This window comes from Mesoplodon densirostris, chromosome 11, assembly GCF_025265405.1.
Source record: "Mesoplodon densirostris isolate mMesDen1 chromosome 11, mMesDen1 primary haplotype, whole genome shotgun sequence".
Classification (NCBI taxonomy): domain Eukaryota; kingdom Metazoa; phylum Chordata; class Mammalia; order Artiodactyla; family Ziphiidae; genus Mesoplodon; species Mesoplodon densirostris.
The window spans coordinates 87,460,893-87,527,570 of record NC_082671.1 but is presented as its reverse complement, the minus strand read 5'-3'; the positions used below and the strand labels follow the sequence as shown (position 1 = coordinate 87,527,570).

Sequence of the window (66,678 nt, the reverse complement as noted above, 5' to 3'; positions counted from 1 at the left end):
ACTAAGTGATATGCCAACTTAAAGCTAGAAATCATTATTGTCCATTTTAGACTAAGTCCATTTTTTCATTTTTAATTACATTCAGTAGATTATTCCTGACAGTCAAAATATATATTTTAATGCCAAAGAAATAAGTAATCTCTTTGGGTCAGATGTTCATAAAATTTATTATACAAATATTTATTAAGCCCCTACAAGATACAATTATTGCTAGTATTGATTGAGTGCTTACTTACACCACAACCAGGTACTTTGCAAAGCATTTTACTTACCTTCTGTTATTTAATTTACCCAATAATTCTATAAAGTAGGGAATATAATTATTATTCCCCCTTTTATAAAGAATAAACTGAGACTAAAAAATATTAAGAAATTAAATTTCTCCAAATATCATAGTAGGAAGTCATGGAATCAAGATTCAAATTTAGGCAGAGATTCTCAGAATCTACTTGTTAACCTCTGCGCTCTACTGCCTTCTTAACATTATGCTATACATGTGAGCTATATAGTTGGAAAATAAGGTCCACCTACATGCAGGAAGCCCAAGATCTTATAGGTAGAGAAGACATAAATGTAAAAATCACTTGGAGCACTCATAAGAGAGCTTTTGAAGGAAAAGCCGTTTATAAATTGTGCTCCGTATTATGTTCAGTGTTATGGAGGCCCTTACATTTTATTTTATTTTTTTTTAAGAAGGAGTTTCCATCTTCAGGAAACAACTTTATTTTTTTATAAATTTATTTATTCATTCATTTATTTTTGGCTGCATTGTGTCTTTGTTGCTGCCCAGGGGCGACTCTTGGTTGCAGTGTGCAGGCTTCTCATTGCAGTGGCTTCTCTTGTTGCAGAGCACAGGCTATAGGCATGTGGGCTTCAGTAGTTGTGGCACGCAAGTTCAGTAGTTGTGGCTCGCGGACTCTAGAGCACAGGCTCAGTAGTTGTGGTGCACGGGCTTAGTTACTCCGCAGCATGTGGGATCTTCCCAGACCAGGGCTTGAACCCATGTCCCCTGCATTGGCAGGCAGATTCTTAACCACTGTGCCACCAGGGAAGTCCGAGGCCCTTACCTTTTAATCAGTACTAATCCTTTAGATATATTTTTCTTGAATCATTTGTGATTTGAACTATTTTCATTCTGTCATTTCAGTGAGGATTGGGTTCCACTATTAGAAAAGAGGCTCAAAGTAACACTGAGTTAAACAAGATAAAAGTTTACCTCTCTCTTGTAAAAATCCCTAAGTAGGAAGTGCAAGAACTAGGAGATCTGGTCCACAAAGTTATCAAAAACCCAGACTCCTTCCAGCTGACTACTCCGTCATTCCTAAGTTTAGGCCCTCTAAATGCTAGTGTTCTAAGATAGTGACCATAACATCCACTCTCCTGGAGAAAGGATGGAGTAAGGGGCAAAGAGTGCCCACCAGCTATCTGTAAGGAAGAGAGCAAAGCTGCTGCAAGACACATTTGCTTACATCTCATTGGCCAGCACTTAGTCACATGACTACATCTATGCTTGCAAGGGAGGCTGGGAAATGTAGATTTTTAAATTCAGAGTAGACATACGCTCAGTAGAAGATTAGGGGTTCTATTAACATGGAAGAAAGGGAGAAATAGCTATAGGGGAATAACAGTTTCTGCTGTAAATTTCTCACAGTTTCTGGTGAGATTATTTATCAATGTGATTAAAGGTGTGCAATTAATCTTCACAAGGCAAAACAAACACTTCTTAAGGACAATACTCAATGCATACTAGAAAAACGGGGTCTTGTTATTTTGGATAAGTTTCAAATATATGTGGTCTTCCAGAAAGCCCTTTATAAGCATTACCTGCCAAGTGTGAAATAGTTCTTAAAAATATAAAATAGATCTGCCTTTGTCACCAGCCTCATTGTTTTTGCTAGCACTCTGTATTCTAGTCACATTGACCTTATTTTTGTTTCTTGTAAGAATCATACTACTTCCTACCTTAGGGCCCTCACTCAGGCTGTTCTCTCTTGTACTCTTCATCTTTATAACTTCTACCCTTCCTTCAGATTTCTGCTTAAATTCATATCCTCAGGGGAGCCTTTCCTAACCCTAATAGACTAGTCAGACACCAACAGACTAGTTATATGCTCCATGGCATTTTTTTCCCTCTGAGCACTCAGGACAATGATAATAAAATAATTAATTACACAATTATACATTAACTGTCTGTCATCCCCACTTGATGTATAATCTCTGAAGACATAAACTGTTGCTCTGGTGTTTGGTACATCTAATAAGTGCTCAATAAATAGTTGTTGAATGAATGAACAAAGTAGAATAAATTTAAAATTTAGGAGTTGCAGGAAAGCATCTAATAATGAAATAACTTTAGACTATAGTGTGAGGATCTTTAATAATCTAAATTAAGTCCTGATGATTTCTAGGAGGCTTGCAGTTTGAAACCGACAATATTTAAGCTATTCAGAGGAAAGATGTTCATGATACACCGTTAAGTGGGAAAAAAGATATATTAAGAAAGAAAATCTATTGTGCATGCATGTTTATCTGTATATGTATATTAACAGTAATAAAAGAAAACCTAAATATAATGTGTTTGTGTGAAAGAGAGGGAGACTGAAGGAGAATCAGGCTGGCTGGTTCACATCTCAGCTCCATCACTGGCCAAGGGCTTTAAAATAGTACACATCATGTGTCCAGTAAATGTTAGCTATTATCATAATATAGATATACGAAGAGATAAAAGTGAAAGGTTTTACATCAAAATATTAGCAGTGATTATCTCTTGGGTTTTGTTTTTAAAATCTGTGTTAGCACTTTTTTTGTTTTGGCCACACTGCGCAGCTTGTTGGATCTTCGTTCCCCCCCACCCCGCCGCCCCAATCAGGGACTGAACCCAGGGCCACAGCAGTGAAAGTGCAGAGTCCTAATCACTGGACCACCAGGGAATTCCTGGTGTTAGTACTTTTTTAATCTACATTTTCTATTTGGAAATGAGCATGGCCTAGTCTACCTCAGTGGTTTTAAGCTCATGGGTGATTCCTCGGTTCAAATCACAGTTTCACCACTTGTAACTTGCATGACTTTGAACAAGTTATTTAACCTATCTGTGCTTCTGTTACTTCATTGTATAATGACAGTCACAATAATTATACCCAACTCCTAGAGCTATCAGAAGGAACAGACAAAAACCATACATGTAAAGCATTTGAAGAACAATGTCTGATACATAGTAAGTGCTCAAAACCAGAGCCAATTTTTTTTTCAATCCCTGCCCTCCAGCTCCCAGAGCCAATTTTATGTAATAATTTTTGAAAAAGTTTTTAGAAAGATTTTCTCTAATGGCTTGGCAGTTAGACTGCTCTGGAGTCTTCAATCTCTGATTTTATAAAAAGTGACTTTATTCTGCAAAGTTAGAGAAGAAAAAAAAGTCAATCCCCTTTTCAACTGAAGCCATTTGAAACCAACTCCAAAGTTCTACAATTTTGTCTGTTTTGTCATTTTACTAGCATGAATTTGGACTGCTTTTATGTAGGACAATGTAAGTTATTAACTGGTACTTGAAGTTTGTAGTTTAGGAAATTATAGCTTTAAACTTGCTGGCACTGAACTCTAAAGTTATGAAACTCTTCCTGACATACCTCTCTTAGCTACTCTCATACTGCAGTCTCTTGGTTTTCATACTGCCTCTCTCCCTGCCACTTCTGAGAGGTGCTGGATGGCTGTCCTCCTCCACTGGACTGCTAAATGTTGGAATTCTCTGGGGCCAAGTTCTGGGTCCTTTTCCTTTTTTTCTGCACTCACTCCTTATGTGCACTCAACATTCCCATGGTTTTTAAATCTACACCTAGCCCAACTGCTATTTTCCAGACACATTTGTCCAACTACCTGCCTCATTTCATAGCTCTACTTGGATATCTCAGAGTTATCTCACACTCAACAACTCCCAAATGGAATTATTTATTTCCACCTTCATCAGACCCCCCAGATCTGTTCCTCTTTCAGTCTTCCCTATCTCATGAACCACCCACCTTCAAGCCAGTCATCAAGGCATCACCTGAAGTGTCTTTCCACTCTCTCAATTCCCACAGCTAATCAATCCATCATCATGTTCAGTTATCATTTCTGTACTTTTACACTATATCTGGACTCCTTTCCTTTCTCTCCATGCCCACTGTTGCCGCCATCCATCACGTCATCATCACCATCTCTAAACTTGACTGCTGTGCAGCATTAGCCTCATTAGACTTGCTTGCAGTCTTGCCTCTCTCCAAACTGCTCTGCACAGTGCAGCCGGAGTAATCTTTTTTTTTAAAATAAATCATATCGTGTCACTTCTTTTGTGTTAACACCCTTCAGTGATGCCCTACTGTATTAAAATAATATCTACACAAATGGATCTGTGTCCTAATTCCATTTTATTACCACCAAGGCCTATAAAGCCCAACATGACCTGCCCCTTACCCCATCTCCTGCTGCTCTCCTCCACACTATACTCCAGCATATGATAAGCTGTTTCCACCCCCTTTTAGACTTTTAAATTGTTCCCTCAGCCTAGAGCTGTCTCTGCTCTCTTTCGCATGCACATGGCTGGTTTCTTTCCTGGTCTCAGCTTTGTGAACTTTTCCTGGCTGCACTGAGTCTCCCTGTTGGTCAGTGGTCCCCACTCTACTCACAGCCATCAAGACGTGTCGTGTGGAATCATCTTTGATCCGTCCCTCTTCTGCTTTGCACACTGAATGTTTGACAAGTCCAGCTGATAGTTTATTCAAATATGTTTCTCCTCTCTGTCTCTTCCTACAGCATAGTCCAGGAAGACATTACGGGGTGGCTTTGAAGGATGGACAAGATTCGAAAGGACAGAGATGGGTCCTCAATGTGAGCTTCCATAGGAGCAAAGATAAGCAGCAGAACCAGACTGATATTCTGTGGGAAGTGAGGAGAGACATCGCAGCAGTCCACATTTATGCTGTGAATGTAAGTGAACTTACATTCACTTATTTTCGATATTAAGGACTACTTCAGGACTATGGCCCTTAAATTTTTGAGAGGTTGATTAACCCCCTTGATTACATGTTAAAAGCTATGAATCCTTTTCAGAAAAATGTACATAAATCCGAAATTCTGCAGATCATGGAGGAAAGGAATTCCCAGGTGAAACTCGGCTTTATCAGTCAATCACCTACTATCTTGAATACATGCAGTGTTATTTAATTGTTTTATTCATTCAACAAATATTGGAGGCCTACAATGAGGCCAAGCACAGTTCTAGATATTAGATTTGTATACCGTATAGAACATACCTGTCCCTCTCGGCCTACATGGATCTTGAATTCTGGCATAAGAGACAGACATTAAACAAGGAAACAAATGAAAATATAATGTCATATAATGGTAAATGTTATGAAAAAAATAAAGGAGGGCAATGGGACAAGGGCGGGTGAAGCTATTTTAATGATGTGGTCCTCTCTGAAATGATATTTGAGCAAGAGCTGCATAAACTAAGGCAGTGGTCATGAGAAGCAGTGAGAGAAGACCACTGCTGGCAATGAGAACAGAAAGTGCACAGGCCCAGGGGCCTTTTCTTCCCTCTAAGATACATGGCGAGGTCCAGGATCCTGCACGTCCTCCTCCCATAATGAATAACTGTGCCGGTTAGCACAGTTCTCAGAACATAGCTTAAAGGCTGTCCCATGCTTCCCCATTTCAAACGTCAAATCCAACCCACCGCGCTTCAGTACTTCCCTGAAATGCCTCTTCCCCTGGGAAACCTAACTCATCCAAGAAGGGATCTCAAGTTGCTCTAATTATTAGTATAAACTTTAAAAAATAGTGTTCGTTACTTTCTAAGGATATGTGTGGGGACAGCGAATTTGTTTTTTTTGGGTAGCGCCGGTAAAGCTGCAAGCAAACTGCTGCAACTAAACGCGGGCGCACGTTGTATGGATCCCCGCCTTACCCACGGCACCCGGGGCTCTTTCCCGCGGAGACTACATTTCCCAGAGTGCCCCGCGAGCCAGGAAGGCGCGTGGAGCGGTGTCTCTAAGGGCCCGGGTTGAGGTAAGATGGCGGGCTCGCGGTGAATCGCAGTCAAGGTAACCATTTCCCTCTCCTTCTCCCGTCTAGGAGTCCCTAAGAGCTGGGCAGGCCCAGAAAGTTTATAGGCAGCTGTCGAGGTCTCCTGCCAGTCGTTTGCGGCAAGATAAAGCCTCTGGCATTACCAGACTCGGTCCGTCCTGCAGAAGGGCCGGCGTGTGGCCGCGCGCTTGCCGTGGAGTCTGGTTCTGGTAGCCTGTTCCTCAAGCCTCAGTCCCTCCCAGACTCTCCGCAGTCCTCTATTGCTCCAGCGTTGAATTCCGGGCCACGGGGTTTACCCTCTGAATTCTCTCTCTGGGGTGAATAATGTGACCTCTGGGTCTCGGACAGAGGGGACCTAACGTCCTCTAAAGTGTTTTGTTTCTCATTTCGTGGTTAGAAGCTGTGGGCTTGCGTTACACCCATAGTACCTATTAAGCAGCGGTAAAGTGGCAGGTAAACCGTTTGAGCTTTCGGAGCCTCGATTCTTAGTGTTTTAAATGGAGACGCCTACTTCACAGACTTGTGAGGGAGCATATAATGTATAGGAAAATGGGTCGTAAAGTGTAGGAGGCACACTGTAGGTACTCAGGGACGGCAGTGCTAATGTACCGACAGTGCAAGGAATCAGCCTGCATAGTTCAGCGACTAAGACTGATGAAGTACGCTTTTATCACTGTGCGGGGGGTGGTGGGAGGGGAATAGTCATCGAGCCCAATTGAAAACAAGTGATGTATGTCATTTATTCACAACAGACCTGGAGCTTGTGGTTATTTTCCCCCATTTTACTGTGGAAGGAACTGAGGGTTGCTTCGTTAATGACTTGCCCAAACTTTTCCAGTTTGTAAGGGATTGACTCTGAAGTTCTTGGAAGCAATTTATTTAAATTTTGTACCTTAGTTTCTTCATGAATCAAAATAAAGATGCCTCTTATGATTAGGATGAGAGTAAAATGAATGGTAGTGGAAGCACCTTGGAAAGTTAAAAAGCTTATATAAGAGGGTGAAATTTTATTTGGGACTTTGGGTGTTTATATGTGTTTTTCCAAGTCAGTATTTAATAAGTCAAGGCTAGGCCTTCTTGTTTAATATTCCATTTAATCAGAAACAGAATACTCCTTTAAGAGATGTGATAAAATCTTGTGTATGGTACCTGGGAGGTTGTACACCGACACATTTGCTTTATGAAAGGAGGAGAATGCTCTGTGCAGCATGTGTGAGTGACTGTTTCTAAGAGTAATTACACATTGGCTGAGCACTCATTGAAAGAACTACACTAGGTGTTGAGAAGTTTGCATTTAAGAGAAATAGTAATGGACATAGTTCTTGGGTTTCTGATCTTACTGTACATTTTGATGATGTTGCTCTTTATACTGTATTGCCTGGAAATGGAAAGTTGTTTAAAAGTTCTGTTAGGCAACTGTAGTTCTCGGTAGTGATCCTATTTTGTAGTGTTCAGTGTATTGTGTCACTTTAATTTATCATAGGTAACACTGATTTTTCTTTATCTCTTATACAGGGGTGAACATAGGTATACCTAGAAGCAGTTTTCTTTTTTTTTTTTTTTTTAGAAGCAGATTTTAAAAGCAGTTTCTCTTCAAATCATCTTTCATACCAACTGATAAGCATCTTGATTCGCCATGGCGTTGGCAGCACTAAAATGGGCTATATCAAGCAGAACTATCTTGAAACGTTTATTTCCAATTCAAAGTAAGTGAGTTTTTTAATGTTTAAAAAGTGTTTTTTTTAAAAATATTTATTTATTTATTTGGGCTGTGCCAGATCTTCGTTTTGGCACGCATGTGGGATCAAGTTCCCTGATCAGGGATCGAACTCCAGCCTCCTGCATTGGGAGTGCGGAGCCTTATCCACTGGACCACCAGGGAAGTCCAATGTTTAAAAAGTTTTAAACTTTTTGAAATTTATAGTAATACATGTTCATTGAAGAACATTTAATTTAGTTATTATGTATGCCTGCTATTGTATAGGAGTGTAACGTGGAAAGATCTCTGTATAGAAGGGGGAAAAAGTATGTCATAGAACAGTATATATACCGTATGATCTCATTGGGCATTTAAAAGATGATCGACCATATATGTGTGTGTGTATATATGTATAAATGCAGAGTAAAAGATGTGGACCAAATAAATTATCTCTGTAGACCACAAGTGGGATTTAACCAAGGGCAAGGGAGGGATTGATAAAGAGGAACTTTTTCTAGTTTGAATCACTTATATTTATATTTTCACATACTGTTTTTTTAGTAGTTCTTAGAATTAGCAAAGGGCAGATTTACAATTCCATCTTACAGGGTGATTATTGTTACTATTTTGGTGTGTTCTTTTGTGTTTTTTCTGTGTAATTTAAGAAAAAATGTAATTTATTCCTTTCTTTTCTGAAGAAACATAGTCACATATTTTCTTCAAAGCCTATTAATACATGTTTGATAGTCAAAACATTGATCTATATAAATGGTCTATTAAAATCTTATTTCCTGACCAACCTTCTTTTCACTTTACTTTTCCTCTGTCGGTGAACTGCATTCTCCCATTTGTAAAGAAGGCATGGTTAGAAGGCTACAATAGGTTTGCTTATTCACGTTTATTCAGCCAACTTTTTTTTTTTTTTTTTTTTTTTTGCGGTACGCGGGCCTCTCACTGCTGTGGCCTCTCCCGTTGCGGCGCACAGGCTCCGGACGCGCAGGCTCAGCGGCCATGGCTCACGGGCCCAGCCGCTCCGCGGCATGTGGGATCTTCCCGGACCGGGGCACGAACCCGTGTCCCCTGCATCAGCAGGCGGACTCTCAACCACTGCGCCACCAGGGAAGCCCCAGCCAACATTTTTTACACATCTCTGCCTGACCTTAATTGCTTCCTTCATGTTTCGTATTGACTACCATTTGTAATTGAACATTTTTATTGAATTAAGAGGAAAGGAGTTGTTTGAAGACTAGGGTAAAAAGCTGTATAAATGAAAGTATAATTAAGTAAACAGAGGAGATTGCCAAGAGACTGTAGGTATACACCAAAATCATAGTGAAAACAAAACTGTAATCAGCTCTTGATTACCTAGGAGCATTTTTTGTTGTTGTTGAGAATTGGGTGAGAGACCTCTGCTGCTTAGTTTCCCTTTTGCCCTGATAGGAACTCAGCCCCAAGGCTGATGGGAACTCAGACGTCATCCGTTTTTACCTAGCTCATGTCCTGAAACAGCAACTTGTCCTCCCTTAGGTTAATCTGCAAACCAGTTCATCTGCCCCTGGATAAGTTAAAATTGCCTGTGTGTACTTTACCAACTAGATTGTAAATTTGTACAGTGTCTATGTTGGTGTCCTCAGTGCCTCTCATACATGATAGGTGATAAATAAATGTTTGTTGAATGGACCTCAGTGAATCGCAGTTGTCAAAATATCTGATTAGTGAAGAATGAAGTTGGGTTACCCCAGAAAATTATTCCATTATCACTCAGTCATCCTAGTAATTAGTGACTACCTAACTTCTTGCATCCTTAAGCCTCTTGTTCTACACAATTTCTATTATTACTATTGAAGGTAAAGTATTATTACTGTTACTATTGATATTTTATATGAAAAGGAAGGACATTAAGATTAGAGGCAAAGCAAAACTGATTGGAAAGTTCAATGAGCACAAATAAAAAGGCCTCCTTGTATTCCAGAAGGAACATTTAAGACCTTCCAAAATATACAGTCAATGTGGGAATTTTACAGCTGAAGGAGCATTTAAAACCTTCCAAAATATACAGTCAGTGTGGGAATTTTACAGCTTTTAAGCATATTAAGTCATTTGGTCTTTACAACTTTGAATTTTACAATAACTTACCTATCACGTGGCATTATTCTCTTTCTGAAGATGAAGGAACTTGAGTTCTCTTGCCCTCAGAAGCTCAACCAGAGTTGCATATCTGGTAAATTAGAGTTCTGATCAAAACCTATGTCTTCCCAATATATTTTCTGCTACACTGCCTTTGTTGTTGTAATTTAAAATATTCAACATTTGAAAATGAAGTGGGACTATCAGCTTTTATAGATTATGTCAAAATGCAATTAAATGTGTGTGTGTATAAATATATATATGTAAAACAAGAAAAGCTTGTGAGTTGTGGAGAGCTGACTCTCATTGAAATTCTTTTCGGCACATTGAGTTGATATGGATTGATTAATGTTAACTTTGGCATCCGTTCTAATTATGCATTTAGAACCTCTGATATTTAACCATATCTAGAATTTTTCTCTTGATAAAATGTCAAATGCATTTTTCAAGTATTAATTCTGCAGAAATTAACATTTTAGAGGCAGTTTGGCAATCTCTTCTTTATTAGTAGGAACTATAGGGGACATAGTAATGAACAAGGTGAGATTCCTGGCCTTAAGGAACTTATTTAGACTTGTAGTTGAAACAGACACCTATGGAAACAATACCTGGAATATGATGTGGTAGTATGTGATGTATGTCATGAGGGTACAAACAAATGTCTAGGTTAGTGCAGAGTACAAATATTGCAGTTTCCTGTTGAACTAAATACTGCTGTCTTGAGTTTTCCCTCCTGCCTAGTTAAGAATGGTAAATTCTGTCTCTCCTGCCTCTGCCACCCAACCCTGTTTCTTTCAGCAAACATGTACACCACTTAGCTGGTGTATTCAGAGAATACAAACTGTTTCTAATATTAATCCATACATAATTAAGAAGATCCCCAACAGTGTCAAACAAGAAAATAAAATATGTGTAAATGATTTTTACATTACCCTCTGATTTGTCTTAATAAATGCTCTTCTGTGTGAGCACAGATAATTGAAAATTAATAAATCTTTTGAAAGATGAGGTTATATTTCTAATTCTTTGTATCTTGTTATCTTTACATAAATAGAATTTCGGGGTTGACATTTTGCTGAGTAATCTTTTATGATACTAATGAATTTTGTTAAGGTACTTTTAATGCCTTGGAGTAAGAATTTATATTTAGACCTCTATATGCAATCCTTGGGGAAAGGAGAGTTTACAAAGATGGAAAACACATCTTTGTTTAGACAGCTTTGATACATATAAATAACTGATGCATTACAAAGGACACAGTGATGGTATAGCATTGTCATGTGGAGTGTTGGTTGTGGGACATGTAAAATAGACAACTCTTTCTGTGACGGGGGATGTAGGGCAGGAAGGGGGGAAAGGGTTTCATGGAAGGGTAGCATTAGACCCTTGGAAGATGAGTGGTATTTGAACAAAGTGGGGATGTGGCTCAGCTGAGAGAAGCTGATCCTTGGTTGTAGCCAAGATATATTCAGAATTTTTTTTTTTAACCATACTGAGCTACATTTACGTTTTTTCTTTATATTTAAAAGAACAAAATTTCTCTGAACATAGAGGGACCTTTCACAAGCTTAAAAAAAAAGTAGTTATGGCTCTTGAATGTGCAGGTATTCTAGAAACGGAAAATATGCTTTGAAATGTTGCATTTTGATCAAGAACAGTTGATTTTGAACAGTTTATTTTGTATTTCATTACTTAAACACTCGCCCTTTATGAACTATGCACTCCAGTCACACTAAAGTTTTTATTTTATTTTATTATTTATTTATTTATTTGGCTGAGCCGCGCGGCTTGCGGCATCTTAGTTCCCCAAGCAGGGATTGAACCCAGACCCCAGCAGTGAAAATGCTGAGTCCTAACCACCGGACCACCAGGGAATTCCCAACACCAAAGTTTTTAGAACACTCAGAAACTTTATGTTCTTTCTTTCCTCTGGTCCTGGCACTTTTTATTCCCTCTGCAAGGAACACTGTACTCATCCCCTAACAACTCCAGCTTACTCCGTCATCCTTCAGAACACCTTAAACATCATCTCCACCGGAAGAGCATTCTTGGACCTGTACACTCCTGTTCTGTAATCTGTCCATGTGTCCCTTTCACTCCCAATGCTTACCCTTCCTAGCAGGGCTTATCTTTATATTGGAATTGTTTGTTTACTTGTCTCTCTCTCACCAGACTTGCACCCTTTTTGAGGTCAGGGACTGGATCTTAACTTGTTGAATCCCTAGCTCCATGTGTAGCCCTGTTTCATAGTGAATACAGTAGATAGTGGTTGAATGAGTAAAACTAGCTTTCTTTACATTGGTGTGAGGACATACGCTCAAATTAACTAAATCCATCTTACTGTTTGGGGTTTTTGCAGATGGAGCCTTATATTGTGTTTGTCATAAAACTACGTATTCTTCTCTTCCAGATGACTATAACTGGTATGTATTGAAATCCAATTGAAAAAAAAAGTTCGTTAGCGCTATCTGAAATGATTTAATTTTATTTCTTGTTTTGGTATTTTCTGCTTTCTTTTCTGATTATTCTTTCTTTAATTTTGTTTTTAAACATTATTTCAGTGATCTTATTTACCCAGTGTCTGGGCTTATAAATGGTTTAAATAAAAATCATTATCATTGTGTTTCAGTGAATACTTCATTTGTTGTAAGACAGACTTGCTGATAGAAATGCTGTCTTTTCTTCCTGAAACATTCTTTAGCTTTTTGGAAAAGCTAAATACTTTTTATGGTTTTCTCTTAGGGTTCATATCTGTTAGCTTAAGCAGTTATTTATCTTATCTTTTGTTAACATTGAATAATCCTAAATTACAGATATTTAATTCAACCACAATTTATTTGGTACTTATTCTAGTCAGTATGCTAAGAACTAGGACTAACATGAATGAAATATTGTCCTTTATCTTATAGCAACGTCTTATGTGCAGAAACTACAACATGTTTTCTTAAGTTACATTGTTTTTATTGTGAATTTTAGTAAAAATATATTTTCTTCCCTCTTGACACCAGTTTTAATTGTAAATTTAGTAAGTGTTAGGATAGTGATGAAATAAGACTAGGAAATAGGTAGCACTTTTGAACCTGAAAAGATTGCGTCTTATATGACGTGTTTTGTATTATGCCAAAGGCGCTTGGAGAAATGCTGATCTAGAAAAAGTGCTCAGCTACAATCTTTATGATTGGAAATTCAGGTGATCCTTTACCTGGAAGATTATGTATTTTGCTGATCTTTGGCTTTAATAATTTAAGTAATCTCCTTACAGCTTTTTGAAGGTAGCTTTTAGATAAGGAAAAGAAGTTCTATTAATAGTGATGAATGAACATGAAGATCTCTTCCAAAGGTTAAGAAAACAAGTAACTTTAACAAAACAAATAATTTGAAGAATAATTTAGATTAAATAGTGGGTAATGCAGTAAAGGTTTGTTGTGGTAGTTAAGCTGACATATTTTGTGGGATGGTATGAGTTGCCCCTGTAATATGGGTACCCTGGTTTGCCAGTCCAGTGACATGATGGCATTTATTCTTCAGGGATTTGTGATTAACAGATTTTGGCTCTAATAATCATTTTGCCTTGAATACAGTATAACTCTGTTTCTAAAACATTCTTTTTTTTTTTTAGCAAAGTAGAGCTTGCTTTGACATCTGATGGCAGGACAATAGTATGCTATCACCCTTCTGTGGACATTCCGTATGAACACACAAAAGTATGTATAAGAAAGTCTCTTGTAATTTTAAATTTGTTGTTGGACCATTCACCCTTCTTTACAGTATCCAAAGAGAAGGGAATTGTTTGATTTTCTTTATTTGGTTTAGATCTTTTGGCTTTTTTATTTTACTGTTTTGATTTTTCTCTTATTTCTTTTCATCATTTTTCTCTAAAGGTTTTTTTCAGTACACAAAGTGAAACATTTAAACACAATTACAGCATAAGTTTTCTGGTCTAAAATTTGGTAGATTTCTGACTAGGGATCAAACACACCTAGTATAAATTTTAAAAACACATTGTCCCGGGCTTCCCTGGTGGCGCAGTGGTTGAGAGTCTGCCTGCCGATGCAGGGGACACGGGTTCGTGCCCCGGTCCGGGAAGATCCCACATGCTGCAGAGCGGCTAGGCCCATGAGCCGTGGCCTCTGAGCCTGCGCGTCCGGAGCCTGTGCTCCGCAACGGGAGAGACCACAACAGTGAGAGGCCCGCGTACCGCAAAAAAACCCCAAAAAACAAACAAACAAAAAACACATTGTCCCATACTACTTACTATATATTGCATTCTAATAAATTATGAAAAGTTTGTATTTTAGTGTACTGTTTCATAACTTTTATATTGTGTTGGTTTTGATAATCCTTTTAATGTTTGGTGAATTTCTTCTTTTTTCGGTTAGTTTTTCCTTTTGCTTTTTTTAAAAAAAATTAATTTATTTATTTATTTTTGGCTGCGTTGGGTCTTCGTTGCTGTGCGCGGGCTTTTCTCTAGTTGTGGTGAGTGGGGGCTACTCTTCATTGTGGTATGCAGGCTTCTCATGGCGGTGGCTTCTCTTGTTGTGGAGCATGGGCTCTAGGCATGTGGGCTTCAGTAGTTGTGGCTCGTGGGCTCAGTAGTTGTGGCTCACGGGCTCAGTAGTTGTGGCTCACGGGCTCAGTAGTTGTGGCTCACAGGCTTAGTTGCTCTGCAGCATGTAGGATCTTCCCGGATCAGGGCTCGAACCCGCGTCTCCTGCATTGGCAGGCGGATTCTCAATCACTGCACCACCAGGGAAGCCCCTGGTTATTTTTTTCTAACGGGCCAACATGGGCATATATTTTAAGTGGCCTAGTTTAATTTTTTCCATATTTCTTCAAAAGCCAGCACTAGATAAAGGAGTTTTTGTTTTTATTTTTAATATAATTTAACTTGACCCAAGTCTTTTTATTATTTTATATATGAATAACTTTCTCTTATTTCTTTAAGCCCTCTTCTACTATATTCCATAATGTTTGATTTGCTTTTTGAGGAGAAAATAATTCGTCACATGATGCATCTAGTGATACCTATTTTTAAGAATCATGATTAGGGCCAGAGTACCGGTTTGACGAAACAAATTAATGTTATTTTACTAGTTTGTATTCCCTTTTTACAACCTCACCATTTTGTCTGCCTGCTTTGTATTCTAGCTAGATACCGTAGGCAATATTCCAGTATTCCTTTTTTGTTTCATTTCTTTGGACAGTGTGTAGAAAATAGGAGTAAGTCACTGACTTTTGGCCTGTAAACCTCTAGCTCATACTATATTGTGCCTTCTTACATTGTTATTTTTTGTTATATTTCTGGTTACGTGCTTTATCCTTGTTTTAGAAGTTTATACTAAGAAGCCCAGGACTGTGTGGTCATTTCTCAGCATCCAAACTCTCATCCCCATATGGCTCTTTGCATCCCTGAATCTGATGCTTTTCCTATCTTTCCCAACTCTCAAAACTTTTCCATTGTACTTTTAGAACTTACTGTCATCATTAAAATCTCTCATAACCTTAACTTCTTCCAGAATGTTGAAACCTTCTGACTCTAACAGAAACTTAGCTGTACTCTGGTATCATTGCTTCCCTAGCACTCTTAAGTAGTTGTGCTTTTCTCTCTTAAACCCTTTTACTACTGAGCATAGAGATGGAATAGGTGTCCCTGTGGCTCTTCACTGTCATATCCAGATCATCTTTCCTCCTCCATAACAATTTCTAGCTTTGTAGTTTGTATCATTAAACCATACCATCTACTTATCTTTTTTCTTTTGCTGTTACCTGTCATCACGCATTTCACTTCTCCTCACCCTCACGTGCCCCCATCCCCCCACTCTTCTTTGAAGATTTTAGATGTACTCTCACACTCTCCAACACTGTGTCCTAATTCTTTGTTATTTCAGCGTCGATGTAGATGATCTGTCTACTACCCCAGCCTCTTAACTTTTTGATCTTTTTTCTGCATGGGAGTGGAGCCCCACTCCTGTGGTTGTACCCTAGAGATGTTTTAATCACAAATAACTCCTCCTCCTTCCTCCCAATCTAGATTTTTAAGAATTCCACTAGCTTACTACCAACTCCCCCTAGTTTCCCAGCTTCAGGAATTATTCATCCCCTCATTAAGACCTGCATCAGGGCCTCCCTGGTGGCGCAAGTGGTTAAGAGTCCGCCTGCCGATGCAGGGGATACGGGTTCGTGCCCCGGTCTGGGAGGATCCCATATGCCGCGGAGCGGCTGAGCCCGTGAGCCATGGCCACTGGGCCTGCGCATCCGGAGCCTGTGCTCCGCAACGGGAGAGGCCACAACAGTGAGAGGCCCACATACCGCAAAAAGAAAAAAAAAAGAAAAAAAAAAAAAAAAGACCTGCATCAGTTGATCGAACCACTTGTTCACAGTCCTTCATGTATCTTGTACATTCTCACTTCTTTCCTTACCCAGCATAGATTCCATGGTCATCATCATAATCACTCCCTTGCATACATACCCATCTCCCTGCCTCTTTCTTTTTTTGTTTTTTTTCTTTTTTGTGGTACGCGGGCCTCTCACTGTTGTGGCCTCTCCCGTTGTGGAGCACAGGCTCCGGACACGCAGGCTCAGCGGCCATGGCTCACAGGCCCAGCCGCTTCGCGGCATGTGGGATCTTCCTGGACCAGGGCACGAACTCGTGTCCCCTGCATCGGCAGGCGGACTCAACCACTGCGCCACCAGGGAAGCCCCTCCCTGCCTCTTTTTCTGTTGAACTCCCTCTGTTGTATCAGTTGTCTCCTCTCCCGTGTCCTCAGTATTCCTCTCTCTAGTCTAGGAGATCACTCCTGTCAGCTCACACGAATCACTCTACTGCTACCACACTGGCCTCCATGCTGTTCTTTAAAGTACGTACTTAGGAAGCTCCTGCCTCAGGGCCTTTATAGTTACTGCTTCCTCTGCCTGGAATGCTTTTCCCCCAGAAATCCTCATAGTTTATTCCCTTTCCTTTAGATCTTTCCATATTTGTTACCTAGAGACCCTCCTTGCCACTACATTTAAAATAGTACCCCTGCCCCTGGAATCCCTATTGTCCTTCACTTTGCTTTGCTTTGCTTAATAGCATTTATCATTTCTGGCGCACTGGATATTTTCTTGCTTTTCTGTCTGTCTCCCTCCATTAAAATGTAAGCTCCGTGAGGACAGGGGCTTGTCTGTTTTGTTCCTTGCTATATCCTCAGCACCTGGAATAATACCTGTACTCGGTAGGTGCACAATAAATATTGTTGATTAAATAAATAAATTTGGCCCTCTCTCTTCATGCTTAAGAGTTTTCTGTTTTAAGGCTAATAGATATTTACATGGAGAAGCATGGAAATTTTTTGTTCCTAAAGTAATAAATTATAGATTGGACTTTATTTACAATAAGAAACATTCTCGAAAACATGTTACTGTTAAAATATGTTCCTTTTGAATCAGATTTACAAATTTCATGAAGATAGTACATAACATTAAATAACTATATTTAAAGGTGACTTAAAATTTAGAGTTGATTTTCTTCTTTTCTCAAGGAAGGAGCTGCAACTCTAGTGGGCCCTTTCATTCTCTAGGCCCTGGAAAGCATATTGCATACAGAGATCCTGGTCATAAGTAGAAATACCTACTGACACTGGCTTTAGGAAAGTTAAGATGATTTGTATCTTTGGTTTTCTGGTAATTTACATTTGAATCTAAAAGATGTCGATTATTTTCCATGAATCCAGGTAAAAAGATCCTTCTTTCTGTTTTGGCTAGGTATGTGTTTTATTACAACTAAAAATACTTTTCTAGAATTTAGGATTTCTAGTTTAGGAAGATAAAGATTTTAAACCAGGGGCAAGAAATAATGATTTGGAAAAATAAAGTAAAAATGTAAGTACTCGAAATTCTTTTTAGTGGTTGATTTAGTGGAAAATTTCAAAAGTCAAATTTGAAAATTCTTAAGAAAAACAAGGGAAATTCAGGATGACAGTTCTGAATGTTTTTTTTTTAAAGTTGACATTCAGTTTTGTTTTAGTTTTTACTTTTTACTGAAATATTCATGTACCCTTTCTTTGAAGTTTGATCAAGGAGATCAAATACAACCTAAAAATCAGTTCTGAGTCTGCAGAGGCTTTTGGTTTAGACTTCTAAGAAGCCATTAATTCCAATGTCTTTTATCTGTGTGCCTGGAAAAGAAATACAAAGCAGAGAGAATTTGTGATATATTAGAATTGAGCCTGTTGGGAATAGGAAGAGAGACAATGAACATTTATTAACACTTGAAAATAACTGTTTGATAGTAGTTAAAACATTTGATCTTTAGCAACAAGTAGAGTAACCTAAAAGAGAGAAAACTATAGGCTCTAATCTAGCATTTGCTAGTATACCTCAGGGTCTGATAGTAACTTGCAAAGACACAAATATTAATATTTCACTCTACATGTAAGAGATGATCATATAAAATTACTTAAAATGTCTAAGGAGCACTTTTTCTTTAAATAAATTTATATCACTGTTTTCCTGTTTGAGGCTTTAAAATAAATGTTACAGCTACCTACCATTATTGAACTCAAAGAGTACGAGGGACAGCTCAGCATGTTATCATTTCACTTAATCCTCATCAAACCCTTATTAGGTAGATAATTACTCCTTAGATTTTATGAAAGGGAGATTAAGAGCTTAAATAACTCTTCCAAGGTCACAGAGATAGTAGTTATTGACCAAAGCCCAGTTCTTAACCTCTTTACTATACTTTCTCCTTATTCCCTCCCACACTAAGGAAGTGATTCCTTATTTCTACTTAAATCAAATTGTTACACTTAAATCTAACTTTGAAAGCTTTTCATAATGTGATTTCTCGAGATCCATTTTTTAACATCACCTGCTTATTGTATGTTTTTACCTACCTTGCTTTATTTATAATGTTTGTTATTCCTTCTAGAATTCATTCTACACTCTGTGACAAGGCTCTGACTTGGCTCCTGTTCTATTTCTCACTAATATCTTTGTTAATTTGCATCTCTATAGTACTTAGTCAGTTGTGCCACCATCATGTACCTATGTATTGCCTTTTAAAGAGGTTTTATTTTTTCATGTACATAAACTAAATAAATATGAGTCCATGCTGTAACATTCAGTACAGTGGTAGAATGTAGCGGTTGTCATTAATAGTGTGTGAATGTAAAGAAGACATCTGTGTTTGAATTGTTTCCTTTTTGATGGTAAATTCAGGTTTTCATTGTGTTGTAATACATATCTATGGTATTTGTAAAGCAAGGCAATGTTATAGTCTCGTGTTACATATGTTATCACTTAATATTTAAAATATAGGTAGCTTGACTTTCCAAGACACTGATTTTTAAGGGCTTTAGTCAGCCAGCGTTGCTGATGGGCATATGTTATATCACTCATGTGTTGGGAGGAGATGAGTTTTTTTTAGTAATTAATGTCTTTGGGGGAAAAAACTACTCGAATTACCATAAAGCATCATTTGATGATATTTCAGGCACCTAAAATGAAAACATTGAAAAATTTCCTGCTTCTTTTGGATATAAGAAATATCATTTTCTATTAAAGGTTTTTCATTGTATCTCACTTTAATGGTATGCAAGGTAGAGACTAAACTTTTAAGTTAAAAAATAATAATGGGCACAATTTATAGTTTTGAGAAATAGAAACTAAAGTAATAAGTACTTTATTATTGGGGGAAAATAACTTTAAATAAGAACTTTATTATTGGAAAGGGAACCCAAAACTTGATATGAGAAGAAAAATATTTCTGGGGAATTCCCTGATGATCCAGTGGTTAGGACTCTGTTCTTCCACTGCAGGGGGCACGGGTTCGATCCCTGGTCAGGGAACTAAGATCCTGCATGGTGTGACCAAAAAAAAATTCTGATTCTTTAATGAATAGTGCAGCTAAGTGAAACTGTTCTGATGACTTATTTACCCACCTTTAGGTACGATAATGAAGTACTCAGTGTGGTAATTATTTTACTGTAAACTCAATCAGATGCTGGCTAACATTCCTACATTTTGATGTTGTTCATTGCTGATTATTTTGCAGCCTATCCCTCGGCCAGATCCTGTGCAAAATTATGAAGAAACACATGATCTAGTGCTGAAAACCAGATTAGAAGAAAAACGTGAATACTTAGAGCAAGGACCCATGATAGAACAACTTAGCAAAATGTTCTTTACTACTAAGCACCGTTGGTATCCTCATGGACAGTAAGTTCTATTTTCTTTTCTTCTTCAACTCTCACTGAACACTATAGAAATAACTTTCCTTCTATTAACAAACTTCTGAGGTTGTACTTTGTATGAAGGAATTAACACCCAGTATGATCACCTATTAAATTGTATTTTTAAGTCTACATATATAGAGTGGCTAAAATGAAATAGTACTTCTTTTCCTTTATTTTAGTGGGGGAGTTTAACCAAAGCTTTCAGGGAATTTTGCAAGAGTTCTTGAAAATTTTTCCATTCCATGATGTAGTCATTTTATGTATTGTTTTTATTCATCTTCTTGATGAATACTTGATCTTGTCCTCAGCCCTCTATCCATTTATTTAACAGATTTTGAGTTATTGCAGAAAAAATTGGGGTACAGCAAATGATTGGGCAGTATATATATTTTTCAGTTCCTTTAGGAACTACAGTTGCCCCTCTGTTTCCCAGTACTCACATTTTATTACATTGATTCTTACCTCGTATCTAATTCTGAGTTTAATTTGTTTACTTCTTTTTTTTTTTTTTTTTTGCGGTACGCAGGCCTCTCACTGTTGTGGCCTCTCGCGTTGCGGAGCACAGGCTCCGGATGCACAGGCTCAGCGGCCATGGCTCACAGGCCCAGCCGCTCCGCGGCATGTGGGATCCTCCCGGACTGGGGCACGAACCCGTGTCCCCTGCATTGGCAGGCAGACCCTCAACCGCTGCACCACCAGGGAAACCCTGTTTACTTCTTTTGATTCTTATTTCTTTCATATCTATCTTATTCCCTACTAAACTAAGAAACTAAAACCAAGAAGTGGCTTTTTAAAATTGTTTGTTTAAGCAAACTTTGTTTTTATTCACTTGTTTTATTCACTTTGCTTTTATTCACCCAGTAACTAGCACTGGGCTGGCACATTTATGGCAGGACATGCTTATGGAATTAATGAATATGCAATCATCGAGCTGCTTGAAGTGATGAGTGATCAAAAACACAATCGTTGTTTGTCAGTTGTTTATAGTCAAGGAAGGAAGATAGTAGAGTAAATAAACAAATCAAGAGATTGACATTTGAAGGATGGTTAGGAGTTAGCCATGCAGAATGGGGAAAAGGCTTCACAGGCTGAGAACAGTATGTCATAGAGTAAGCTGGGGAAACTGCAAGTAGTTCAGCTTGGATGGGACCCAGAATATGAGGAGGGAATGTAAGAAGGGTCTCATGAAGGATTTTGTGTCGTGCTGAGGAGTTTAGGTTTTATTTTCATTGCCAAATTCTAAGAATCAAACTGACATCCCCAAAGTTTATGCATTAGGAAATCCTTAAGTAGGTTCTGTATTTGGGATAAGGTGATACATGGAAAGATTGGAGTCAGAGGGACTTGCTATGAAACTGTTACAATAGTCCAGGTGAAATTTGTTGAAGACCTACATGAAAGGACCAGCAACGGAACAGAAAGGGGGAAAGTTAAAGAGAGAGTTAGGAGACCTCTCAAGTTTCTGACAGAGGTGTTCAGGTGGATGGTGGTGCCACTCATACAAGCTGGGAAACAGTAGAGAGTGAGGAAGATGAACCTATTGTTGGTTATGTTGAGTCTGAAGACTCTGGATCATCTGGTGGGGAGCAGTTCTGAAAGCAGGTGCATGTATGGACCTGGAGCTTGGTTTACTTTTTTAGTTTCTCTTTAGAAGGTACTTTCTCCCTTATCTGTAGTTACAGTAGAGATTCCTCAGGGCTCTGCCTTATACTCCATGTCTTGCTAAAATTTGTTCTGAGAGCTTCAGTTACATTCATTATCTAGATGACATGCAACCTGCTCCATTATACATTTTTTAATTTCCTCAGCCTTATTCCCAATGTCATGGTTCTTAGAATATTACTAACTAGATAACTGTCCAAAGTTTTAAATTCATTATAACAAAGCACAGCTCTTCTTTTCCTGTCTTAAAAAAGCCCCTCCCTTAATAATCTTTCTGTAATAAAAGTGATATTTCTGTATCAATTTCCCAAGGAAAAAAATCTGTGATTTTTTTGGACCACTGTAGTGCCTTTTTTAAAAAAATAAATTTATTTATTTTATGTATTTATTTTTGTCTGTGTTAGGTCTTTGTTGCTGCATGCGGGCTTTCTCTAGTTGTGGCAAGCGGGAGCGAGCTTCTCATTGTGGTGGTTTCTCTTGTTGTGGAGCATGGGCTCTAGGCGCACGGGCTCAGTAGTTGTGGCACATGAGCTCTAGAGCACAGGCTCAGTAGTTGTGGCGCACAGGCTTAGTTGCTCCGTGGCATGTGGGATCTTCCCGGACCAGGGCTCGAACCCGTGTCCCCTGCATTGGCAGGCAGATTCTCAACCACTGTACCACCAGGGAAGTCCCCTGTAGTGCCTTTTTTTTTTTAAGGTAAAACAGTATTTGTTTTTATTTATTTGTTGAAGTACAGTCAACCTACAATGTTACATTATTAGTGTACAACATAGTGATTGAATATTTTTATAGATTATACTCCATTTAAAGTTAATAGAAAATAATGGCTATATTTTGCTGTGTTGTGCAATATATCCTTTTTGTTTATTTATTTTATACATAGCAATTTGTGTTTCTTAATCCCATACCTGTATCTTGCCCTGTCCCCTTTTCTCTCCCCACTGGAAACCACTAGTTTGTTTGCTATATATGTGAGTCTTCTGTTTCTGTTTTGTTATATACATTTGTTTGTTTTACTTTTTAGATTTCACATGTAAGTGATAACATAGAGTATTTGTCTTTCTCTGTCTGACTTGTTTCACTAAACTTAATACTGGGAATCCCCTGGTGGTCCAGTGGTTAGGACTTCACGCTTTCACTGCTGAGGGCATAAGTTCAATCCCTGGTCAGGAACTAAGATCCTGCAAGCCACACTGCGTGGCCAAAAATAAATAGATAAATAAAACTAAAGTTTTAAAAAAATGTATAATACTATCTAGGTCCATCTACGTCACTGCAAATGGCAGAATTTTGTTCTTTTTTATGGCTGAGTAATATTCCATTGTGTGTATTTACCACATCTTCTTTATCCATTCACCTCTTGACCACCAAGTGTCTTTCAATTTCTGCATCTGTTTTATGTCCCCTTCCTTGATTTTTCTTTCTTATTTAGTATCCAATTTGTTTATGCATGCAGTCTGGGTTTTTCCCTCTTTGTAATTGTAAGTTAGGTTATGGGAAAACAAATTAGCAAGCCATTATATAGCCCCGTATCTAAATCACTGCTGTATTCTAAGATTTCTTTCCATGATTCATAACATTGTTCATGTTTATCTTTTATTTCTGTTCCATTAGGTAGATACTTTAGTTCAAGCCCCACCTTGAAATTTTTCTATAATGGCTTTCAGTACCTGTTTCTTTCCTGCATGTTTCATGTTGCTGCAGTTTTTTTGCCATCTTTTGTTCATAACCAAATCGCTGAAGTCATGAAAATCCTCTGTAGTTGTGTAACATGAAGGGGGCAAGACTGAAGGCAAGAAGCCCATTGGGGAGTCTTAAAACCAAACATGTTATCTCCTGACGTTTTTGCCTAGTACCCCACCTATGTTTAATCTTATTACTTACTTAATCTTATTACTGCTAATTAGATTTGACTGCTAATTAATTTAAACTCTATGGTATGTCTTGTCCCATCAGGATTTCTAGACACTTTCAGTTATAAGCAGACTTTAATTAGACACAATTGATTATCCCAATGTCTCTCCTAATAAAGAGTTCAACAGGAAAACTCCAGATGCTAGCTTATGTGTATAAAGAAAATTTTAACCTGTAGGTATTATCCTTGTGATGCATCATCTTTCAAAATTTTAAATAAGCTAATGTGTGATTACTGATACTCAACAAGTATTTATTTGGTATCTACATATATATTTTGGATTAATGTAAGCCATTTTCAAATGTTGGTTTCTAGATGTTAGCACCTCTTAAACATCAGGCAGTATATAGAAGGATGTTTTACTAAATATTTAACAATTTTAGATTTATAACAGAAGAATGGGACCCATTGTGAATTTAATAATTAGAGATATATAACATCTTTCTAAACATTTTTTAAAATTTATTTTTATTTATTTTTGGTTGCATTGGTCTTTGTTGCTGTATGCGGGCCTTCTCTAGTTGCGGCGAGCGGGGGCTACTCTTTGTTCTGGTGCACGGTCCTCTTATTGCGATGGCTTCTCTTGTTGTGGAGCACGGGCTCTAGGTGCATGGACTTCAGTAGTTGTGGCACACGGGCTCAGTAGTTGTGGCTTGCGGGCTCCAGAGCGCAGGCTCAGTAGTTGTGGCTTACGGGCTTAGTTGCTCCACGGCATGTGGAATCTTCCCGGACCAGGGCTCAAACCCACGTCCCCTGCATTGGCAGGCGGGTTCTTAACACTGCACCACCAGGGAAGCCCCCTATAACATCTTTTTAAATATGTTACTGAAAGGTATAAAATGCTTGTTTAAGAAATATTTTTAAACAATTCAGAAGTATTTAAAGTATAAAATCAAAATCTTTTTTTTTTTTTTTTTTTTTTGCGGTATGCGGGCCTCTCACTGTTGTGGCCTCTCCCGTTGCGGAGCACAGGCTCCGGACGTGCAGGCCCAGCGGCCATGGCTCACGGGCCCAGCCGCTCCGCGGCATATGGGATCCTCCCAGACCGGGGCACGAACCCGTATCCCCTGCATCGGCAGGCGGACTCTTAACCACTGCGCCACCAGGGAGGCCCAAAATCTTTTTTTATACCTACTAATGCCCTATTCCCCGTAGATGAACACTGTTAAACTCTACCTATGTGAATAGCCCAACCTCATATTATACTCAATTTTGTGCTTTTTGAACTCCAATAAAGTAGAACACTTTGCTGAGAGTACAAGTTTTTGTTAAAGAGGCCAGACTGACTCAAATCATCTTGTCTCTGCTACTTACTAGCTAGTTATTCAATCTTATTATCTATTAAAGAAAGTAGAAATAATAATGCCTAATTCACTTGGTGTTTTTGAGATAAAATATAATCATTTAAGTTAAGCACCTGGCATACAGTATATGTACAGTAATAATGTGGTAATGATAATTATTAACATTGTCTCCTACTCATAGTTTTTCTCTTATTCTTTTAGAAGCATCTTTTTTTTTTTTTTTGACTGTGCCACTTGGCTTATGGCATCTCAGTTCCCCGACCAGGGACTGAACCTGGGCCATGACAGTGAAAGTGCCAAATCCTAACCACTAGACCACCAGGGAACTCCCTGAAGCATCTTTTCTTAAATAGGCTCTTTTGTGGTATAATTTACATACTTCAAATTTACCAGTTTTAAGTATACAACTTCATGAGTTTTGACAAAATGTTTTAAGTAAAGCATTCACCAGTTTAAGTACACAGTTCGATGCATTTTAACAAATGTATACAGTTGTATAATTGTTACCGAAAATGGGGGTCCAGCTACTTGCCACTCAAAAGCCAATAAAGAGGCAAGGTTGGTGGAAAGGAAAGTTTGCTTTATTTTGGAGGCTGGCACCCAGGGTGGGGGTGGTTTACTGCTGCCTGTCCAAAGGCTGAGCCCCCCACTGACTATCAGTGGGCAAAAGCTTTTATAGACAGAGGGAGGGAGCTACATGCAAAAACAGCACAGTCAGCTCTGACAGTCACCTTGAAATTGGTTATCAGTGGTCTGGCCAGCATCATCTTGATTGTTTTAAGTACAGTTAATCTTCAGTTCCAGGGTCGGTTTGTTCCCATTTCTTTGAGGCCAGCTCTCGGAATTGTGGCAGCTTATGTCATGGCTACAGTCTGCTCATCATGTAATTAACTTCTTCCTCCTGGTGGGGGTTTCAGTATCTATAAGACAGCTCACAGGACATGGCTCAGAATATTATCTACAGCCCTTGAAGAGGAACTGAAGGTCCTTGACTATGCTTAATGACTAAACTTGTCTTGCTGGGCTGTTAGTCTTGTTGGGCTGTTTTCCTTTGTTTCTGCATTTTCTCACTTCTCTGATTAAACTTATTCTTTGGCTAAAGTTTTTCCACAGACATAAGGCAGGCTGAGGACATGGGGGGCAAGGACCATAGCATCCTGCTACGTTTCATAATCACTACTACTATCATAATATAGACTATTCTCATAACTCCAGAAAGTTCTTCCATGCCCTATTGCAGTCAGTTCCCTTCCTATAACCCTCACCCTGGGCAGTTACTTCTCTGCTTTCTATCACTTTCTAGAATTTCATGGATTTCTAGAATTTCATGTTTTACCCTTTCTAGAATTTCATGTAAATGGAATTATACAGTACGTAACTTTTTGTGTCTGACTTATTTCACTATGTACAATGCTTTCAAGATTCATCCCTGTTGTTGTGTATACCAGTAGTTTGTCCCTTTTTACTTCTGAGTAGTATTCCCTTGTATGGATAGACCACAGTTTGTTTATCTATTAACCAGTTGGACATTTTGGGTTCTTTCCAGTTTTTTGGCTGTAAATCTGCATAAACATTCAAGTACAAGTCATTGTATGGACATGTTTTTATTTCTCTTAAGTAAATATCTAGGGGTAGGATTACTTGGTCATGTGATAAGGACATGTTTAAATTCATGAGCCACAGTTAAAGTGGCTGAACCATTTTACATTCCCACTTAGCAGTGCGAGAGTTCTAGTTGCTCTACATCCTTCTCAACACTTGGTATCATCAGTTTTTAAAATTTCAAACATTCTGTTGGGTGAGTAGTAGTATTTAATTGCGGTTTTAATTTATGTTGCCCTAATGAATTACTAATCATTTTGAGCATCTTTTCATGTGCTTATTGGCAATGCATACATCTGTTTTTTTTGGGTTTTTTTTGTTTGTTTCTTGGTTAAGTATCTGTACAAATCTTTTGCCTATTTTTTATTTTATTTTTATTTATTTATTTATTTTTTTGCGGTACGCGGGCCTCTCACCGTTGTGGCCTCTCCTGTTGCGGAGCACAGGCTCCGGATGCGCAGGCTCAGCGGCCATGGCTCACGGGCCTAGCCGCTCCGCGGTATGTGGGATCTTCCCGGACCGGGGCACGAACCCATGTCCCCTGCATCGGCAGGCGAACTGTCAACCACTGCGCCACCAGGGAAGCCCTTGCCTATTTTTTAAAAAGCAGATTGGTTTTCTTATTAAGGTGTAAAACTTGTGGATCAAAGTCCTTTATGAAACAAATGTTTTGCAAGTATTTTCTCCCTGTCTGTGGCTTGGTTTTTCATGTCCTTAATAGTGTATTTTGAAGATCAGAAGTTTTTTAATTTTGGTGAAGTTCAGTTTACAAATTTTGCAGGCTTTTTGCATCCTAGTTAAAAAATCTTTGCCTAACCTAAGGTCACTAAGACTTTCTCCTATGTCTTCTTCCCAAAGTTTTAATTTTTGTGTATGGTGTGAGGCATAGGTTGGGGATCTTTTTTTTTTTTGCATATGTATATCCAGTTGTCCCAACACCACTAGTTGAAAATATTATCTTTCCCCATTAAATTGCCCTAACACCTTTATTGAAACCATATATGTGGGTCCTGGACTCTATTTTGTTCCATTAATATATGTTCGTCTTTGGGATACCACACAGTTTTGGCTATTATAACTAAAGTCTTGAAACCAGGTAGAGTAAGTCTTCTCATTTTGTTCTTTTTTAAAAAGTTGTCTCAGCAGTCATAGGTCTTTTGCATTTTCTTATAACTTTTAGAATCAGCTTATCCGTTTCTACAAAAAGCCTGCTGGGATTTTGAAGGAGATTGCATTCAGTCTCTAGATCAATTTCAGGAAAATTGATGTCTTAACAGTACTGAATTGTCCCATTGATTAAAATAGTATATTTCTCCATTATTTAGGTCTTTTAAAAAATATCACTTAACAGTGTTTTGTAGTTTGCAGTGTATGAATATTGTACATTTTTTGTTAAATTTATCTCAAACATTTTGTATTCTTTATGCTATTGTAAATAGTATTTTTAATTTAAATTTTCAGTGGATTATTATTCATATGTAGAAATACAGTGGATTCTTGTATATTGACATTGTATCCTGTGATCTTGAGATAATTCTAGTAGCTTTTTCTTTTTTTTCAATTTTATTTTATTTTTTTTATACAGCAGGTTCTTATTAGTTACCTGTTTTATACATGTTAATGTATATATGTCAATCCCAATCTCACAATTCATCCCACCCCCCAACCCGCCCCAGCTTTCCCCCCCTTGGTGTCCGTACGTTTGTTCTCCACATCTGTGTCTCTATTTCTGCCTTGCAGACTGGCTCATCTGAACCATTTTTCTAGATTCCACATATATGCGTTAATATGCGATATTTGTTTTTCTTTTTCTGACTCACTTCACTCTGTATGCCAGTCTCTAGATCCATCCATGTCTCTACAAATGACCCAACTTCGTTCCTTTTTATGGCTGAGTCATATTCCATTGTATATATGTACCACATCTTCTTTATCCATTCGTCTGTCGATGGGCATTTATGTTGCTTCCATGACCTGGCTGTTGCAAATAGTGCTGCAGTGAACACTGGGGTGCATGTGTCTTTGGGGTGCATGTGTCTTTTTTTTTTTTTTTTTTTTGCTGTACGCAGGCCTCTCACTGCTGTGGCCTCTCCCGTTGCGGAGCACAGGCTCCGGACACACAGGCTCCGCGGCCATGGCTCGCGGGCCCAGCCGCTCTGCGGCATGTGGGATCTTCCGGGATCGGGGCACGAACCTGTGTCCCCTGCATCGGCAGGCGGACTCTCAACCACTGCGCCACCAGGGAAGCCCTGCATGTGTCTTTTTCAATTATGGTTTTCTCTGGGTATATGCCCAGTAGTGGGATTGCTGGGTCATATGATAATTCTGTTTTTAGTTTTTTAAGGAACCTCCATACTATTCTCCATAGTGGCTGTATCAATTTACATTCCCACTAGCAGTGCAAGAGGGTTCCCTTTTCTCCACACCCTCTCCAGCATTTGTTGTTTGTAGATTTTCTGATGATGCCCATTGTAACTGGTGTGAGGTGATACCTCATTGTAGTTTTGATTTGCATTTCTCTAGTAATTAGTGATGTTGAGTAACTTTTCATGTGCCTCTTGGCCATCTGTATGTCTTCCTTGGAGAAATGTCTATTTAGGTCTTTTGCCCATTTTTTAAAAAAATTTATTTAGTTTGGCTGTGTTGGGTCTTTGTTGCTGCATGCAGGCTTTCTTTAGTTGCGGCGAGCAGGGACTATACGTTGCAGTGGGCGGGCTTCTCACTGTAGTGGCTTCTCTTGTTGCAGAGCATGGGCTCTAGGCGTGAGGGCTGCAGTAGTTTTGGCACTTGGGCTCAGTAGTTGTGGCTTGCAGACTTCAGAGCGCAGGCTCAGTAGTTGTAGCGCACAGGCTTAGTTGCTCTGCGGCATATGGGATCTTCCTGGACCAGGGCTCAAACCTGTGTCCCCTGCATTGGCAGGCAGATTCACCAGAGAAGCCCCTTCTGCCCATTTTTTGATTGGGTTTTTTGGTTTTTTAATATTGAGCTGCATGAGCTGTTTATATATTGGAGATTAATCCTTTGTCCATTGATTTGTTTGCAAATATTTTCTCCCATTCTGAGTGTTGTCTTTTCATTTTGTTTATAGTTTCCTTTGCTGTGCAAAAGCTTTGAAGTCTCATCAGGTCCCATTTGTTTATTTTTCTTTTTATTTCCATTACTCTAGGAGGTGGGTCAGAAAAGATCTTGCTGTGATTTATGTCATAGAGTGTTCTTCCTATGTTTTCCTCTAAGAGTTTTATAGTGTCTGGCCTTACATTTAGGTCTTTAATCCATTTTGAGTTTATTTTTGTGTATGATGTTAGGGAGTGTTCTAATTTCATTTTTTACATGTAGCTGTCCTGTTTTCCCAGCACCACTTATTGAAGAGACTGTCTTTTCTCCATTGTATACCCTTGCCTCCTTTGTCATAGATTAGTTAACCATAGGTGTGTGTGTGGGTTTATCTCTGGGCTTTCTATCCTGTTCCATTGATCTATATTTCTGTTTTTGTGCCAGTACCATATTGTCTTTATTACTGTAGCTTTGTAGTATAAAGTCCGGGAGCCTGATTCCTCCAGCTCCGTTTTTTTCCCTCAAGATTGCTTTGGCTTCTTGGACTAGGCCTCAAACCCATGTGCCCTGCATTGGCAGGTGGATTCTTAGCCACTGTGCCAGCAGGGAAGCCCATACTTAATGTTTAAATACCCACTAAAACTGGGAAAAGGGCAATGATGTCCACACTCAACACTTATACTCAGCAGTGTACTAAAGGTCCTAAGCAGTGCAATAGGACAAGAGAAAGAAATAAAAAGCATACAGTTTGTAAAAGGAGAAGTAAAATTGTCTTTATTCAATGATGGCATGATCATCTATGCAGAAAACTCCTAGGAACATATTAAAAAGCAGCCAAAAATAAATAAATTAATTTAAAAAATCATCTAAACATTAAGTATGATGTTCAGTATGGGTCTTTTTTTTTTTTTTTTAATAAATTTTATTTATTTATTTATTTTTGTCTGAGTTGGGTCTTCGTTGCTGCGCGTGGGCTTTCTCTAGTTGCGGTGAGCCAGGGCTAGCTACTCTTTGTTGCGGCATGCGGGCTTCTCATTGCGGTAGCTTCTCTCGTTGCAGGGCACAGGCTCTAGGCACACGGGCTTCAATAGTTGCGGCATGCAAGCTCAGTAGTTGTGGCGCATGGGCTTAGTTGCTCTGCGGCATGTGGGATCTTCCTGGACCAGGGATCAAACCCGTGTCCCAGGCATTGGTAGGCGGATTCTCAACCACTGTGCCACCAGGGAAGCCAGTATGGGTCTTTTTGTAGATGCCCTTTATCAGGTTGAGAAGGTCCCTCCTATTCCTAGTATGGAGAGTTTTTATCATGAATGGGTGTTGAATTTTGTTTGACGCTTTTCCTGTATTTTTTAAGATGATCATATACTTTTTCTTGTTTAGTCTTTAATATGATGGAGTAAATTGAATGATTTTAAATGTGAACCAACCTTTCATTCCTTGGCTAAACCCCAGTTGATCATGATATATTATATTTTTAATGTATTGTTAGTTGTGATTTGTTAAAATTTTGGGTAGAATTTTTACATCTTTGTTTTTAGGGATATTGGTCCGTATTTTATAATATTTTTCCCTGGTTTTGGTATCAAGTAATGCTTGTATGTTAGAATGAGTTTAGAAGTATTCCCTCCCCTTCAGTTTTTTTGCAAGAGTATTTGTAGGATGGTTATTATTTCTTTCTCAATGTTAGAATTCACCAGTGAAGCTGTATGGGTCTGGAATTTTCTTTGTGGGAGGATTTTTAACTACAAATCCAATTACTGTAGTCAATAGCTAGGGCTATTCAGTTTATTTGTTTCGTCTTGAGGGAACTTTGGTAGTTTATATCAAGGTATTTGCCCATTTCATCTAAATTGTATATTTGTTCATATTTTCTCATTCTTTTAATATTTTTATAATCTGTAGTGAACTCACATTCCTTATTCCTGGCATTGTTGTTTTGATCTTTTTGAGAACCAGCTGTTGGTTTAATTGATTCTATTGTTTTTCTGTTTTTTATTTCATAAATTTTTTGCTCTCTGTTATTTTATTCCTTCTGCTTATTCTGGGTTTAATTTGTTCTTTTTCCTCTTTCTTAAGGCTTATTGTTTGGAAGTCTCTTCTTTAAGCATTTAATGCTATAAATTTCCCTTTCAGCCCTCTTTTAGCTACATCCCAGCAATTTTGATACGTTTTGTTTTTCATTCAGTTCAAACTATTTTCTAATTTCCCTGTGATTTCTTCTTTGACCCAAGAGTTATTTAGCAGTGAGTTAATTTCCAGGTGTTTTGAATTTTTCCAATATCTTTTTAAAAATTTGCTTATTTACTTATTTCTTTTGGCTGCACTGGGTCTTAGTTGCGGCATGCAGGATCTTTAGCTGCGGGATCATGGTGTGTGGACTCTTAGTTGTGACATGCGGGCTACTTAGTCGCGACACGTGTGTGGGATCTAGTTCCCCGAGCAGGAATCGTACCTGGGTCCCCTGCATTGGGAGTGCAGAGTCTTACCCACTGGACCACCAGGGAAGTCCCTCCAATATCTTTCTGTTCCTGGTTTCTACTTTAATTCTGTTGTGATCACGAAACATACTTTGTATGGTTTCAGTCTCTAAATTAATTGAGATTTGTTTAATGTCGCAGATTATTGTCTGCCTTAGTGAATGTGTATTTGAAAAGAAAATATATATTGTGCCATGGTTGGGGGTAGTTTTCTAAAAATATTAATTAGGGCTACTTGGCTGGTGGTAGTGTTCAAGTTTTCTACAGCCTTACTAATTTTCTGTTTGTTTAATCAGTTATTATGAGAGGAATGTTGAAATCTGCAACTGTAATCACAGATTTTTCCGTTTCTCCTCCCAGTTCTGTTTTGTCTTCATATATTTTGAAGCTCTGTTATTAGGTGTATATTCATTTATTATTGTTATATTCTCTTGATAAATCGACACCTTACCTTTATGAAGTGTTCTTTTTTATTTCCACTGATATTTCTTATTATGAAATCTAATTTGTCTAGTATTAATATAGCCTGTTCAGCCTTCTTTTGATTAGGGTTCGCATGATATATCTGTTTCTATTCTTTTACTTTTAACCTACATGTGTCTTTATATTTAGAGTGTTGTGTTTTTTTAACATGGTATAATATTTATTTATTTATTTTTGAAGTTTTAAAGTTTTTATTGGAATATAGTTGACTTACAATATTGTGTTCGTTTCAGGTGTACAGCAGAGTGAATCAGTTATGTGTGTGTGTGTGTGCAGATTTTTCGGATTCTTTTCCCATATAGGTTATTACAGAATATTGAGTAGAGTTCCCTGTGCTATACAGTAGGTCCTTGTCAATCTATTTTATATGTAGTAGTGTGTATATGTTAATTGCAATCTCCTGATTTATCACTCTCCCACTTGTTTCCCCTTTGATAACCATAAGTTTGATTTCAAGATCTGTGAGTCTGTTTCTGTTTTGTAAATAAGTTCATTTGTATCATTTTCAAAATTAGATTCTACATATAGATATGCTATTATATGATATTCTTTCTGTGTCTGACTTACTTCACTTAGCATGGTAATCTCTAGGTCCATCCATGTTGCTGCAAATGGCATTATTTCATTCTTTTTTATGGCTGAGTAAAATTCCATTGTATATATGTACCACATCTTCTTTATCCATTCCTCTTGTTGATGGACATTTAGGTGGCTCCCATGTCTTGGCTGTTGTAAATAGTGCTGCAGTGAACATTGGGGTGCATGTATCTTTTTGAATTACGTTTTTCCCCAGATATTTGCCCAGGAGTGGGATTGCTAGATGATATGGTAGTTCTATTTTTAGTTTTTTAAGGAACCTCTGTCTGTTCTCCATAATGGTTGTGCCAGTTTACATTCCAAGAACAGTGGGGGAGGGTTCCCTTTTCTCCACACCCTCTCCAGCATTTATTGTTTGTAGATTTTTTGATGATGGCCATTCTGACCAGTGTGAGGTGATACCTTAGTGAAATTTTGATTTACATTTCTCTAATAATTAGTGATGTTGAGCATCTTTTCATGTGCTTTTTGGCCATCTGTTTGTCTGTCTTTGGAGAAATGTCTATTTAGATCTTCTGTCCAATTTTTGATTGGGTTTTTTGCTTTTTGATATTGAGCAGCATGAGCTGTTTGTATATTTTGGAGATTAGTCCCTTGTTGGTTGCATTGTTTGCAAATATTTTCTCCCATTCTGTGGGTTGTCTTTTCATTTTGTTCATGGTTTCCTTCGTTGTGTAAAATTTTTTTAAGTTTAAAGTGGGTCTTTTTTTTTTTTTTTTTTTTGCGGTATGCGGGCCTCTCACTGTTGTGGCCTCCCCCGTTGCGGAGCACAGGCTCCGGACGCGCAGGCTCAGCGGCCATGGCTCACGGGCCCAGCCGCTCCGCGGCATATGGGATCCTCCCAGACCGGGGCACGAACCCGTATCCCCTGCATCGGCAGGCGGACTCTCAACCACTTGCGCCACCAGGGAGGCCCTAAAGTGGGTCTTTTTTAATGAATAGAATATAGTTGGATTTTGCTTTTTTATCCAATGTGACTTCTGATTTCAGTGTCAAGTCATCTTAAGTGCTTTCTGTTTTGATTTTCAGGACTTTCACTCTTCCTCTGCCATTTGCTCTTAGCTCACTTTTTTCATGAAACTTAATTTGATTATAGTCACTTTGAATAGCTACTATACCCCTGTTAGCATAACTATATGCAACATATTAGATATTAGATATCTGTTATTAGAGATCTGTTAATGTTATATTTGTGGGTAATTTTTTGTTTTCATCGTTTGCTCTCGATTATTCTCTCTTTATCAGGAATGCAACTTCTGTTTTGTAGTTTTCCAGAAGACCTCTAATACAGTATCTTTAATACAGTGTATGTGTGTTAAGTTACTGTCTGATGGAATATTATCTTACCTAATTATCTTCACAGCTTCTTGAAGGTGTTCAGTTTTCCTTTGAGACCATACTTTATGCTAGTCTTTTTTTTTTTTTTTTTTGCGGTACATGGGCCTCTCAGTGCTGTGGCCTCTCCCATTGCGGAGCACAGGCTCCGGACGTGCAGGCTCAGTGGCCATGGCTCACGGGCCCAGCCACTCTGTGGCATGTGGGATCTTCCCGCACCAGGGCACGAACCCGTGTCCCCTGCATCGGCAGGCGGACTCTCAACCACTGCGCCACCAGGGAAGCCCTATGCTAGTCTTTGGGTTGGTCCGCTGGTAAATTTCCCAGTGATTCTTGGAAGTTTTATTCCCAGAGTTCAGCTATCAAGTCATGTGGATTTATCTAATTTCCATTTTATCTAGGTAGGTCACCTGTGGATTAAGATGTTCTTCATTATCAAATTCTGAATCAAGGTCAGCAGAGGCTTTATGATCCCAGGCTGTTGCCCACCTCATCCAATCCCGAACCTACCTGCATTGAATTACTGGCCTCACCCAAGGTGGGGTGGACTGAGAGTATAGGTAGTATGACTATACAGAATTGATGCTGAAATAGTCTAGTAGGCAATAAACACTGGAGATTAGATTATCTCAAGTCTGGAGATCAAAGGTTAAAATTGTTACCACTGAATTTATGATTTGGATATTACTGTTTCCTAATCCTGGTGATCCTGTTTGCTTTAGGATGGCAATTCAAAGAGTCTTAGATTTAGGCTTTATACTGAAACTGGATACTAGAACTGTTTGAATTTTTAGTGTGAGAGATTAGTGGTGAGCAAATCCAGGACATTGGGTTTGAGGTTAAATTGAACTTTTAGTTCCCTGCTCTCTGCCTTTGCCTGAATGACTATTTTTATATTCAGTTGTGCAAAGGTTGATTTAAAAAAATAGCATATGTAACCATGAGGCTCCTGCTACTTCCTGTTTGATGATATTACAGGTGATGAAAGCAAATTAGACTAGCTTAGCCACTGCATTATAATTTACCTGAACTAATGGGGCTTCGAACATATTCTTTGAAAGGTGCTCCTTATGCAAATCAATTTTTTTGTACTCCTGTAGCAATTTGCATTAGATAGCTCCTCTGTAAATAGTTGCTGGGGACATGATTCTGAGTTGTTTTGCCCTTCTCTGCAACCCCTGAGGTATCTCATGTCGGCCTCTCGTGTTGCCCAGTACTCAGGAAGCAGGACATATCAGTGCCCTCACTTGCCAGCACCTGTGTACAAGCTCTTTTTCCTTTTTTCAGTCTTCCTCAATTGGCATGAAAAAATAAAGTCAGTGGAGCATTCCTTCCATTATAATTCTTTGCAAAATACATCATTTCAGCAATATGGCAGAGTTCCTAATGGTTTTCTTTGAATTTTCCATTATTTTTCTCATTAATTCAACCTTAATAAGTTTGTTGAAACTCTTTTTATGTACTCAAAGTTCATATACTATCTTGGTTTCTCTTGCTGATTCCATTTCATTTCCCTTATCTCTGCTCTAAATTTTGGAGTTTCCCAAGGATCAGTCCTTGGTTCTCTCCTCTTTTCTGTCCCATTCCCTAAGACAGTGATCTCATCCAGTCTCATGGCTTTAAATACCATCTGCATTGACTCCCAAATGTATCTCTTCCTGTCCCTTCACCTCCAGACCTGTATATCCACGGGCCTACTTGTCTAATGGACACCCCTAACTTAACGTGTCTCTAACTGAGCTTTTCGTGGTCCCTCACAAACCAGCTTCTTTTGCAGCCTTCCCTGTCTCAGTTAATGCCAGTGCCATTGTTCTAGCTGCTTGGGCCAGAAATCTTGGTGCCATTTTTGACTTTTCTCTGTGTCTCACACCCAACATCTGGTCTATCAGCAAATCCTGTTGGCTCTATCTCCAAAATGTATCCAGATTTGACCATTTATCGCCATTCCGTCTGCCATCATCCTGGTACACGCCACCATCTTTTGCCTGGTTCATAGAAGTGGCTTTCTAACTGGTCTCCCTACTTCTGCCTTTGCTTCCCTGTGGTCTGTTCTTTGCACACAGCCAGAGTAATCCTGTTAAAAGTTCCATTAGGTCTTATAATTTTTCTGTTGAAAACCCTCCAACAGCTTTCCATCTCACTTACAGAAAAGCTATAGGCCTTAACTATTATCTACTAGAACCTATGTGATCTGACCCTCTTTCACCTTTCCATCCTCATTTCCTACTATTCTCTTCCTTCTTCACTCTGTTCCAGCCACATGACCTCTTTTCTGTTCCTTGAACATGCCCTTCCTTCTACCTCAGAGCCCTTATACCTGCTGTTTACTCTACATAGAATACTTTTTCCTACTGATATCAGCAAAGATAGCTGTCTTACTTATTTTGCGTTTTTACTCACTGAAGCCTTCCCTGGTCAACTTGCTTATCTTGTTTTTCTATCTAATACACTGGAATGTAATCTCCATGAGGGTGGGGATTTTGTCATGTTTTGTGTACCACAGAAACCTTAGCACCTAAAAATGGTGCCTGGCATGTGGTAGATGCTCCACACATTTAAAAATGAATGAATAAATGAATGAGCAAATGATTCTGATTTTCATAATATCTCTTAAAAAAGAAAATAGCTAACATAACTCCACTAAATGTAAAGTTATGTTGAAAGAAAGAAGGATGGAAGGATTGAAAGAAGTCTGGATAGAAAGTAAGAAGGATCTGGAAAGTAATTCTAAATTTCTGAAATATAAAGCAATTCTATAAATGTATGAATAGCTGCACAACTTTATTTAAAGGACTACTTTAATATTTTTCCATGGAGGCAACAAAAATTAACTACCACCATGAGTAGGAGACATTTGAACATCTAGCTGCATTGTGAACCAGGAGGTGAAGTTCTGTCTTGGACTAAGAACTGTAGACAAATCTTTTAGATATCACTGAGTCATTGTGTAATTTAAGAAGGGTAACAATATGTTTTGGTTTGCCAGGGACAGTCTCAGTTTAACTCTTTTGTTAATTATTAATAGAGTGGGTTTTTATTCTTTAAAGGATCCCAGTTTGGATGATAAGTTATAAGGGCACCCTAAAATTCAGGTGCTTGCTTCTGAGTGATTATAGCATATATTGACATTCATGCATGATAAGAAATCTGTAAATGCTATTTAACATTTATTGAGCATATTTCAGAGTTTGACTTTGTTAGGTTTAGGGCTATCAGGGTCTCAAGCATTTTCAGTCAGTCTTGAGTAGTGAAAATGGTTGAGCATTGTAAGCTGAATCACATTTTTATAGGATAATGCTTAGATTTTTAGGGCCACAGACTTCATTGAGAATCTGATGAAACCTATGAATCCACTGCCCAGAAAAACACATATAGAAAATTTTTATAAATAATTTCAGGAAGTTTGTGACTTCCCAAACCCCCCTATTCTGGTATCTAACTGCTTTGAGAGAACACCTTTCAGGGATACTGTTGCACTAGTAAAACCTTGATTATCTGACACATAACTGGAACCCTTAAGAAAACCATAATTTTCTCAATGCCAATATAAGCACATGTAGAAATGTTTATTTAGATAAGTGATATTATGCTATATGTATTATTCTACAACTTAGGGTTCCATGTTAGTATATACAGATATGCTTCATTTTTTTAAGTTAATTTCTGTATTTTGCAATTTGTCAAAAAATCAATATCAAAAAACAGTGTATAGGAAAGTTGCCTTATGAAACCTTAAAATAAGCAAAAAATACTGAAGATCATCTTTTTTTTTTTTTTTAGTTCATTTATTTATTTAATTGGTTGTGCCAGGTCTTAGTTGCTGCAGGTGGGCTCCTTAGTTGTGGCTTGCTGGCTCCTTAGTTGCAGCACGTTGGCTCCTTAGTTGTGGCATGTGGGCTCCTTAGTTGTGTCATGCAAACTCTTAGTTGCAGCATGCATGTGGGATCTAGTTCCCTGACCAGGGATCGAACCCAGGCCCCCTGCATTGGGAGCACAGAGTCTTATCCACTGCGGCACCAGGGAAGTCCCCCCAGATCATCTTAATCACAACTAAAGAGCATAAGAACATGTCGTATCATTTATGCTGTAGAAATCTTTACATTGAATGTCCACACTAGCAAAAAAAAATTAAAAATTAGCTCAGATCAACTTGCAAGATTCTGGCCTTAAGGGAATTTTTGAAGAGAATTCATCACCGAAAGCAAATGTACTCTATGCAGACATTTTCTTAACTCAATAAAGAAAATAAGGAAATGTTGAGAAGAAGAAAGAATTCTCCATGGTGAAATCACTTAGTCACTGCTAACAATGCATTTTATTTCTCTTTTTCTTTCTATACATAAATTTTATTAGTTTGCATAAATTTTTACATGGTTTTAATCATACTGTATATATAAATTTGCATCCTGTATCATCCCTTTCCTCATTAATATTTTAATATTAAAATAGTTAATATTTTAACTGCTTACTTATTGCTTTAGGATAGATTTCCAGAAGAGGAATTACTAGGTCAAAAATTACAATTATTAAAAAAACTTTTAAAAATATTGCCACACTGGTTTTCAAAAGTGTTATACTGATTAATACTTTAAGCAGTTGGGTCTGATATTACTTGCTTCACCATACTCATACTTGGATTGTGCATTATAATTTTTAAAATATTTGTGATTGCAAAAAAAAATAAAAACGTTTCTCACTGTTTTAATTTGCATTTCTTCCATTTTTGTGATATTGCACATTTTTCCATATACATATTACTAATCGTATTTTATTATTAAAACATGATCTTAAAAAAAAAATGATCTTGCAGCTTTAGAGGCCTCCATTTAGAGCTGATCATCCCCTTTTGAATAAAACTTTAATAGAGCACGTTCTGCATGTTCACAATGTTTAAGGAACAGTCATCCAGATTGCCATGTTGAAACTACCTCAAGATCTGAAAAAAGACTTTCCAAATGCTTAATTAATAGAAGATAATTTTCACAGCAGGAAAATGTGACTTATTATTAAGAAGTATCTTCTACCTGAGGTGTGTCTAACTGTGTGTGTGTGTGTATTAGGTTTCACTGATTTTTTTGAATACCAGTAAACAGCAGGGTAATAGAAATTTGATATTTCTATCAGGAACAGTTGACTTTTATTAAAATAATCTTAAATATTTTCTTCTTTTCAAGGTATCATAGACGTCGTAGGAAACTGAATCCTCCAAAAGACAGATGATATTGAGGTTTTCAGGAATCAAAGAGAAATGTTATCCTGCGTCTCATTTGCCATTTGAGAAAATACAATTGGGTATATTAACTAATATGTTACCTAGTAAAATAATAAAATGTCTTCTCATATATTAGAATGTGTATTTCTTTATATATATTAAGTAATTCTGGATTTCACATTCTTATTTACGGAAGCCTATTTTTATTTTCCTTTTGAGTTATTAAAGTCTACTATTTATTTTTATGTGCCTAGTATGATTAAGTACTTTTACATTATCAGCCATATTAGTAGTATAAGTATGATTAATAAAAACGTGCATGATTCTCCTGAAGATTTTTACACTGCCTTTGAAAAGAAACTCATGAGATCCACACAGAAAATAGATGTTACAATGTTTCCGTTTTTGTGGCTCTAGGAAATAATTAGTTACATTTTAATCAGTTTCTACTACCTGCTAGGTCCTTAGTTTACATTATTATTAAATTCTCACAATAGTCCTTTGAAGAAAGTGCATCATCCCCATTTTACAGATAAGGCTAAGTGACTTGAAGCCTACCTGCCTAGCAAGTGGGAGAGCCAGGATCCAAACTGTCCAGAGCCTTTTTTACAAGGCATCAATCACTATGACAAGAGGTGTTTTCTTTCACCCAAGAATGTGCTTTCCTAGAAAGAATATTATATTATTCATTTTGAGGTTTTTTTTCTGGCTGTCTTAAAAATTATGCTTGCTTCAGAGCACATGCAACTCTGTGATTAAAATGTTAATATAGGGCTTCCCTGGTGGTGCAGTGGTTGAGAGTCTGCCTGCCGATGCAGGGGACGCGGGTTCGTGCCCCGGTCCGGGAAGATCCCACATGCCGCGGAGCGGCTAGGCCCGTGAGCCATGGCTGCTGAGCCTGCACATCCGGAGCCTGTGCTCCGGAACGGGAGAGGCCACAACAGTGAGAGGCCCGCGTACCGCAAAAAAAAAAAAAAAAAAAGTTAATATTACTAAACTAGTCTTACAAAAATGTTAATAGTCTATTCTGTTGATTATCCCTACCAGCTTATATATGATCCTTAATAGCATTGATGCCCCTGTGATTTCTATTTAGGTGAGGAGTCTTTCTTAAGAAGGTGAAAAGGTGCTTTATTCAAACGTGCAGTATTTGTGATATTTTAAAATTTGGTGTGAAAAATGATTTCACATTCAAAGTCTATTGCTTAATCTAGTTCTTTGAATAAAGGAAGGTGAAGGGTCAAGTGTTGAGTAAAATGTAAGGAATAGTGAATAGGAAAGAGTAAAGAAAATAATTAATAATGGCCACCCTCTATTACAGAAAGGAAGTGGGTTTTTTTTGTTTTGGTTTGGGTTTTTTAGATGTTGGGGGTAGGAGTTTTTTATTAATTAATTTATTTTGCTGTGTTGGGTCTTCGTTTCTGTGTGAGGGCTTTCTCTAGTTGTGGCAAGCGGGGCCACTCTTCATCTCGGTGCGTGGGCCTCTCACTATCGCGGCCTCTCTTATTGCGGAGCACAGGCTCCAGATGCGCAGGCTCAGTAGTTGTGGCTCATGGGCCTAGTTGCTCCGCGGCCTGTGGGATCTTCCCAGACCAGGGCTCGAACCTGTGTCCAATGCAGGGGACTCTCAACCACTGCGCCACCAGGGAAGCCTGAAAGGAAGTGTTTTTAAGTGGTTTATGCTCTTTTCATTAATATATTATTCATTTGGGGGGAAAGATCAAAGGAAAAACAAGTCGATAGAATTTGATAATGAGAAATATTAACTGGCTGTGTTTGGTGACATCGCTTCGAAAACAGTTTTTTTCTGGTTGATTTATATCCAAATTTTTACAAAGATTGAGATATGCCATGTATTAAAAGTAGGAAGAATAAAAACTAAATTAATTAAATAACAAATTTTCTTCTAAGTACAAGGATCTACTAAGTAGAGATTGTTCAATTGTAAGCTGCCCAAACCACACATTCACATGTCAGTGCTTTGGAGAATTAACTTAGTTTTTGTTGTACTGGAAGTATAGTACATTGTAGTTAACACTGTAGTTCCTGGAATTTTGGTCTTCATGAGTTGCTGAATAAGTACGTATTTCATCACCACTATCACTTCCCCTCTGCGTCTCCACCTCAGAGGAGTAACCTGTTATCCACTATCACTAACACTTTATGAAAGGTCAGTTTGTTTTTTTCAGAAATTTAAAAAGTACATAAAGGCTGATGGTTCTTTAAATGGAATAAATTTAGCTTCATGAAAATCTTACTACCCGGTTCTTACTCTCATATTTCCTTCCATTGGTGATGTGGATTAACACACTTCAAATTCATAAAAAGCATTGTCAGTGAAACCACCAGAGGGCACTCTCACACAGGGTTTAATTTGAACATTCCTCAACCAAAGGATAGTCTCTTAACATTCAACAGACAATATGTGGATTTCTTTAGGTAAGAATGACTAGTAGAGTAAATGACCTAGTGAAATTAAGTGTGGCCGTTATTGTATTCATTCTGTTGCTCTAGTCATTAAGCATTTATTGAACCCCTACTACATATGGAGAGGCATTATACTTTTTGGCAGGCCAATAACAAAAAATGGGCCCTTCTTAAGGAGCATAGTATCTACTTAACTAGTATCTATTGAGCTACTTAACTTTTCTAATGACGTTGCTTTTTCTTTTTTTTTTTTTAATCTTTGGCTGCGTTGGGTCTTTGTTGCTGCACACAGGGTTTCTCTAGTTGCAGCGATGGGGGCTACACTTGGTAGCAGTGCGCGGGCTTCTCCTCGCGGTGGCTTCTCTTGTTGCGGAGCACGGGCTCTAGGCACGTGGGCTCAGTAGTTGTGGCTCGCGGGCGCTAGAGCACAGGCTTAGTAGTTGTGGCACATGGGCCCAGCCACTCCTCAGCATGTGGAATCTTCCCGGACCAGGGATTGAAGCCGCGTCCCCTGCACTGGCAGGTGGATTCCTAACCACTGCACCACCAGGGAAGTCCGACGTTGCTTTTTAACCTTGAATATAATGCATCATTATTTTTTTAAGTTAGAGACTAAATAAATAGAAAATAAAATTACCCATAATTGCCCCAGCTAAAGATAACACTAACATTTTTGCTACCTTTCTTTCTTGTTATTTTGCTGCATAAATATATTTCAAAAATAATTGTATTTATTATGCATGTTGTTTTATAACTTGCTTTTTCACTTAATATCATGAATTTTCTTGCCATATCAGTAAATACTCTCACTTAATGGATTCATATTATTTTATAATCTAGATTGTCATAATTTAATTAACTCCATACTGTTAGACATAATCATTGTTTCTGTTTGTTCCCTGTTAGGAAGAATGCTGTTATTAACATCCTGGTAGATACTCTTTATTGAAAGCTGTTTTATTTTGTAAAAATTTTATTCTAATACAGTTGATTTACAATGTTGTGTTAGTTTCAGGTGTACAGCAAAGTGAATCAGTTATACATATATATATCTATATATCTCCATTCTTTTTCAGATTCTTTTCCTATATAGGTTATTACACAATATTGAGAAGAGTTCCCTGTGCTATACAGTAGGTCCTTGTTAGTTATCTATTTTATATGTAGTAGTGTGTATATGTTAATCCCAATCTCCTGATTTATCGCCTCCCCCCATGTTTCTCCTTTGGTAACCATAAGTTTGATTTTGAGATCTGTGAATCTGTTTCTGTTTTGTAAATAAGTTCATTTGTATCATTTTCAAAATCAGATTATACATATAGATGTGCTATATTATATGATATTCTTCTTTCTCTGTCTGACTTCACTTAGCATGGTAATCTCTAGGTCCATCCATGTTGCTGCAAATGGCATTATTTCATTCTTTTTTATGGCTGAGTAAAATTCCATTGTATATATGTACCACAACTTCTTTATCTGTTCCTCTGTCAATGGACATTTAGGTGGCTCCCATGTCTTGGCTATTGTAAATAGTGCTACAGTAAACATTGGGGTGCGTGTATCTTTTCGAATTATGTTTTTCCCCAGATATATGCCCAGGAGTGGGATTGCTAGATGATATGGTAGTTCTATTTTTAGTTTTTTAAGGAACCTCTGTACTGTTCTCCATAATGGTTGTACCAATTTACATTCCCACGAACAGTGGAGAAGGGTTCCCTTTTCTCCACACCCTCTCCAGCATTTATTGTTTGTAGATTTTTTGATAATGGCCAGTGTGAGGTGGTACTTCATTGTAGTTTTGGTTTGCGTTCCTCTAATAATTAGAAGTGTTGAGCTCTTTTCATGTGCCTGTTGGCCATCTGTATTTCTTTGGAGAAATGTCTATTTAGGTCTTCTGCCCATTTTTTGATTGGGTTGTTTGTTTTTTTGTTGTTGTCATTTCTATCCCTTTATTTTTAACCTATATGTGTCTTTATGTTTAAAATAGGTTTCTTGCAGACAGCATATAGTTGGTCTTGTTTTCTGATCCACTCTGAAAATGTCTGTCTTTTAATCGGTGCATTTAGACCATTGACATTCAAAGTGATTATTGATACAGTTAGAATACTATCTGCCATATTTGTTACTGTTCTCTATTTGTTGCCCATGTTCTTTATTCTTATTTTGTCTTCTACTCTTTTTTGCCTTTTGTTTTAAATAATAATTTTATATGATTCTGTTTTCTCTTTCTTAGCATATTTCTCATACTTCTTTTTTTTAAAGATCTTTTATAGTGATTGCCGTAGAGCTTGCAATACATATTTGCAACTAAGCCAAGTCCACCCCCTACTGCTGGATTATTTTGTTATTATAAGGTTCTTGCACTACCCCATAACCCTATACTGCTTCATGGGTAGTGCAAGAACCTTATAATAACAAAATAATCCCGATTCCTCCCTTCTATCCCTTATATCATTGCTGTCATTCATTTCTCATACACAAGCATATATATACATAATCAAATACATCGTTATTATTTTTATTTATTTATTTGTTTGGTTGCGCCAGGTCTTAGTTGCTTCCCGGTGGGCTGCTTAGTTGTGGCTCTCTGGCTCCTTAGTTGCAGCACGTGGGCTCCTTAGTTGTGGCTCTCCGGCTCCTTAGTTGTGGCGTGCAAACTCTTAGTTGCAGCATGCATGTGGGATCTAGTTCCTTGACTGGGGATTGAACCTGGGCCCCCTGTATTGGGAGCGTGGAGTCTTAATTCGTTCCAAAAAAAGTTTTTATTTCACCTTCACTTATTCCTTCTCCACTGCTCTTCCTTTCTTTATGTAGATCTGTGTTTCTGACCTATATCATTTTACTTTTCTCTAAAGAACTTCTTAAGCATTTTTCACAAGGCAGATCTACTGGCAGCAAATTCCCTCAATTTTTGTTTGAGAAAGTATTTATCCTTTACTTTTGAAGGATAATATTGCAGGGTACAGAATTCTAGGTTGGTGGATTTTTTAATCTCAGCATTTTAAATATTTCACTTCATTCTCTTCTTCCTTGCATGGTGTCTGAAGAGAGGTCAGATGTAATTCTTTTCTCCATAATACTTGATAAAAGTTTTTAATTAGGAATTTTTGCATGCGTGTGATTATTTGATAAATGTCCATCTTCCCTACTAGACTGTAAACTCCATGACTTGCAAAGACCCTCAGTGGCTATGTGTACCACCATGTCCCTAGAGCCTAATATGGCCTGGTACATTCATTGTACCACAAGCATCTTAATATGATTTGTGAAAGAAATTACTCTAGTGCAGAAGATTTTTTTTTTTTTTGCAGTACGCAGGCCTCTCACTGTTGTGGCCTCTCCCATTGCGGAGCACAGGCTCCGGATGCGCAGGCTCAGCGGCCATGGCTCACAGGCCCAGCTGCTCCGCGACATGTGGGATCTTCCTAGACCGGGGCACGAACCCGTGTCCCCTGCATCGGCAGGTGGACTCTCAACCACTGTGCCACCAGGGAAGCCCTAGTGCAGAAGATTTTAACCTAAGGATTCTGTAAATGGGATTTGGGGTTGGGATTATCTATGAAACTCCTGAAATTGTGTAGAATTTTGAGAATTTTGTATCTGTGGTTTTTCCTGGGAATCGTTTTTCAGCAGTTCCTTAAAGACTGTGTCACATCATGCCCTAGTTCTTATTTGCCTGCAGCTAAGCACATAGTAACATTAGTACTGGAATGATATTGATATGCCTGAAAGAAAGTGTGGTTTCCACATATTCTCAGAAGCAACCTTAATTAGATTCCAGCATTTTTAAGAGGAAAACAAGACATCATGTGCCTTCATTTTGGATGGGATAATTCCATCAAGGAATATTTTTCCGGTTTCAGATGTGTATTCGGAAATGAGTCAGCTTGGATATCAGTGCATAAACACAAGAAGTTAGCAAACCATTTCTTTTGCTGAAGGCATAAATAAATATCTCCATTGCTTATAGTCAAAGGGAATGATTTCTTAGATTTTTTTTCCACGGAAGTTCAAAATTACTTGCTAATATTTTTACCAAAGTAATTTGCAAATATTCTAGTGCTAAAGACATTTTTCCCTATTACAGCTCAGCTATTAGCCCCTTACTGTTTTCTAATGTGCTGTTTAACCTTTGAAAGTTTAACAGTTAAATGCACTGGGAAGAAATGCTCAGAAAGAGTATGTACTGTGTTTTCTAATTCTGCAGAAAGGCATCCAGTTAGATTTAGTAACATCACCTCACATTTATATAGCATCTTCCTGCAGGAAGCCTAAAATACTTCACAGCCATGATTGCCTGAATTTTTGTTATGTTGCTTAAAAAATGAGTGCCTGTTTTTAGATGGAGAAACTGAGGCAGAATCTCACTGTTACACATGGTAATCTCAAGTAGAACTTCATTTCAGCAGGATTTTATCTTCTTTTCTAAAGTTTTATCCAGGGGCTAATCATTTCAGCAAATTTTATTAAGCACCTATAGAGTTCAAGCCACTGTGGATTCAAAGATGAGATCTCATTCCTGATTGATAAAATATCTTGCCCAGACCTTCTCTTCTTTCCCCTCTACTCAGAATTCACCTCTTCCTCCTCCATAACCCAAAACACATTTAATTACTACTATACCATCACTTTAGTTTGCATTGAATTAGAGCAAAGTTTGTGGTTAGTAGCGTGGTCATTGTGATCATTTGAATTGCTCCCATTGGCCTTTTCCGTCATTGCCATCCAGGTATAATTACCATCATTAGGATCATAGAAGATAGAATAGTAGACCTGAAAGAAACCTTAAAGATAATTTTTGGGCACGGACTGATTTTACAGATATGGGAACAGATTCAGCAAGACTAATTGACTTGCCCAAGATCATATATCATGGCAGAACCAACCAATGTCGTCGTCTTTTTTTTTTTTAGATTAATTTATTTATATATTTTTTTAATTTTTGGCTGCATTGGGTCTTCAATACTTCACGCGGGCTTTCTCTAGTTGCGGCAAACAGGCTTCTCATTGTGGTGGCCTCTTTTGTGGCGGAGCATGGGCTCTAGGTGCGTGGGCTTTAGTTGTTGTGGGCTCGACGGCTCCAGAGTGCAGGCTCAGTAGTCGTGGTTCATGGGCTTAGTTGCTCCATGACATGTGGGATCTTCCCGGAGCAGGGATCAAACTCTTGTCCCCTGCATTGGCAGGCGGATTCTTAACCACTACGCCACCAGGGAAACCCTAAGGATGTTTTAATGTATATATGTATGTATACACCTGCTGATGAAATTTGCCTCCAATAGCAGATGTGCCCAGTGGTATACTAGTAAAGGTTTAACAACTGGCTCTGATTGGGAGTGCTTGCCAATTTCCATGGTGTAAATACACTCATCATGGCTGATTTAATCTACCAGTGGTTTAGCAACTGGCTCACAGAATTTCTGAAAATTTAATAATTGGATCTCACAGGTTGGTGTGAACTAGCTCTAGCATTCCTCTGGCTGTGCCCCTGAAATCATACACTTACTATTAAAGCATTAGATTATTTCCTCACTCATTCTAGTTATCTATTCAGAGACACTTTACCTTACTTTCTGATTAATATTTCCAGGGAGAAATAAACTATTCCTTACGTGGCAGCTTCAACGTTCACTTTCAGTTTCTTTTAAGGATTTAATGACTTGTTGATAAGCGTCTAAAATTATTTGGTCTGTCTTTTAAGAGAACTTTGTATGAATCCTTGAGTATTTGTTATCTATTGCTAAGTTACAAATTACCCGAAAACTCATTGGCTTAAAATGACAACTTAGTTCACAGTTCTTTTGGGTACTCTTCTGGTGTAGGCTGGGCTTATACATCTGAAGTTATTAATTGGGTTGATGAGACTGGCTAGTCTTGGATGGCATCATCCATATGTCAACAGCAATTGAATGGCTGTCAGCTGGGGCAATAAGAGGACCTTTGTGTTTCTCATTATCCAGCAAGCCAGCCCTGGTTTGTTCACATGGCTTCAGGGTCTCAAGGGTACAAGACTGGAATCTGTAAAGTCTCTTAAGTCCAAGCCTTTGAACTGGCTCAGCATCACTTCCACAAGGCCATCCCAGGTTCAGGGAGTGGGGAAAGAGACTCTGCCTTTTGAAAAGAGAAGCAGCAAATATGATGGCCGTTCCATCACAATAGGTATCACTAATCTTAACTGATTTACTTTTGCGTTTAGATCATCATGTGTCTGTAGGACAGAGCTGAATGCACATGGTATGGTTGGCTCTTAGTAAGAAATTGAAGTTTTCTTTCCCAATGTCCAGAAGAAATTGAGACAATTTCTTTTACTTATAAACCAGCTCTCCTTGAATGATCACTCACTGATTTTTTTTGCAGTACGTGGGCCTCTCACTGTTGTGGCCTCTCCCGTTGCGGAGCACAGGCTCCAGACGCGCAGGCTCAGCGGCCATGGCTCACGGGCCTAGCCACTCCGCGGCATATGGGATCTTCCCAGACTGGGGCGCAAACCCGTGTCCCCTGCATCGGCAGGCAGACTCTCAACCACTGCGCCACCAGGGAAGCCCAAACCATATATTTTAATAGTGTCTCTTTTCCACACACACTGGTTAGCTAAGGGTGGGGTGGGGGTGGGAGAGAGCTAAACAATAAGGCAGCATGGTCTGCTTAACAATTGGAGGCCAGAATAAGATGTTAAGTAATCAGCTGATGAATTGAGTACCATCATTCAAGTTCAGGAAAAGAAGCAGTCACTGAGGATTACATTAGTTGGGGAAGATTGTTTCTTAGCGAACCATTTTTAAAATCCACCTTATTGAGGTATTATTTACATACAATAAAATGCACATATTTAAACATAGGGTTTAATGACCTTTGATAAATGTATACACTGATGTAACTGCCACCACAATCAAGATAGAGAACATTTAAAAAAATTGAAGTATAGTTGATTTACAATATTAGTTTCAAGTATACAACACAGTGATTCAAATTTTTTATAGATTATAGTCCATTTAAAGTTATTATAAAATATTGGTTATATTCCCTGTCCTATATATCCTTGTAACATATTTATTTATTTATTTATTTATTTTTATTTTTTATTTTTTGTGGTGCACGGGCCTCTCACTGTTGTGGCCTCTCCCATTGCGGGGCACAGGCTCCGGACACGCAGGCTCAGCGGCCATGGCTCACGGGCCCAGCCACTCCGCGGCATAACATATTTATTTTATACATAGTAGTTTTTGCCTCTTAATCTCCTACCCTTGTCTTGCCACTCCCCTCTCCCCACTGGTAACCACTAGTTCTCTGCATCTGTGAGTCTGTTTATGTTTTGTTATTCATTTCTTTTACTTTTTTAGATTCCACATATAAGTCATAATCTACAGTATTTCTTTGTCTGACTTATTTCACTAAGCATATTACCCCTCCAGGTCCATCCATGTTGTTGCAAATGGCAAAATTTGATTCTTTTTATGGCTGAGTAATATTTTATTGTGTGTGTGTGTGTATATATATATATATATATATATATATATATATATATATGCCACATCTGCTTTTTCTATTTACCTGTTGATGAACACTTAAGTTGCTTCCATATTTTGGCTATTGTAAATAATGCTGCTATGAACATTGGGTGCGTGTATCTTCTCCACGGAGTGTTTTTGTTTTCTTCAGATATATACCCAGGAGTGGAATTGCTGGATCATATGGTAGTTCTAATTTTTAGTTTTTTGAGGAATCTCCATACTGTACTGTTTTCCATAGTGGCTGTACCAATTTATATTCCACCAACAGTGCACAAGAGTTTCCTTTTCTCCACAATCTCACCAACATTTGTTATTGGTGGTCTTGATGATGGCCATTCTGACAAGTGTGAGGTGGTTTCTCATTGTGGTTTTGATTTGCATTTCTCTGATGATTAGCAGTGTTGAGCATCTTTACATGTGCCTGTCAGAGTATTCTGCCTATGTTTTCTTCTAGGAGTTTTATGATTTCTGGTTTTACGTTTAAGTCTTTAATCTGTTTTGAGTTTGTTTTTGTATGTGGTGTGAGAAAACATTCTAATTTCATTCTTCTACATGTAGCTGTCCAGTTTTCCCAGCACCACTTGTTAAAGAGACTGTCTTTTCTCCATTGTATATTCTCACCTTCTTTGTTATAGATTAATTGTCCATAAACGTGTGGGTTTATTTCTGGGCTCTGTTCTGTTTCATGTGTCTGTTTTTGTGCCAGTACCATGCTCTTTTGATGATGGTAGCTTTGTAGTATAGTCTGAAATCAGGGAGCATGATTCCTCTAGCTCTTTTCTTCTTAAGATTGCTTTGGCAAGATAGAGAACATTTCCATCATCCCTCAGATTGACCTCTTGCCCCTTTTGCTGTCTGTCCTCCCCAACTCCCAGCCTTAGACAATCAGAGACAAGTCCAAAGAATTCTCTTTTTCAGCTTCATTGTGACAAACATAACTAACTGTAAACAACAGAAAGCTGTGAAAGATTACATTGTCAATGAATGTGGTTTGAAATTTTGAGTAGGAATACAATTAGATGCATAGCTGCAATGATAAGAAAACATTCTGGAGTAGTTGCTTAAATTAAAGACCTTGACTCAGAATATAAGTTAACATACCACTCCTTTCTTTCAGAAAGTCTTAGTATAAAAAGTTCATCAGCTGAATTAAAGTGTGCTAGTGACTTAGTAAATATTATAAATTATGTAAAGGCTAATGCAGTAAATTTGAAATTACTCTTTATTATGTGATAATTGGGAAACATCATAAAGAACTATGATTTCATGCTGAGATATGATGGTTATCTGGGGGAAAATTCTATTGAGTATATTTGAATATTTAGCATCATTGCGAGAAACCAGCTTGGTCCCAACTTTTTAGATATAAATTGGCCAGCTAGAGTTATTAATTTGTTTGATATCTCCAGAATTTTAATCTTCAGAATTTGTCCACTCAAAGGAGGAACGCAAGGTGTTTTTCAGTGGAAGATAAAATCAAAGGGCAAAAACAAAATGTAGAAGCCTGGAAGAACAGGGTTTCTACAGATTGTGATTACATGTTCCATAATTTAACAATTGTCAGTGGAAGAGGTGATTATCTTGATGTTGCACATCTGCAAAAAGTTATCATCGAACTATTTTTAATTTGACAGAATGCTTTGAATTTTATTTTCCATTAAAAGAATGTCCAGACAGTAAATTCTTAGATGTGGTATCCATTTATTTCATCAAAAGATGATTTAAGTTTAATTATAGACTTACAGGATACATTGTTCTAACTGTCAGCTAATGAAGAATTAAAATAATATATATAAAATTTGAAATTGCAGGATCACTCCCTTCATTTTGGACAAAAGTTAAAAATGAATAGTTTGAGCATGCTGAAATTATTTTAAAACCTCTCTTTTCCATTCCCATCATCATCCCTTTATAAAGTCAGTTCTTTTTTTTTTTTAATGGTATGAGCCATAGGTTTTTTTTTTAACTCAGTTCTTTCTTATGAATGATATTAAAACATCTTATAGAAGTAGTTTAGATGTACATCATTCCCTGAAAGTACCATTGGCGTCAACCCAACCTGGATTAAATTTTTTTTTTTAATAAATTTATTTATTTATTTAGGGCTGCGTTGGATCTTTGTTGCTGCGCACGGGCTTTTCGCTAGTTGCGGTGAGCGGGGGCTACTGTTCGTTGTGGTGCACGGACTTCTCATTGCGGTGGCTTCTCTTGTTGTGGAGCATGGGCTCGAGGCATGCGGGCTTCAGTAGTTGTGGCTTGCGGGCTCTAGAGCGCAGGCTCAGTAGTTGTGGCGCACGGGCTTAGTTGCTCTACGGCATGTGGGATCTTCCAGATCAGGGCTCGAACCCATGTCTCCTGCATTGGCAGGCGGATTCTTAACCACTGCGCCACCAGGGAAGCCCTGTTGTAGATATTTTAACAAGAAAGAAACAAGCTCATTTGTCACACAGTGTTCTAAAATATTAAAACTTTAAAATATTAATATGCAAGGCATTTATTCAAAGTATGCATATATTGGGCTAATCTAGAAAACTGCTAATTCACTCAATTTTTTTCAGTTACAATTGAACAAAAAAATGTTAATAGTTAGAAATTTTCTATATTAATCCTAAATGTACATGTTCAATGAACAAGTTTTATCATTTTTTAAATTTCCTTTATGTTTGTTCTAATTCTATTTATTAAAATTTAAGTTTATATTCATTGAATTAGGTAATAAAACTTTTGAGCTTGTACTTTTAATTTTTTTCTTTTCATTCTACTAATTTAGTTTTATTATAATTTATAAAAGTATTGGACCACAATGGATTAAAAAAACTGTACTTTTATCACAGATGGTTTGACATCTCCTGTTTTATAGCATTCTTTCCAGACAGTTATTCAGCTTTGGCTTGAACCCTTTTAGTAACCAGGAATTCATTACCTTTCCAGACAGCTAACTCATTGAACAGTTCCAATTATTAGAAAATGTTTCCTTATACTGAGTAGAAATCAATCTTCCTATGATTTATAATCCTCAGAATTGATCCTGTCCTCAGAACTATACAAAATATATTTAGTCCCTCCTACATATGACAGCTCTTTGGCTATTAGAAAATACTTGTCATATCCCTATTTTTCTTGAAGCTCCACTTTTTCTGATTATCCATATGACATGGTTTCCCTGTCCTGGTTGCCCTCTTCTGGACATATTTTAAAAATAATGTCTTAAAATGTATTACCTAGAACTGAACTGAACATCATTTTCTTGTTCTGGACAATATACTTCTGCTAATGGTGTCAATAATGCATTGTTGGGCCTCCCTGGTGGCGCAGTGGTTGAGAGTCCGCCTGCCGATGCAGGGGATACGGGTTCGTGCCCCGGTCTGGGAGGATCCCATATGCCGCGGAGCGGCTGGGCCCGTGAGCCATGGCCGCTGAGCCTGCGCGTCCGGAGCCTGCGCGTCCGGAGCCTGTGCTCCGCAACGGGAGAGGCCACAACAGTGAGAGGCCCGCATACCGAAAAAAAAAAAAAAAAAAAAAATGCATTGTTTTTTAGCAGTCATGTCACTCTGTTGATTTGTATTGAGTCATAAGGCATATCAAAATAGTGTCTAAATTCAGCTGATCCTCGTGTAAAAGTAAATTCTTCCACCCTTCTTAATTCCTTTTAGGGAGAAAAGAAAAGTTTTATTTCAGTGCTAACCTCAGTGATTTTTAATTTTACCATTTAAATGTTAGCAACATGACTGATAATGTAATAACCAAAGAAGATTTTAAGCAGGGATAATATTTTTAGAAACTTCATTCTGGCTAACTGGGGGAGGGTAGAGGATGGACTGGCACAGGAGCAAGATGAAATGTGGGGTGACTGATGTAGTAATTCAGATGACAAATGATAATGGCCTGGATTAGAGAAGCAGAAAAGAAGATGGAGAGAAGGGAACAGATTCTAGAGATATGTAGGAAGTAAAGTTAAGAGGACTTGGTAAGAAATTTATACGTGAATGACAGAGAGTAATGAATGAGAAAGAGGGGGAAAAAAGCAGCTGTTGACATCCAGAATCTGACCTGGCATTCAGAGTTAAGCCATGTTATTTTCTGTTGGCATAAGAATCTCACAGAATACCAGCATCAGATAAGATTATTCTGAGACCATCACAACATGAGACAAAACAAGTCCAGTTGATAATTTTGTCGAAGCACAGACAAAAACAGGGTCACTGTGCCATCCACAAAACACAAAACGCCCCGCCCCTCTCTCGGCTAAAATGAGTGACAGCTACTTCTTTACCAATATATAGTGCTATCCTTGCTCTGGGGCGTCCTTCCTGTAGATAAGATGTATTGAGATGCCGATTATAAAATGCCTCTTCTTTCCAACAGTGGCTGGTCTAGAGCAGACCCCTGCTTCCTCAGCCCTCTCTCAAATCACTCAACCAAATCTCAAATTCTCTAATAGGTTCCTTCAAACACTCTCTTTCTGAGTCCTGGGGTTCCCTAGGCTGTGTATCCTCCTTCACTACAATGAGTAATAAATTCAGTTTGTTCAACTAGAGGTGTGTTTCTGGTGATCTCTGGCTGAAGTGCACTGACATTAAGAATAACCCCAGAGTTTCTTGCTTAGACAGTCAGGCGTTGGTAGTGTCGGTAATAGAAATAAAGAATACTAGACGAGGTGACGAAAATGTCTTCAGTTTTTAACAGGTTATCTTAGAGGTATCAGTGGGTTAACTAAGTGGAGATATCCAGGAGGCAATTGGATGGACTTATGGTTCTGGAGCTTTAAGAGAGTTGTCTGTGCTAAATCTATCTCTCCTCTGCTACCTACACATAAATATACTTGGAAGTGTATATTTGAGAGCCATTGTTTATATAATAATTGAAGCTGTGGGATTAGCTAAGATCACCCAGGGAGGGAATAGAATGAGAAAAGCGCTGAGGACAGAACCCCAAGGAACACCTGTATTTATGAGGTGGGCAGAAAATGAGATACCCAGAAAAGGCTCTTAGAAGGAGCTGTTATGGAGAAAATGACGAAAAGTTAGAGGACATGAGAGTTTCAAGAAGGAGGATGAGATTAATAGTTTTATATACTGCTAAGAATTCAGTTAAGATAAGGAGCCCTACAAGCTCTTTGACATCCCCCATCAGTTTTGAGCGCCTCTGTATCTGCTGGTACAATAAGATGTTTCAGGCTCCTCTTGTACTTCCCTCCTCTAGCTTTGGAATCAGCCATTTCTAAGGACTCCTGTTTCCTTTGAGTGGAAAATGGTACTTAGAAACCGAGATCTTGCGTATTGCTCCTTTTAAGAAGCATGTCTGTGAAGGGCTGTGGCTATGCAGTGTCACGTAGGAGAATGGAAGGACGGAGAGAGGGGGAAAATTGGCTTAGGTAAAGATGAGCAAAGCAGAGGTCTGATTATTAGAATTGAAACTTAAGGTCAAAAGCAGGTGAAAGATGATTTGATCTTGAGTCCCAGAGTGGCACATAGAACTCCGAGGTTAAGGTTAGGATTCATTTTAGGAAATCTGAGCAGAGCTCTGACTTTCAACAGACATTACATGATCTCAGCAGGGTAGGGAGGCCATCTGACAAGGGTGGACAGCGAGCAAAGCCTGACACCACCTGTGAAATGTTTGGGTTATCTACCTGTGCCAAGCATTTTATCTTGGTGTGTGGTCTTTAGCATTGAAATTGTAACTCTCTACTTGTTAAAGTGATAATTATGTTTATTGGCATTAATATCCCTTATTATTAAGGAAAAAATTGGATGTTTGATGTGAACATCTCTGGTTTCGTTGACCTAGCGTTTCAACCCTCTTCTGGAAAATGCTTATTTTTCTAACACAAACATCTTGTAGGGAGTCCCAACTCCTGGCCTTAGCAAATTGGACTAGAGATGAGTAACCATATCAAGTAGGGCTGATCAAAATACAGTGTTTTGGTCCTGAGTTTGCAGATAACCTAAACCAGGCCAATGAGAGTCCTTCTTCAGGATTTGAAAAACTGGCCCTGGGCAAAGAGGCTTACTCCCTCCCTAAGACAAATTGAGAAGTGGAACATTCCATTTGTTTTTGGCATAATTCCTAGGAATAAAGCCAGCATACGAGAAACAGAGATAAGGGATTAAAGGAGAAGACTCGGTGGTGTTTGAATCTCTGATTCCTTGTCTGTGAGGCCCAGGTGTGCCCTTGCCATCTCAGGACTATCTGAGCCTTCCCACAGATTCTTTTTTGCCTAAGCTAGTTTGATGTGGGTTTCAGTCACTTTTTACCCAAAGAGAGAGACCGCACTCATATGACTTCAAGTAAATCTGGGCTTAACTGACATTGTCGAAAGCTAACTTCACTTATATTGTCAAAAGTTAACTTCATTTTGATAAGCATCTCAAACATCCCACCCAAAATGGTAAGAAATAAAGTGACCATAAACGGCTGTTGTATTTTTCCTGATAAGAGTAGCAGTTGTCCAAAATGGTTTTTTTCTATCTATGCCTAACATTAGAACACCTATCCACGCAGTGTCCCAAGGATCTCTTTCTTGTTAGCAACCTTAGTTTAAATTGTATTTCCATTCCTACCTCCCCCATCACACTATTACACTGAATGTGTATTATCTTGTCACTTTATCAAATACTTCCTTTTGTAAAGCAACAAGAAATCAGTTTTGTAAGAGAAAATAATCTTTCTTTCCTTTACTTACAAACAACTTCCCAAGTGCCTACTCAAGCTTACACTTTCTCTAATGAAGAGTTACTTTAACAGGTTTTACTGTCTCTATTAGCTTTTCTAGTCCTTAAGGCTAAGTAGAAACCCTAATCCTTGTGTTTACCCAGACATTTGCTGAGTTCAAGGACAGCTATCCAAGCTGGTTAATGGCTGCATTCTTTAAAAAGAATCCGGGTTTGGTTCAATGCTTATAATCATCCAATGCCGTCAATGGTAGTGTTAATCATTGCATTCCATCGTTTTTCTTTGCCTACCTCTCCTTGCAGAATCAGCCTCCAATTTTCTTCTGGGGATTTACCCTTTCCCCACTCTCAGTCTGTGAGGCCTCAGTGGCATTCTGATCCCTACCTCGAGTGGAGCCATGACCCAGGCCCAAGACAGCCTGCACATGTGTTCCTGAGTGGGTACCTGACCTAAAACAGTGCAATTCAAGGACATTTCAAGACTTTTATGAATGCCACCAGCAGATATATTTTTTCTCTCCACTGGATATGAACTTAAGGGTCTGTGAGGCTGGCATTCCTGCAGCCATCTTATGACCATGTGGGGATTGTCTGAGAATGGAGCCAACCCAAAAGACAGGAAGCTGAGAGATGGAGAAAGAAAAACTACGTTCTAGTTAGTTACTATGAAACTTACCTTTTGCTTAATCACAATTGAATGGATCTTTCTTTTACTTCCAACCAAGAGTCTTAACTGATGTAACAGTGATCACGTAAAATTCACTTGAATAAGAGTCAAAATTGGATAAATACATATAAATCTGAATTTTTTAGGAGCAAGATCTGAAAACAAATGAAAACTCAGAATCTGTTGGCCACGACAGCTCCTCCTATAGGCTTGCCAAAATTAATTGTCTAGAAAAGAGAGTAAAACATAAGAAATCAGGCTTTGAATATTCTGAAAAATCCAACCAATTGCTTGGGATAACTGAGAGGCTGAGATTTAATCTACTCCCTTAACAATGCATTACAATGAGAACAGTTCTGAGTTGTGACCATGAGACACTAGAAAGGCACAGTTATCAGAGAGTAAGATTCATAGGGTCGTAGAATTTTAGGTTACTACTTACTAATGCAGGGTAATGAACTCATGCCATTTTCAACAATATACGGATGAGCCTTGAACAACACGGGTTTGAACTGTGTGGGTCCACTTATACGCAGATTTTTTTCAAGAGTAATACTTCAGTACTACACCATCCCCGGTTGGTTGAATCCAGGGATGCAGAACTGCTGATATGGAGGAACTGCATATATAGAGGAACAGGGTATATGGAGGGCCAACTATACATCTTATGTGGATTTTAAACTGTGTGGAGGGTCAGAGTTGGCACCCCTAACCCCTGTGTCGTTCAAGGGTCAACTGTAAATTCTTAAATAACTGAAAAATATATGAAAACAATGGTTTTCCAATCCCTTCTACTGACGAAGGCTCTATGATACAAGGGGATTTTACCATGGCTGGGCCATCTTAGGTCTTGGGCAACATAGAAGCTTAAAAACCAACGCCTACCTCTTTTCTCCATCCTATAATTCATATGTGGGATAAATGGTCTACTTTTTAAAGTAACCTTTGAGGAATGTCACACATTTTGATTCACATTATTTGGGAGGAAGCATGTGAAATAGAAAATGGAAGAAATTTAGAGTTAGCAGATTTTCATTTGGGTCTTATCCCTGTCCATAACTGTGTCAGCTAGCTACTAGATGTAAGCCCATGAAGGCACAGCCCAGATCTATCTTAATTCACTGATGAACACACCGTGCCAAGCACATATATTACATGCTCAATACATTTTTTTAAAACATCTTTATTGGAGTATAACTGCCTTACAGTGTTGTGTTAGTTTCTGCTGTATAACAAAGTGAATCAGCTGTATGCATATGTATATCCCCATATCCCCTCCCTCTTGAGCCTCGCTCCCACCCTCCCTATCCCACCCCTCTAGGTGGTCACAAAACACCAAGCTGATCTCCCTGTGCTATGCGGCTGCTTCCCACTAGCTATCTATTTTACATTTGGTAGTGTGTATATGTCCATGCCACTCTCTCACTTCATCCCAGCTTACCCTTCCCCCTCCCTGTGTCCTCAAGTCCATTCTCTACATCTGTGTCTTTATTCCTGTCCTGCTCCTCGGTTCATCAGAACCTTTTTTTTTTTTTTTTTAGATTCCATATATATGTGTTAGCATACGGTATTTGTTTTTCTCTTTCTGACTTACTTCACTTTGTATGACAGATTCTAGGTCCATCCACCTCACTACAAATAACTCAATTTCGTTTCTTTTTATGGCTGAGTAATATTCCATTGTATATATGTGCCACATCTTCTTTATCCATTCATCTGTCGATGGACACTTAGGTTGCTTCCATGTCCTGGCTGTGGTAAACAGTGCTACAATGAACACTGTGGTACATGACTCTTTGAATTATGGTTTTCTCAGGGTATGTGCCCAATAGTGGGATTGCTGGTTCATATGGTAGTTCTATTTTTAGTTTTTTAAGGAACCTCCATACTCTTCTCCATAGTGGCTGTATCAATTTACATCCCCACCAACAGTACAAGAGTGTTCCCTTTTCTCCACACCCTCTCCAGCATTTATTGTTTGTAGATTTTTTGATGATGGCCATTCTGACCGGTGTGAGGTGATAGCTCATTGTAGTTTTGATTTGCATTTCTCTAATGATTAGTGATTTTCAGCGTCTTTTCATGTGTTTGTTGGCAATCTTTATATCTTCTTTGGAGAAATGTCTATTTAGGTCTTCTGCCCATTTTTTGATTGGGTTTTTTTTTTTTTAATATTGAGCTGCATGAGCTCCTTGTAAATTTTGGAGATTAATCCTTTGTCAGTTGCTTCAATTGCAAATATTTTCTCCCATTCTGAGGGTTGTCTTTTCATCTTGTTTATGATTTCCTTTGCTGTGCAAAAACTTTTAAGTTTCATTAGGTCCCATTTGTTTATTTTTGTTTTTATTTCCATTTCTCTAGGAGGTGGGTGAGAAAAGATCTTGCTGTGATTTATGTCATAGAGTGTTCTGCCTATGTTTTCCTCTAAGAGTTTTATAGTGTCTGGCCTTACATTTAGGTCTTTAATCCATTTTGAGTTTATTTTTGTGTATGGTGTTAGGGAGTGTTCTAATTTCATTCTTTTACATGTAGCTGTCCAGTTTTCACAGCACCACTTATTGAAGAGGCTGTCTTTTCTCCATTGTATACTCTTACCTCCTTTATCAAAGGTAAGGTGACCATATGTGCATGGGTTTATCTCTGCGCTGTCTATCCTGTTCCATTGATTTATATTTCTTTTTTTGTGCCAGTACCATACTGTCTTGATTACTGTAGCTTTGTAGTATAGTCTGAAGTCAGGGACCCTGATTCCTCCAGCTCCGTTTTTCTTTCTCAAGATTGCTTTGCTTATTTGGGGTCTTTTGTGTTTCCATACAAATCGTGCAATTTTTTGTTCTAGTTCTGTGAAAAATGCCATTAGTAGTTTGATAGGGATTGCATTGAATCTGTAGATTGCTTTGGGTAGTATAGTCATTTTCACAATATTGATTCTTCCAATCCAGGAGCATGGTATATCTCTCCATCTATTTGTATCATCTTTAATTTCTTTCATCATTGTCTTATAGTTTTCTGCATACAGGTCTTTTGTCACCTTAGGTAGGTATATTCCTAGGTACTTTATTCTTTTTGTTGCAGTGGTAAATGGCAGTGTTTCCTTAATTTCTCTTTCAGATTTTTCATCATTAGTGTATAGGAATGCAAGAGATTTCTGTGCATTAATTTTGTATCCTGCTACTTTACCAAATTGATTAGCTCTAGTAGTTTTCTGGTAGCATCTTTAGGATTCTGTATGTGTAGTATGTCATCTTCAAACAGTGACAGTTTTACTTCTTCTTTTCTGATTTGGATTCCTTTTATTTCTTTTTTCTTCTCTGATTGCTTTGGCTAAAACTTGCAAAACTATGTTGAATAATAGTGGTGAGAGTGGGCAGCCTTGTCTTGTTCCTGATCTTAGTGGAAATGGTTTCAGTTTTTCACCATTGAGAACAATGTTGGCTGTGTGTTTGTCATATATGGCCTTTATTATGTTGAGGTAGTTTCCCTCTATGCCTATTTTCTGGAGAGATTTTATCATAAATTGGTGTTGAATTTTGTTGAAAGCTTTTTCTGCATCTATTAAGATTATCATATGGTTTTTATCCTTCAGTTTGTTAATATGGTGTATCACATTGATTGATTTGCGTGTATTGAAGAATCCTTGCATTCCTGGGGTAAACCCAACTTGATCATGGTGTATGATCCTTTTAATGTGTTGTTGGATTCGATTTGCTAGTATTTTGTTGAGGATTTTTGCATCTATGTTCATCAGAGATCTTGGCCTATAGTTTTCTTTCTTTCTGACATCTTTGTCTGGTTTTGGTATCAGGGTGATGGTGGCCTCGTAGAATGAGTTTGGGAGTGTTCCTCCCTCTGCTGTATTTTGGAAGAGTTTGAGAAGGATAGGTGTTAGCTCTTCTCTAAATGTTTGATAGAATTCACCTGTGAAGCCTCTGGTCCTGGGCTTTTGTTTGTTGGAAGATTTTTTTTTTTTTTTTTTTTGTGGTACGCAGGCCTCTCACTGTTGTGGCCTCTCCCGTTGCAGAGCACAGGCTCTGGAAGCGCAGGCTCAGCGGCCATGGCTCACAGGCCCAGCCACTCCGCGGCACGTGGGATCCTCCTGGACCGGGGCACGAACCCGTGTCCCCTGCATCGGCAGGTGGACTCTCAACCACCGCGCCACCAGGGAAGCCCCCTGTTGGAAGATTTTTAATCACAGTTTCAATTTCAGTGCTTGTGATTGGTCTGTTTATATTTTCTATTTCTTGCTGGTTCAGTGTGGGAAGGTTGTGCTTTTCTACAAATTTGTCCATTTATTCCAGGTTGTCCATTTTATAGGATAGAGTTGCTTTTAGTAATCTTTCATGATCCCTTGTATTTCTGCAATGTCAGTTGTTACTTCACCTTTTTCATTTCTAATTCTGTTGATGTGAGTCTTCTCCCTTTTTTTCTTTATGAGTCTGGCTAATGGTTTATCAATTTTGTTTATCTCTCAAAGAACCAGCTTTTAGTTTTATTGATCTTTGCTATCGTTTCCTTCATTTTTTTTCATTTATTTCTGATCTGATTTTTATGATTTCTTTCCTTCTGCTAACTTTGGGTTTTTTTTCTTCTTCTCTCTCTAATTGCTTTAGGTGTAAGGTTAGGTTGTTTATTTGAGATTTTTCTTGTTTCTTAAGGTAGGATTGCATTGCTATAAACTTCCCTCTTAGAACTGCTTTTGCTGCATCCCATAGGTTTTGAGTCATTGTGTTTTCATTGTCATTTGTTTCTAGGTATTTTTTAATTTCCTCTTTGATTTCTTCAGTGATTTCTTGGTTATTTAGTAGTGTATTGTTTAGCCTCCATGTGTTTGTATTTTTTACGTTTTTTTTTTCCCTGTAATTGGCATCTAGTCTTATAGCGTTGTGGTTGGAAGAGATACTTGATACGATTTCAGTTTTTTTAATTTACCAAGGCTTGATTTGTGATCCAAGATATGATCTATCCTGGAGAATGTTCCATGAGCACTTGAGAAGAAAGTGTATTCTGTTGTTTTTGGATGGAATGTCATATAAATATCTATTGAGTCCATCTTGTTTAATGTGTCATTTAAAGCTTGTGTTTCCTTATTTATTTTTATTTTGGATGATCTGTCCATTGGTGAGAGTGGGGTGTTAAAGTCCCTTACTATGATTGTGTTACTGTCGATTTCCCCTTTTATGGCTGTTAGCATTTGTCTTATGTATTGAGGTGCTCCTATGTTGGGTGCATAAATATTTACAATTGTTATATCTTCTTCTTGGATTGATCCCTTGATCATTATGTAGTGTCCTTCTTTGTCTCTTGTAATAGTCTTTATTTTATTTATTTATTTATTTATTTATTTTTATTTTTTTTTTGCTGTACGCGGGCCTCTCACTGTTGTGGCCTCTCCCGTTGCGGAGCACAGGCTCCGGATGCGCAGGCTCAGCGGCCATGGCTCACAGGCCCAGCCGCTCCGCGGCATATGGGATCCTCCCAGACCGGGGCACGAACCCGTATCCCCTGCATCGGCAGGCGGACTCTCAACCACTGTGCCACCAGGGAGGCCCTAGTCTTTATTTTAAAGTCTATTTTGTCCGATATGAGAATTGCTACTCCAGCTTTCTTTTGATTTCCATTTGCATGGAATATCTTTTTCCATCCCCTCACTTTCAGTCTATATGGGTCCCTAGGTCTGAAGTGGGTCTCTTGTAGACAGCATATGTATGGGTCTTGTTTTTGTATCCATTCAGCCAGTCTGTGTCTTTTGGCTGGAGCATTTAATCCATTTACATTTAAGGTACTTATTGATATGTATTTTACTTTTACCATTTTCTTAATTGTTTTGGGTTTATTTTTGTAGGTCTTTTCCTTCTCTTGTGTTTCCTACCTAGAGAAGTTCCTTTAGCATTTGTTGTAAAGCTCGTTTAGTGGTGCTGAATTCTCTTAACTTTTGCTTGTCTGTAAAGCTTTTGATTATTCCATCGAATCTGAATGAGATCCTTGGTGGGTAGAGTAATCTTGATTGTATGTTTTTCCCTTTCATCAATTTAAATATGTCCTGCCACTCCCTTCTGGCTTGCAGAGTTTCTGCTGAAAAATCAGCTGTTAACCTTATGGGGATTCCCTTGTATGTTATTTGTTGCTTTTCCCTTGCTGCTTTTAATTTTTTTTCTTTGTATTTAATTTTTCATAGTTTGATTAATATGTGTCTCAGCGTGTTTCTTGTTGGGTTTATCCTGCCTGGGACTGTTGGCGCTTCTTGGACTTGGGTGGCTATTTCATTTCCCATGCTAGGGAAGTTTTCGACTATAATCTCTTCAAATATTTTCTCAGACCCTTTCTTTTTCTCTTCTTCTTCTGGGACCCCTATAATTCCAATGTTGGTGCGTTTAGTGTTGTCCCAGATGTCTCTGAGACTGTCCTCAATTCTTTTCATTCTTTTTTCTTTAATCTGCTCCCTGGCAGTTATTTCCACCATTTTATCTTCCAGCTTACTTATCCATTCTTCTGCCTCAGTTATTCTGTTATTGATTCCTTCTAGAGTATTTTTAATTTCAATAATTGTGTTGTTCATCACTGTTTGTTTGCTCTTTAGTTCTTCTAGATCCTTGTTAAATGTTTCTTGTATTTTCTCCATTCTGTTTCCGAGCATTTGAATCATCTTTACTGTCATTACTCTGAATTCTTTTTCAGGTTGCCTATTTTGTCTTCATTTATTTGGTCTTGTAGGCTTTTACCTTGCTTCTTCATCTGTCACATATTTTTTGTCGTTTTATTTATTTTTTGATGGGTCATGTTATATTCCTGTCTTACTGGTTGTTTGACCTGAGACGTCCAGCACCGGAGTCTGCAGGCAGTTGGTTAGAGCTGGGTCTTGGTGCTGAGATGAGGACCTCCGGGAGGCCTCACTCCAATTGATAGTCCCTGGGGTCTGAGGTTCTCTGATAGTCCAGTGGTTTGGACTCAGAGCTCCCACTACAGGAGCTTGGGCCCGACCTCCGGCCTGGGAACCAAGATCCTGCAAGCTTTGTGGTGTGGTTAAGAAAAAAAAAAAAGAGGAAGAAAGAAGGAAAAGAAGGAACAGTATAATATCAAAGAATAAAAAGCAAAATAAAATTAGAAAGATAAAAAATATATTAGGAAAAATAAAACTATCAGGCTTCCCTGGTGGCGCAGTGGTTGAGGGTCCGCCTGCCGATGCAGGGGACACGGGTTCGTGCCCTGGTCCGGGAAGATCCCAATATGCCGCGGAGCGGCTGGGCCCGTGAGCCATGGCCGCTGAGCCTGCGCGTCCGGAGCCTGTGCTCTGCAATGGGAGAGACCACACAGTGAGAGACCCGCATACCGCAAAATAAATAAATAAATAAATAAAACTATAATGGAAACAACTGCAAAAAGGTCAAATAAAACCACAACAGAAAAAAGAAAAAAATAAAAGAGGTGTGTGGGGGGAAACAAGCCAAAAGGAGAGAACAATAACAAAGTATAAAGAATAAAATAAAATTAGGAAAATAAAAGATTTATTAGGAAAGATAAAACTATAAAAGAATCAACAACAGTGAATCAACAAGGTAAAACAGAACCCCAGTCTAAAAGAGGAAAAAAAAAAAAAGCCTTGGCTATGGGGGCGGAGTTTTGGCAGGGATGGAACTTAGGCAGGAGCAGGGGCCTAGGTGAGGCAACGTTCAAGCATGGGGTGGGGCCTCTGCTTAGGACCTGCGTGGAAGGGGAGAGGCAGCCGTGGAAAGGAGGGCCTGTGGAGTGTGGAGTTCCGGAGTTTGGAGGTAGGGCCCTGGGTGAGGGTTTGTGGGTGGGGTTTGGGCCCAGCGCGTTGGAGAGGGCCTCCGAGTGTAGAGGTGGGGCCCTGGGTGGGGGTGTAGGGGCGGGGCTCAGGTTTTGCGCAGCAGGAGGGAGGCTCCGAGGGCAGAGCATTAGGCCTAGGAGCCCAACAGGCTCCCCGGTGCCTAAGTGGACAGGGAAAGCACTGGCCCTGTTCCCTTCCGTTCTTTCGTGCCCCTCCCACACCATCTCCTCCAGGGTCTCTGTCGCCGCTGGACCCCTAACCGTGGGTGGGTCCCACTGGGTGTAGGAACTCCTCCCGTCCCCCCAGCCACCCTTCAGGGGTGCCAATCCCTGAGGTCCGGCCTTTACTTTTGCTCCCCCTTCCCTCCCTCCCTGTCCCTTAGGCAGGACCCGCGCAGCTGGAGGGGGCCTAGGTGGGCCGAGGATCAGGCCCGAGATCTCAGCAGGTTCCTGGAGACCCGAGTGGGCAGTGGAAACCTGGCCGTGCTCCCTTTTGATCCTCTGCCCTCCCAGTGGTCCCCCAGTTTCCCCCTTTGGGCGTGGGATCCCTTCCCCTCCCCCAGCCGCCCCTCAGGGGCACCAGTCCTGTCCCACCTCCACTTCTCCTCCCTCTTCACTCCCCCCACATCCTACCCAGTTGCTGGGGGTTCCTCCCATCCCCTTAGGTGTCTGTGGTCCTCCACCAGTGCCTGGTAGGTGCCCTTACATTATTTTGTTAAATAATATATGGATTTTGCATGAGTCCCTTAGTTTTTCTTATGTTATTTTGGCTAACTGGTGCAACAACGTCAAAATGTCCTGGACAGAGGAAGGGCTTATTTCTCTTTACTGCTATTTTACTGCCATTTACTTGGGTCAATGAATGGGAAAAACATCTCTGCTCCACAGAGTCATTCAGAGACCCAGGCTCCTTCCAGTGGGTGGCTTCACCATCCCTCGAGGCCGCGAACTCCTCTACTGGATACCATGCATCTGGATGCCAGGCAAAGGAGAAGAGAAAATGTGAAGAGAGGATTGTATGGTGGGTCAGCCCTAAAGGAGGGGGCTTCTGCCATATTTCGTCGGGTAGAAACTTAGTTCTCTGCTGTTCTACCCCTCCAACTGCAAGAGAGCTAGGAGCAGTGATCTAGTGACACACCCTAGAAGAAGAAGAGAAACTCATCCATCAGTAAGAATTCACGTTCTCTGCTTCACTCTCTGAGCCCCAACTTCTGAAAAGAATTAACAATTGCTATTTGTCAACACTTTATGGGGATTTAATTAGGCAATAAATGTGGAAGTACTTGGTAAAGTGCTAATCAAATGTTAGTTATGAATATTCCTGGGTAATTTAGTCCCTTTACTCCTGCTTTCATGGGTGAAATGTATAGGCTGAAATGCCCTCTAAGAATCCTTTCCAGCTCTAAAATGCTTAGCTTCTGTGGTTCTTTTAAACCTTCAGCAAGCAGGTGCCTTTCTGACTTTGTGGTGGTGCCTGGGATAAGCCCTTTAGGATCCTACAACCCAACCTGCCTGTCCTCAAACCCTCTTTTTTTTTTTTGCGGTACGCGGGCCTCTCACTGTTGTGGCCTCTCCCGTTGCGGAGCACAGGCTCCGGACACGCAGGCTCAGCGGCCATGGCTCACGGGCCCAGCCGCTCCGCGGCATGTGGGATCTCCCTGGACCAGGGCACGAACCTGTGTCCCCTGCATCGGCAGGCGGACTCTCAACCACTGCCCCACCAGGGAAGCCCCTCCAAACCCTCTTTGATTGCTATAATATTGCCTGTGTTCTTTCTGAGACATAAGCTGACTCAGTCTTATTTTAATTCTGTTCATTCCAACTATGGTTAAAAGATAACTTTTGCTTCCTGTTGCATCAGCAAGTTGTAGCC

The 66,678-nt window shown here is 38.8% G+C and overlaps 1 protein-coding gene across 4 annotated transcripts; it reads left to right on the top strand.

Moving 5' to 3' along the window:
* Positions 1-6,016: 6,016 nt before the first annotated feature.
* Positions 6,017-39,874, top strand: MRPL42 (mitochondrial ribosomal protein L42). 4 transcript variants are annotated; one of them, XM_060113408.1, is made up of 6 exons: positions 6,017-6,042; positions 7,576-7,766; positions 12,246-12,309; positions 13,506-13,590; positions 19,923-20,086; positions 39,707-39,874. In XM_060113408.1, exons 2-6 carry the CDS (start codon positions 7,697-7,699, stop codon positions 39,750-39,752), a joined length of 429 nt encoding a protein of 142 aa, XP_059969391.1. In that variant the 5' UTR covers positions 6,017-6,042; positions 7,576-7,696; the 3' UTR covers positions 39,753-39,874. The 4 variants fall into 4 exon arrangements, with proteins under 4 accessions (XP_059969391.1, XP_059969393.1, XP_059969392.1 ...); XM_060113410.1 differs by having other exon boundaries at positions 6,019-6,042; positions 7,628-7,766; XM_060113409.1 differs by having other exon boundaries at positions 6,024-6,077; positions 7,628-7,766.
* Positions 39,875-66,678: the final 26,804 nt, after the last annotated feature.

Excerpts from the sequence above, each read along its gene's own strand:
- MRPL42 (XM_060113408.1), top strand. The coding sequence starts at position 7,697 with ATGGCGTTGGCAGCACTAAAATGGGCTATATCAAGCAGAACTATCTTG. Across the intron at positions 12,310-13,505 it reads CTTCCAGATGACTATAACTG|CAAAGTAGAGCTTGCTTTGA; the intron begins GTATGTATTGAA and ends TTTTTTTTTTAG. Across the intron at positions 20,087-39,706 it reads CGTTGGTATCCTCATGGACA|GTATCATAGACGTCGTAGGA; the intron begins GTAAGTTCTATT and ends CTTCTTTTCAAG.